The sequence below is a fragment of the Numenius arquata genome, chromosome 19 (assembly GCF_964106895.1).
Source record: "Numenius arquata chromosome 19, bNumArq3.hap1.1, whole genome shotgun sequence".
NCBI classification, from domain to species: Eukaryota; Metazoa; Chordata; class Aves; order Charadriiformes; family Scolopacidae; genus Numenius; species Numenius arquata.
Genome location: NC_133594.1, coordinates 11,426,496 through 11,496,990, shown reverse-complemented (window position 1 = coordinate 11,496,990; position 70,495 = coordinate 11,426,496). Strand labels below are relative to the sequence as shown.

The 70,495-nt window shown below is 45.0% G+C and overlaps 4 protein-coding genes across 4 annotated transcripts in view; 2 read left to right on the top strand and 2 right to left on the bottom strand.

Moving 5' to 3' along the window:
- ARPC5L (actin related protein 2/3 complex subunit 5 like) overlaps positions 1-3,063 on the top strand; it is a 3,244-nt gene extending 181 nt beyond the window's left edge. Inside the window, exons 2-4 of the mRNA XM_074161095.1 lie at positions 117-189; positions 432-608; positions 2,499-3,063. Coding sequence (XP_074017196.1) covers positions 117-189; positions 432-608; positions 2,499-2,561 — 313 coding nt within the window. The 3' untranslated portion in view covers positions 2,562-3,063. The remainder of the gene's footprint in view (positions 1-116; positions 190-431; positions 609-2,498) is intronic.
- Positions 3,064-3,746: 683 nt separating this feature from the next.
- On the bottom strand, positions 3,747-21,871 carry GOLGA1 (golgin A1). Its single transcript, XM_074161366.1, has 23 exons — positions 21,797-21,871; positions 21,072-21,382; positions 19,413-19,503; positions 18,070-18,144; positions 17,490-17,587; positions 16,942-16,974; positions 16,073-16,201; positions 15,593-15,762; positions 15,068-15,179; positions 14,850-14,945; positions 14,526-14,651; positions 13,505-13,600; positions 12,983-13,078; positions 12,562-12,714; positions 12,231-12,326; positions 11,405-11,494; positions 10,102-10,204; positions 9,719-9,876; positions 9,125-9,286; positions 8,560-8,619; positions 7,840-8,010; positions 6,770-6,856; positions 3,747-6,276 (listed from the first exon to the last, which is right to left on the bottom strand). Exons 2-23 carry the CDS (start codon positions 21,204-21,206, stop codon positions 6,196-6,198), a joined length of 2,418 nt encoding a protein of 805 aa, XP_074017467.1. The 5' UTR covers positions 21,207-21,382; positions 21,797-21,871; the 3' UTR covers positions 3,747-6,195.
- A 3,918-nt stretch (positions 21,872-25,789) lies between these two features.
- Positions 25,790-67,686, bottom strand: SCAI (suppressor of cancer cell invasion). The gene is made up of 18 exons (XM_074161182.1): positions 67,525-67,686; positions 67,343-67,387; positions 54,150-54,281; positions 46,614-46,709; positions 45,900-45,986; positions 45,231-45,329; positions 43,808-43,904; positions 42,667-42,765; positions 41,433-41,585; positions 40,500-40,601; positions 39,631-39,732; positions 38,343-38,421; positions 36,169-36,268; positions 35,620-35,701; positions 30,687-30,759; positions 29,274-29,447; positions 28,961-29,061; positions 25,790-27,867 (listed from the first exon to the last, which is right to left on the bottom strand). The coding sequence occupies exons 1-18, from the start codon at positions 67,575-67,577 to the stop codon at positions 27,718-27,720; spliced, it is 1,824 nt and encodes a 607-aa protein (XP_074017283.1). The 5' UTR covers positions 67,578-67,686; the 3' UTR covers positions 25,790-27,717.
- A 669-nt stretch (positions 67,687-68,355) lies between these two features.
- RPL35 (ribosomal protein L35) lies at positions 68,356-70,216 on the top strand. The gene is made up of 4 exons (XM_074161238.1): positions 68,356-68,379; positions 68,645-68,781; positions 69,219-69,300; positions 69,998-70,216. Exons 1-4 carry the CDS (start codon positions 68,377-68,379, stop codon positions 70,145-70,147), a joined length of 372 nt encoding a protein of 123 aa, XP_074017339.1. The 5' UTR covers positions 68,356-68,376; the 3' UTR covers positions 70,148-70,216.
- The last annotated feature ends 279 nt before the right edge of the window (positions 70,217-70,495 follow it).

Genomic DNA, 70,495 nt, shown 5'->3' with positions numbered 1-70,495 from the left:
GGCCGGTAGCCAGACCCGCAGCGGGGGGGCGGCGGCGTCGGTACGGTCACAACCGGCTCCTCCGCCGGCGCTCGGCGGTGCCGGGGCCGTTTGAGTCCTTGACTCCCGCGCCGCACAGGGGAGGCGCTGCGGGCGTTCCACACCGCCATCCGGAGCTCCCCGGGGAACGCCAAGAGCCCGGCCATGAAGGTAACGGGGCGGGGGGGGGGGGCGGCTGGGCCGGGACCCCCGGGGCCGCCGAGGCGCGGGGCGGGATGCGCTGCACGGGCGCCCCCCGGGTGTTCCCCCCGCCCCCCCTCCCGCTCCGGAATCCCGCAGCGACCAGCGCTCGCCCGCTGGTGACGGAAACCGGGCAGCCTCCAGCGCGGCCCCCGGAGCCCGACAGGAGTCCCGGGACCGTTCTCACCTTGTTCCGTCCCTTCTCTTGGCAGGAGCAGGCCCAGGGAACCATGCTTAAAGTCCTCACCTCTTTTAAAAGCAGTGAAATAGAACAGGCGGTGAACTCCTTGGACAGAAACGGCGTCGACTTGTTAATGAAATACATTTATAAAGGATTTGAAAAGCCGACAGAGAACAGCAGTGCAATATTACTTCAGTGGCATGAAAAGGTGGGTGTTTGGTGTTCTCGTGGCTCAGCCACGCTCCACGGAGCCCCCAGGGAGCAGCAGACGATGGCGGGGGCTCGTCCCGGTATTCCCTTCTATCTCCGGTCTCTTTGACCTTGGACTCGTTAAGCCTCTGCCTGTGTGTCAGACCTTGCCCTCAGCGGGGGGAGAGGTGGGACGTGGGGCTGGGCAGCGTCTGCTGGAGGAGGCGCTGAACCTTCTGCGTCTGATGAGTGCAGTGGCCCCGCTGCGGAGGAGGGGCTGGGAGCGGAGCGGCGGGGGGTTGAACCGCGCAGCTGCTGCGCTCCTTCGTGGCCGAGCGTTGGGCCGGGGGGGAGGCTCAGGCTGGCTCAGGCCTCGGAATCGCAGAACGAGAGGGGCTGGAAGGAGCCCTTGGAGATGACCCAGGCCGGCCGTTTTCAGCAGCCGGGCGCTGTTAGCAGCGTACGTGTCACAGCTTAGCGACAGCGTTGAGCAACCTCTTTGCTTTGCGCAGGAGAGGCTTTTGAGATCTCCACCAAGATTCCGCTGGCATCCAGAGTGGCCTCTCACGTTTCCGACATCCCGTCGTGATACAGAGAGGGCGGGGGATGTTCGTCAGCCGGTGGCTGAAGGTTCCCTCTCTGCGGGATGGGACACGCGGAGCAGCTGCTGGTGTCACCGCTGCGGGCAGGAATCCGAGTGAAATCCTCCCCGGCTGCAGGGTTTTAGCTGTGGCACTGGCTGTCACTGCTCCTCCTGGGAAAACCGATCCCCAGGAATGCCGCAGCTCCCGGCACCGCCGGCGCCGAGGCAGCACAGCCGGCTGCCGGGGTCATTCTCACAAAGTACAGGTTTTTCCTGTGACACGCAGACAGAACCGGTGCAGGGTGGCTCCTGCCGTTACCGCTGTCACCGGCTTTGCAGAACCTGGACAAGGGAGGAGGAAGGGATTCCTCAGGACAGCAAAGAACATGTTTCTGCTTGATTTTTTTTCTTCCTTTTTTTTTTTTTCTGTTGTTGTTTCCGCTGGAGACTGTTCTCAGGTAACCATGGGTGGGTGCTCCCAGTGCGTAACGTTGCACAACAGCACCCTGACTGGAAGGGTGACGGCGCTCAGGGCGTGCAGGCACATGTAAAGCATCTCCTCTGTGTTCTGACAGGCGCGAGGCCGGGCTGCCGTGGGCCGGGCAGGGTTTAAACCCCGCTTGTGATCTGCTTGTGGCAGTACCGGTGAGACCTGTGGTGGCTCAGTGGTGGTACCGGTCTGGCCTCTGGAAAAGGGCTGTCAGCCCCGGGTGTGTCAGGTCTGGTAACTCGGGAACGTTTACACGCTGCCCTTCCTCCTTTCCCATTCAGGGGTATCAGGGCAAGACATTCTGCACCGTCAGCGACACGCGACAGTGGTGTCCTCATCTGGATCCAAAAGATGGTTGGGCTGTGGAGAATGTAACTTTCCCTTCAGCTGTAGCGGTGACTGAGTTACTCGATGACTGTATTGGGTTTTGTCTGCCCTTCAGTCCCTTGGTTCTCATGTCATGGTGTACATTTACAGAACATACTCTGTATGTACTGTGATAGCTTAAGGCAACGCCATCTTCTCATCATGGAGACCTGACTCTGTGTGATAGAGCCTAGCACCAAAGTGAAAAAACTTGAAACATCTTCAGTGTCTGCACGTGCTAGAGAAAACAAACATAATTTTCACTGATTACCCGATTTAAAGATTTGAGAGCTAAAAAGGGTTAGAATGAGGTGGAACAGCCCAAGCTGCCAATATGTGAAAAGTAAGTTTTTGGGGAAGAGCCACATGCTCCTCCGTTATTCAACACTTAGTTGCTTGTTTGTTGAAGCTGCCTTTTGCGTGGAACGCAGTGACCCTGTGTGACACCTCTCTCTCTCCCACCCCCACAGGCGTTGGCAGTCGGGGGACTCGGCTCCATAGTCAGAGTTCTGACAGCGAGAAAGACTGTTTAAAAGACTATTTACTTGAACCAAGACAACGATCAGGTTTGGACTCAGAAGAGAGAATTAGCTGAAACGACACTGGTCCATCTCCATTAGAGATCACAATCTACTGACATACTATGGAAACTCCTCTTGGAATGCTTTTAACATTAAAGGTGGGGGAAGAATAAAGGTATTCCTGCATATTCCGACTATCACATTGGGAGCCAAGACATTCTCCTGCTCCCTCTTTGACAGGCAGAGAGAAGGCAACTCCTGCCACCTATTACTGTAAGAGAACAGGTATTTTCAGATGCTGCTTTACTGACGCGTGGTGATGAGAGAGCCCGTGTGTGCTGCTGATTGAAGAGGGTGCTGTGTCCCGGGCAGATGCAAGATCCTGATGGCTTCGGGCAGGAGAAGCGTTTATTAGAAAGAGGGTTTTGTATGAATGGCCGAAGGACTAATGGGACTGTGGGGTTGGTTTCATTGTGAAGTGCCTGCTGCATCAATAAAGTTCTTGGATCACGAGAGTTAAGTAATGTATTTTTTGCTAAATCATAAGCCTGGCAGTTCCTCAAAAGCAGGCCAGAAATACACCAGTTGTAAGCTCAGTGGCCACCTCTGCAGGAATGCTCTAAACTCCAACGATTTCCAGACTTTGTCCTCAAATCCAGCTGTGCTGGCTCTAGGGAGTGAGCCCAGGCACAGCTGTTCCAATCAAGGCTTCTGAGATGCAGAGAATATAACGCAGAATCACCCACGGTTTGATTTCTATATTCTTGTCCGTCCTAGAAAGTCAAGAAAGTACTTCAGAACTTACTAACTTATTTATGCGTAGCTCCAGCCTCCTGGGGCTGTGCCGGCAGCGTGGGCCCTTGGCTGGCAGGGTCATGCGCCAGGAAGGAGCCTGCCTCTGGCACAAACGAGCACCCTCCGAGCGAAGCTGCTGCTCAGGGAGCCCGGCTCCAGCCAGTCTTTGTCTCTATCTGCTGCCAGAAGCGCAGCCGCAGCAGCTCCCCCTGGGGAGCGAGGGGTTGGGGAGGCAGCACCTCCTCGTTCCCAGCCTCACTCCCTGGGGGAAACGGGAGCCTTAACGACGTGGCTGACACCCCCCTTCTTACCCTGGGCAGAAGTGGGCGTTGGTTCACGCTTTAAAAATATCTCTGTTTTAGATTGCTATAACCAGAACTATAAAAAGGAAGAAATCAAGATTGGGGTTTTGATCCAAAATGTATTGCACCACAAATATCATAGTGTTTCATAATACAATCCATATTTACAGCATAGAAGGAAAGAAATCCAATGGCCATAGAAAGGATTATGTATAACCACTGTTTTTATACAAGGGAAAGTGCATTAGCTTTTTAATATATGTATAACACACCATTCTTGCTCTGATATCTAAAGAAAATTCAACACTTCAGAACTAGTTTATGGTAAGTTGATCCTGTATGAGCTTTGGGATCTCAGATTATATATTCACTAACACAACTTCAGTTTAAGATTTTAAGTTGTCGCTCTATTCTAGGTTACCCGTGCTGCTTTCTGTCCTGCTCAGCAGTAACCGCTCAAGCCAGGATCAACATAAACCGATTAGTCACTGGGCAGGTGGCAGCGTGAGCAGCAGGAATCCTGTCCCCGGGCTCGGGTCCCACGGAAACAGACCAGGGCAGGGGGACATGCCCAAAAAAAAGACCTTAGAGAAGAAAATCTTGCCCCTGCTTTGTTTCAGTACCAGAGCAATTGATACAAACCCACTTTTTGATTGTCTATTTTTGCATTAGAGCAAAGTTTATTCTTCCCATAAACTTCCCTATGCTACCGTTAAGTGCCCTGGATCAGCTTCCTAAACATGGGGTTTGGACAAGCTTTAGTGTACTAAAAAAATCCTGTTGGTTTTCTTGACTTTAAATAACTATAACCAAGCTCTAAACTGAGGAGTGTCACTCGTGCCGCGGTAACAGCGACGGGGAGTACCTGTGTGTGATTAACGGGAGCTGGGGAGGCGGCTGGCTCTGGATCTGCAGCTCACTGACCGCTCTGAGGACTGACCTCCTGGGGAAGGGCTCTTCCATCTTCACCCCGGCAGGAGGGCGCTGGGAAGCGGGAGCAGCTCCCATGCTGCACCTCTAACACTACACCTCGGCTGCCACCAAGGTCTCTCACACCCCTGTCAGCAAAGCAAAGTTAAAAACCTCAGCAGTGACTGCATCTCTACCAGGGGACAGGTTGAATTTTTTTGAATATATTTAATTTAAGTATTGTTAGTAACACAGACCTCACTAAGAGAGTTACCAGAATTGCAGCCTGCTCTCGAATTCCAGACATACGCAGATTTTGGAAAATATGTCCCATTGCTAAGAATTCAGACTTGGTGCTCCTTCCCATTTCCACCTCGATTTTGCAGGGGTGTTAATGACTACGGGCACCATTGTGCTTCTGCTCTGCGAGGCAAGTGCCACCTTGGTCCCCTTTTCTTAAGAGGGAAGGAAAGGGAGCTGCTGGAAATCAGCATTTATTTCATTAAGAGTTGAATTTTGCCCTCAAAACCAAAAACCTTACGAGCAGCGTCTCTTCTACCATGTAGCCAGGACACAGTCACAGCCCACTACATGTTCGTAACAGTTTTTAAGCATCAGTATTTGAAGGACAGAAAACCACAGCCCAAGAGGCAGATACTGGTTATGAAGATTCGTTGCCAGCAGACTTGGAAGAAAAAAAAAATAAAATCAAAGTGTTTAGTACCAATATTCTTTATCCTTTGTCACTAGATTATTATTATATTTTTTTAAATAAAAGGTATTCTCCGTCTGCATTTACAATACCTGGAATTCAGCTTTAAAAATTTAAAATGGTTCACTACCCCTTCTCCCCAACGCTAACAACGTATGGTACAGGCTCATAGATTAGTTTTAAAGGCGACTGAGTATTAGGTACTATAATTAAGACCATTTTAAATATTATTTTTCTTTAAGAAAAGTAAAATCAGACAACTCTAAAGTTGTGCCCTCAAATTAAATAATCATCATCAACGTGCAGCCTTCGGGACTGCAGGCCAGGATATACGCACCTTAAATTACACAGTGATATGAAAAAATGCAAAGTGTTAGTTCTGTCAGCATAACAAGGCAAGGCAGATTTCTTTTTTGGTTAAAGCTCCTGCTCTTTGAAAGGCTTTTCCAACTGTCAGAAACTCAGTACAGAACTGCCAACGTTTGTTTTTGTTTTTTTTTTTTTTCCATTGCTTGCTTTCCACGGCGAGAGGAGGGAACTTCGCTGTGCCAGAACTGCTTGCTGGGCTCCAGCCTCCAGAGCAGAACCTGGAGTCACCACCACGGCCGCGCGTTGGAAGCCGAACTGCCAGCACCGCTGTGAGTGAGGTTAACGGTACCCTTTGGTGCCAAGGAAACGAGAGCGATGAGCACAAGGAGCCGACTTCCATTGAGACCACAGAGACACTGGCCCCAAATCCAACCCAAAGAGGTGTTTCAGTTTGTAGTGAAAATTTCTCCTTGCACAGTATTAGTTTTGTAAACAGCATCAAAAGTTCTTGTACAAAATACTGCAATGACAGTGATTAAGACACACCTGAATGAGTGTGTTCAGCGTTCTTTTCACAGAAAAAAGTGGCTGGATGCTGACTGCCCGTTTTCAGGTTCCCTTAAGGCCACAGTGTCCTTGGGCTTGAGATAGACGGCCGGATACTGCCTTTAGGAGATGGCTTTGACCCAAACCATGACATCTAGGACAGAAAGCACAACACATGCTACGTTACCTTCATGCTTTTAAGAGACTGAAGATTTGCAAAAGAAAGAATATGGTAGGTAGGCATCTCCCCATCATTTGATGGAAAGAACCATTTATAAAACAGAACGCTGCAGACTTCAGACTGAAGTGAAAATAGTTTCACACGACACACCAAGAATTCCCTTCCTGCTTTTGAACACTGGACTATTCTGCAGCAGGAGCTTCCAGCTTCTCTCCACGGACCTAGTCCGCTGCACAAAACTCTGCTGTTACTGCTTCCCTGAAGCACTGGAAAGTTGCCGTTTCCCTCACTGAAATGGACAATTTCCGACATGTATGTCATTAGCTAACATTTTAATAATAAATTATGTTTGTTATTGTAGTTAACATTTGGAAAAAGATACTTCTCATGATCTCCCAGCATCTCAGACTTCTCATTTCACCTGCTGGGAGTCCCGCTAGAAATTACAAAGGAACACAACCCTTACCTTGTACTCCAAAGTTTCTTTAAGCATGTTTTCTTCCTCTTGTGAGAAATTCAGTAACACGGATACAGCTTTGATTAGATGGAATGCCTGAAAGAAACCACAGCATGGTGTTGCTTATGATGCTCTCAGGCTCTACGTTCTGGACTATGCTGCAGAGGTGTTTCTGTAGGTTTGGTCACAGAGTTTTTAGTCACAACCGCGAGGAGCAGACCAGGAGCCTTCTGTTATCCCCAGCCCTAACAGACTAGGATGGCCTGTATCTTATTCCTTCTGTTTGTCTTTCCTGGCTTTCTGTTCCTTAACATTGGTTTGAATATTTTGGGGAAAAGACAAACGGGGAGCCTACTTAGTCAGACCAGAGAGGCAGCTCAGCTCCTGTGCCATCCTAGGGTGTTTTAAGCTTTGAAAAGTTGATCAGACCAGCACGTAGGCAGGGAAGAATCACACCATTTAAATATGCACTTCAGTATATTAATTCTATAGTACTAATAGTCTACACCGGGCACACAATGCAGAATTAGTGAAGGAACCAAGCACTCGGGATGCCAGGGAGTCACACAATTATTTCTCAATCTTATCCGCTCATTGCAACTAAGCAAAGTATATTGTTGGCATGACTTTTTTAACCTTTTAACTTTTTTGACCCAATGTGGAGAACGTGAAGGAGCTCCAAATGCACAAGGAATGGCCTCTTAAGAGATCAACAGCAAGTGGTTTATGTCTTTTTCTTGTTTTTTTTTTTTTCTTTTCTTTCTTAAATATACAACCCCTCGACTAACTACGTACTTCATATGCTTTTCAGAGTACTGCAGAGGGAATGTCTCGTAGCTTCAGATCTGTAACTTCTAGACATAATTACCTCTTAAAAGTTCACATTTCCCTTTCATTTAGTTCATAATAACCTGTACTTCCAAACATACCACTGTTAGCTATTTTGCTTCATTGTGCTCAGTCAACAAGTTTTTAAGTGCAAAAGTACGGAATTGGCACAGAAGTGTCCTTAGCAGGTAAAAGGGGCAGTTTCTAGAGACAGACAGACTTCGAAAGAGAAGGTGAGTGTATATCTTTACCTCGGATTCCCGGCAGGACATGAATTTTAGTACAACATGTTTAAGATATTCAAAGTTTATCTCCCTTGAGTCATTTAAATCAGAGTTGTTTGTGACAGTCACAGAAGCATTAGGCACTTCAGAATTTGCTTTTTCACGTACTTCAGGTACCTCACTGTCAGGCCTTATTTTCTAAAAAAAAAAAAAAAAAAAAAAAAAAAAAAAAAAAAGTGTGAGAGAGAAAAGTACATTGTAGACTGTCAGCTCGACACTGGGAGAGGGTCTGAGATATGGAACACAGGCGGCTTGTATCTACAGGGCAGGTACAGCCTGGGCATCAACAAGACCAGCATCTTGTTCTCATGGATCCCAGCAGAGAAGTGTCTCCGCCTCTCCCCAGACTCTGGGGCAGATGCCAGTTGCCGTGAGCGTTCTGTGTACGTTACCCAAACCAGCAGGGAACCACCTCCACGGCACAAACTATCACCCGATCATTTTCTTTTATCACTAACCTGCTCTGTGCCTTTCAAATGCAGGCTTTCTCTAAAACAATTTTTAAGCTCAGAACAAACTTCTGTTTTGGGTTTTTTTTTTAATAGAAGAATTTTTTCTTGGAGAGGAAAACTACTTCTAGAAGAATCAAAGGGAAGCTTTCCCTGGGGCAGATATCACTCCCATGGCAGAATGTAGCTGACTGGCAGCTAAGCAGCAATCAAGAGACTGAAAAAGCATAACCCTTACCAGCTCCTTCTGGAGGGTTTTCTTGAGCTCTGCCATTCTTTGCTGCAGCTGCTTTATCATCTGTAAGCAGAGTAAAGGGCAGCGTTAATACAGCATTCATTGCCAGGACACAATTTGACCCATAGATCTCTGGAAAAATCCATGACAAACAAGGGCAACGAACAAAACAGTCATTAAACAACGTTGACAGTTCCGAAGAAGCAACCTGCGTGTCTTGCCTTTCCAGCTGCACAGGTTAACAGGCATGTGACAGGACACTAGGGCTTTCTTGTGACAGCATATGGAAGTGAACTGAATTCACACAAAAGGGCTCTGCGGGCAAGCTGTAACAGTAATATTTGGTGGATCTTTTCTCCAAAACAGGTAAGTGTTCTACAATCCTGGCTGCAGTTTTTATCCACTGTTGTTAGATCCTTGTACAATCCAGAGGAAAAAAGAAAATTACGCACAGAATACTGGATTCAAATTAGATCTGCCACTTTGGTAAGCATGGGCAGCACCAATTATTACACTTCCTAATTAAAAGGGAAAAAGACTAACAGCTCTTTCTGCTGTTTCAGTTCACCTTGTTTTTCTCAGCAATCTGCTGTTCCAGCTCTCTGTTATCCCTCTGAAGTTTAATGACATCTGCAGCTGCCACCTCTCCGTTCTGTTCCACCACACTGTTTTCTGGAGAATGGCAACGCTTGTCATTCAAGACACTTGTTGATTCCTCTAGTTCTGAAACCTATAAAAATGAAAAGAGTGGATTTCAGCAATATCACGGCATTTGCAGCCAACGAACACTCCTCCAGGGAGAAGTCTGGACTTCTTTTTGGTTGTTTTTGTGGGGTGGTGACTTTTTTAAACCTGAAAGCATTAGTAACAATCTAGTTGGCTCCACCTCTGTGTCATCGGTTTCATAATGCTTCTCCGGAGACATTTTATGAGTCAAACGAAATAACAGGGTGTCTTTCATAAACCAGTCACAGCTCAGACAGGAAACAGCTTTCTTGAGGAAGACAGAGAACAACAAATAGTGGTGGTCAACACTGCTGGTGTTTCAGGTCACTAGGAAGCTGTTGGAGCACGTATCACCAGGCACAACAGAACGGGGGTATCTTGCACCTCCTTATTCTCCTGAGAAGCCTGAACAGATCAGATCTGCAACTGTACTCACATTTTTCTCCTGTTCTCTGGCCAACAGATACTCCTGGATCTGCAATTTCAGTTCATCGATCTCCTTTCTTGCTATTTCTTCTCTCTCCACCGCTCGGCGATTACTCGTATCCATGTCAGATTGCAGCTGATGCATTTGCAACAAGACAGCTTCGTGGTCTGAGAAAGATGTATAAACATTAGACTTTGATTAAAAAAGTGGGCTTTGAGGATGCAGTATAAAGACTGTCCAATTATTACTGAAGGATACAAGATTTTGAAAATTCTAATAGATTAAATATGGAAGAGAAATCTAGAATGATTACAATCTATCACGCAAGCCCAGAACTAGAGCGAGTACTTAGATTACACTGCCTGGGATACAGTCGATTCATTTGGTCTAACCTTGTCTGAGTTGGTTTAGTTCTTCCTTCTGTTTCTGAAGCATATCGCATTTTTCATCAATCAGCTGATCTTTTTCCTTTATTAAGGATGTCAGATGGGAAACCTTCAAAGCAGGCAAGCAAACAAAGAAAAGTCATTAAAGATATAAAACTAGAAGAGGGCACTGAAAGATTTCAACATACCTCAGAGGTTCAGAATCTCTTTTTTTTTTTTTGTGGGAAGGACTGGAGAAGAATTCTCGTATCAGTGACTGGTATCTACAACCGGCAGGGGCTGCCTGAGCTCTGTGCTAGGCAATACAACACCGTGAAAAAGTGGTTTATATTATCTGTAACACCAATGCTGCACAACGTGGATGTCTGTCATCTGTCCAGAGACTCACAGAAGGCATCACCTCTACAGTACTGACCTCTGAAGCATTGAAGTAGATGTGCCGTAAGAGTAGAACACCCATCGCTTCTGCCAAACTCAGTGGCACAATTTTTTCCCTGTAACCAGCAGGTGGCGGCTGTAAAACAGCCGCTGAGCAGAACCGGAGATCACCTTCTACCCCCTTTACATAAACAGCTGGACTAAGCAAGCACAGATCTACTGCAGTCCCAGAGTAATCAAGAGACCAAAAGATCGGACTAAATTCAGTCAGACTTGCTCAGCTGGCAGCTCCCAGCTTCAGCAAACACAAACTCACTTTATCACTTATAAAAGAAGAACAAAACAAGACCACCCAGAATTTATACTGGGTTACTGGATACAAGCTCCTCCCTATGAGGGAATTTATGATTTTAGAATTGCTGTGCTTCAGAGGAACAAAGATGTGACAGAAGGGCTGAAAGGAACAGTGACAGAACAAATGGGTTTCTTTAAAACAAGCTGCCCACTAGTCAGTGCCTCGGGACGGCTGCCCCACTGGGACCACATGCAGCTTACAGATAAATACCCATCACCTTCACTTGGGGCAAACGTATTCACTTGCTACTTCCCCTCAGTTGCTCATATTCAACCACCACAACTTGCTGTAACTCTTGAGTCTACAAACTTACTGATGTCCTTAACTCTGCACTCAGCAGCACTTTACATTATTGCACTGGGATAACTCGGGTAAGTTGCTGACATTCTTGTGCAGGCATTTACACAGACACCCTTAAGTTTCAGGTTTGCTGAGGCGGCCGCTGCTGTCTCGCGTGCTGTGGATATGAGTCTGATTAATGTTCCTGACTGTAATGATAATTAAGTCCAAATCTAGCCTTGGCTGGGCAAGGTGGGGAGCACCCAGATCTATTTTAGACTGTCAGTATTAACCAACCTGCTCCTGTAATTCCTCTCTTTGTTTCCGTGTTTCTTCCAACGCTTTGGCAATTTCAATGCTGACAGTCTCTCTGCTGCTCAACTCACTCTGCAAACCAGGAGTAATTCAGAAGTTAAATTAATTCAAGAAACTAAAATCAAGTCAGTCTCTCATCTTTAAGCCCAAATCCATTAGCAACTAGAACTTATGGGTGTTCTAACACACCATGATTTACACGTCCAAGTGACAGCTACTGACTTGTTTTGCTGCACTGCTGCTACCCACACACGTAAGAGCAACAGAACTGATGGAAGAGGCCAAACGCATCCAGTGTTTAAAACACCCTTTAGCTTGAAGTCTCTATTACAAAGTAGCTCCTTCCTACAACTGATCATTCCAATTGTGCATCCAAGAGTAGCTACAGAAAAAACTTTCAACAATCTAAAATTACAGCTTATACTCAGTCTTTTGACTATAAATACCCGACCAACTTCAGTACTTAACTTTTGTTTTGAATGCCACGAATGGAATTTGAAGCTGAACTGTTCTGTATTCATTACGGCTCACAGGATTTAAAAGCTCTTCATGCCTGACAATACAGGAACGTGTTATTTCTGCCTGATTTAGGCAGACCCAAGCATTCTGTTTCAGAAAAGGATCAGCCATTTGCAACGGTCCTCAAATGCATTTCTACTGAGTATCAAAGCTGGTTTACAGCTCTAAGTACCTGCAACCTGAATGTAATGCAACTTCACGTACCGAGAATGTGAAACACTTTGCCGTTAACCGTCCCTCAAACCCAGCTCTGGGTTTAACCCATGTCAGTAACCAGTTAAGCCCTTACCTTTAGCCTGTTCAATTCAGACTCTTGTTTTTTTAAAGAACTCTCATACTCTTCTCTGCTTCCATTAAGATTTTCATTTTCCTTTTCCAACTGGCTCTGTAAAATAAAAGATTGCTTAAATACTAAGCACAGTTATTCTAATGCTTTGTTTAAACAATTAAAACACATCAAATGCTTTGTTCATATTTAGTTTCTCAAAGTATGAGATCTCTATTATAACATCAGAAGCGCTGAATAAGCGCATTCAGACAACATGCAAGGACTACAAGGTGTGTTAAAATCGCTTTGTGAAGAAGGCTCCCACGGCCCACTGAACAGTTTCCATACTCACGATCCTGTGCTGAGTGGCTGTTTTATCAAATTCCCGAGCTGTTTCAAGAGCAGCAATTTGAGACTCCAGTCCAGTAATTTTCTGATCGTACTGATGCTTCTCTCTTAAAATCTCTTGCTGTAGTTTATGTCTTTCATCCTCCAGCTCAGTTTGCTTAAGAGAAATAAAAACCACTACATTAATAAAATGGTATTTTGAAGCTCTGACAAGAATGGGACACCATTCCATGAGACGTATACTCAAACTGAAACAAAGCTACTCTTTCGCAGTAGCATCATTTACTCATATACAGACCCTAGATCAGGAGACAGACAGCAAGAAAACACCTGAGTAATGAAACAAACCCAGAGAAACGAGCGTCTCTGGTGATGCCGAGGACTGACCTGCCACTGGTCAGTGAAACACCCTGCAGCACACTCACCAGCTTCTGCATCTTCAGCTCCTGCTCAGCTGCTGCTTCTTCACTCTTTTTCAATGCTTCTGTTGCAATCTGTAGTTTTTGTTCCAGTTCTTTTTTCTAAAATATAACCATAAATTAAATTCCTTATCCATTGGCATTGACATTATTAGAAAAAAAGGTACAGAAGGGGGGATGACCCAGTAGGGGAAGGTAAACATTAAAACCATGAAACCACATAGTTCAGAACAAACTGCTGACTTGAAGAGTTTTCTAAAGCAGCGTGCCACCATATCACCACCCCCCAGCACTTCCCCTATTTGCTTCTTAGGACAGACATGCATGAAATCTCAAACTTCATACCCCCGAGGCCCACTGAAGGTGGAGCAATGACGGAGGCATCAATCAATTAGACTTTCCAGATTAGATGTGACATACAGCCTCACCTTTGGCTGAGAGCACAAGTGCAGTGAGGAGAGGAGGTACATGGCACAGAGATGCTGGGAACAGCAGGAATGTGTAGGGGAAAAAAATAAAAATAATTACCTGTGTTTCCGAGCGGTTCACAATCTCAGTGTGATGCGTTCTGTCCGTTAGTAGCTGCTGCCTGGTTTCATCCAGTTTCTGCTCAAGAGCAGCTTTCTGAACATTGAGATGAAAAGCAGGAGAAAGGATGGACAAACAGATAAGTTTTTTTTAATTAAGATTTTTCTTACTTCGTTAATAAGGTCAAACTAAAATGGAGCAGTTATTTTGATGTGCAATACAGCTTTGCTCCTGGGAACCAGCAGGTTTGATGGTACTGCATAGGGCCTCCACAGATCATACTGCCCTGGGGATGACATCATTAATTAAGAATGGGAAATTCACTGGCAGCCTGTCATGATCCAGATGTAAGCTCTAATCAGCAGCCAGGTCATAGTTTTCCAGCCCAGGCCAAGTCCAAGAGATTAAAAAAAATTTCTGTTTGAAAGCTTCACCTCTGCATCACAGCAAATACAAAAAAAAAAAAAAGGTAATGCTTTTTCTGGTTTTGGTATTTACTTTCCAGAATGTTTTACTACCCCTACATGGACTTCAAAGTAGCTCAAAATAAATTACTAAGCCAAGTTCTTTTATCACAGCACACGGAGCTGATGTACCCGGTAGGCAGGTGTGACCGGGGAAGAGCACACCATCCCCTGCCTCCGCAGGACCCAGCCGGGGAAGCGCCGCTCCAGGCTGATCCTAACAGGGGGCACCAGTGCCCAAGAAAGGGATGAAGAAGCAATGAGAGAAAGGGCATCAACCAAAGCCAAGTGCTTTGTTTTCCACTGGTTCTTAACATTTCTGTGGCTCAAGCTTTCAATATACAACATTCTGTTTGTACACGCATGTGCCAAACCAGTTCCTCCCTGGCTCAGGGTAGTCACCCCACGATTCTGCCCAGCACAGAGAGGGTGCCAATATATAGCGAGGGGACAAACGTGCCTGCATGGCATCGTCATGTGTTCTTTCCATAAGTAATGTATGACTAAAAAAATCTCACTAAGTTTGCACTTTAAGCAGTCTACAAATGTATAATTACCTCCTTGAGTAATTCTTGCACATATTCATCCCCTGAAAGATTTCTTTCCAGCTTTTTTTCCAAGGAAGACACTTTTTCCTGGAGCTGCTCAGTAAGTTTATTTCTCTCAGCAAATTCAAAAGTCGTCTGTGAGAACAAGAAATCATAGAATCTTTTTTGTAGCAAAGATTTAATCTAATCCATTGTAGTTTGACTTTAAAAAGTACCATTAGAAAGAGAAAAGTCCTATTTGAAAGACAATGTGATCCTACAGCACTTTCAGCCCCACAGCGCAAGTGTGCACCCTACACCAGCCAAGGGCAGATACGTCTGAAAATACTTCACCTTTTGCTTGTGTTGTCCGTATTCCACCTTCAGAGATTCATGCTCCACCCGTAACATTTCCAGTCTCTTCTCACAACCAGAACCAGCAACTTGAGCCTAAAAATTTTGAGAAATTACTTGGTTTGAAACTTAGATTTCCAAAACCAATAACGGATATCTAACCTAACTTCTGCAGACAAAGACCTCTTTGAATCAAATCTCACATAACTCACACTTACATTTTGCAAGTCTACAGAGAGCTGCTGAATGACAGTTTGTAGCTCCTGTTCTCTTAACTCCAGAGCAGTGATCTTATTTTCTGCATTTGTCTCTGCTGTCATTAGTTCATCTCTTCATAAAAGAGAATAAAAAATAAATGACATACTGTTGCAGAAAAATAATCTTTAGCAGATAATTCTGCTTCTCATGAAAATGGACTAGGCAACATCAACAGGTTTCTTGCCCTAAAACCAGCCACTGCTTGATTACACATTTTCAAAAAAAAAAAAAAAAAAAAAGAGACAGTTAAGCATTAAAATGATGAAAAACAGAAATCATAAACTTACAAAATCCCAAACAAGTACTACTTTAATTGGCTTGAAAAGAAATATAAATTTGGCATTTACATCCACATTGGCACACCAGAAGCAATCATTCAGTCAGCTCACTACGCGTAGAAACTCTTCCAAAAAGACAGAACTGGGCGCAAAGCAAAAGCTTAGGGGACAGGAACAGACTGCTCCTCCTGAGCCACCACATCGTACCTCTGCACCTCCAGCTCCGAGAACCGCTGCTGCAGCTCCTGAAGGTCTCTCCTGAGGCCCGATGACTCGTTTCTCACGTCCTGAAGCACCTCCTTAGCGTTGGTTAGCTCTTGAGTGCACGCCTCTAGCTCCTGCTCTGTTTTGCTCAGAGATTCTTCCTTTTTCAAAAGCTGAATATTTAGAAGGTTATCTTTAACAATACATACGACCTGGCAAGACTGATAAAGTCTTCTCATTGAAGCTTGTCTCTTTTTATTAAGTTATAAGCTGAATTAAATGAACTAATAAATAGCTTCCTGGAAAGTCACTGTTGAAATAAACTATGCAATATTGTATGCATGTACCTACTGTTAGGATTTTGACACTGAGCAAGGCTGTATACAAGCATAAAGGCTAAAAAAATTAATGCAGAGCTACCACTAACTCAGTATTCTAACAGAAATTCTAGGGGAAAAAAAAAAAAGTTTCAGATAATCTTACCATGTGTTTAACTTTGGCAATTTCCTGCTGTTGAAAGCCCTCCAGTTCATCAATTTCATCTCTTTTTTGAAAAAGATTCAAACTCTGCTCCCTCATTTCTTGTAACTGTGTCTCAAGCATCTTTTTTTCCTGATAAACCAACAAAAACAAAAGGAATCCAAGAATATCGGTGTGCTCACGTCAAGTCAATAGATTACGTTTAAACTCTCTGGCAAAGGACTCTTGTCTCGCAGCCATCAGGTGCTCTGATGGTGCTACACATAGAACTAGAAACTCTCCCAGCTTCACCGCACAGTAGATGATGTGGAGCAAGTTATCAAACTTCTACAATCACCAAAAAAATCCGTGTTCATTACAATGCAGCCAATGATCACCCAATTGAACTCTTGAAAACAGACAGCAAATAGTAGCATGTTTAATGTCTTCCTAATCAGAGATAGTTCAAAATAGACTAAGTTAAATGGATGGAAAGAGTACAAGACTGAAATCCTGTATTAAAAACATCCCTACCAAATAGTTTCATTCATTTATTTCATAAAACAGACGACCTACTGCAAGACCTCAGACAAAGTCACTCCCTCCTTCTGCATCCCAGCTGCCTGCTCTGTAAAAAAGGGAACTATTGTTCCACCTTACAGAAGCACACCTTCCTCACTGCAACCCATCATTCTTTGCTTCCCCTCTGAAAAATAATTCCCAATATACCTCCTGAAGCCTTGGGGCTGGTAACGAAAGCAAATGTCTGGCCTCTCCCACTGAACAAAGATCAAATAATAAAAAGTGCTGAGCAGAGTTGAGTGGTAGGAAGCGGACAGGCTGATGCTTACAAATACACACACACAAGAAAACCCACCCCAAAGCTTAATTACCTTTTCAATTTGACCCAGTTTTTCCATCCACTCCTGAACAAGAAAGAAGAAAAAAAAATTAAAATCCATTTGTAGACTTTCAAGGGCAGCAATTACAGTTTAAAAAAAAAAATCATTGTACTGTTAACAGAGATACTAAGTTGTGGTAATCATTAAAGAGGTAATCAGCAACAGAAAACTAACAGCTAGTGTTTTAACATAAAAGCTGAGAGACCGTTTATGCTACCTGTATAAGCTTTATGCAAGTAAAATAAAATGAAAGTGACAACAGGTCTACTGCAATTGAATCTTACCCAACACAAGTTCAAGCTTAACCTGACATTATAAATTGTTGTGAGTTCTTTTTAAAAACAGTCAGAACCATGACAAGTCCTATACCATTTCTGGCACTTGAACTGAACACTCTCATCTTTCCTCAGCGTTGGCACACTAAGCAAATACAATGCACAACAACTATTTTAATTAATGGTGACACCTGCTTAAAACATCAAGGTCACACACTCAGGTCTCCACAGATGCTCCAAAGTTGAGTTTTCAAGCTCCCTTACCTGGTCCTTTTTTTCTAAAGCCAAAGCCATTCCTTCAGCCATCTTAGCCCGACTGGCCTGGTGGGCTTCATTCTGCTCCTGGAACTTCCTCATGGAGGCTATCAACAAACAATCACCAGTTATATTAAAAATTCATTTTTTAAAATTGCTTTTCAATTTTCTATAAGTTATTTATAAATTTAAAGAGCTTCTCCTGCAAGTAATTAGCCCTGTCGTGACTCTCTAGCACTAACCCCGTGTCCCTCGCACTGCCTGCGGACAAACGCCACAAACACCAGGAGCCAGCAGCCCTCTCCCTACACGAGTTTCTAACAAAGCTGTCGGCTTCAACAAAGTCTCTCCTGCACATTAGCCCCAAATTTGGCAAAAGGAGTATAATAGCAACTTTGTTCAACAGCCAACACGCTACTGCTGCTTTTTACACTGTAAATAAGGCAAGATCTTGTGTTCTGACTCTTTGCAACCTGGAGGCACACAGCTTGAAAGGAAATGATTAAAACATCTGCACATCAAACCTGTTTCCTTCCAACCATAACAACTTTCAACTTAAAAAAACAAAAGGAAAAAGAAAAGTACGTACAATCCTGATGCTTTTCTAATGCATTTTCAAGCTTCTCTTTTATCTTCTGCAAGTTTCGGATCTGATCAGCATAATCTTGTGGGAGGAGGGAGAAGCACAGACCAGGAATGAACAGACATTGGGGAAGGAAATTTAAAAAAAAGAAAAAAAAAAAGAAAAAAAGGATGAGTGGAAAACGACAATGATTTTCTCAATCAGAAAATCATTCCTGCTGAGGAAAACTTGGGTGACCATAACAATGAGCACAAGCAAATAGTTCTTAACTGTCCATATGGTAAATGGTTGGTACAAACAGGAGGACCTGCCCTGGGTGTGCTAGTTACACAAAAAAGGGAATGAAGGACTATTCCATGTTTACTTCATTCAAGAGCAGTGACCTATTTAACTGAGTTTGGGAAAGGTCTCTCTCACTGGAGGAAGCGAGGATGGGGCAATTCACAGGTGCTTGTACCCTTATTCCATGGTGCTATCTCTCAGCTGACGATCCGGCTGTCAGCACTGCTGTACCATAAGGCGGGCAGATATAAAAAACCAGAACAAAACACACACACCTAGGAGAAGCTTATGTACAATGGAAAGGAGGATATACTTACTGATTGGACTGATTACACGAGCCTCCCTCTCTCCCACTAAAGGCCCAATCAGCACTTTAATTTCATCTTTTGTAAACAGGTGAGCGCTTTGCCCTTTCAAATTGCAACATGAAATCGTTTTTGAATCCTACATTTTCTTGAACTGAATAGGAGCCTGATAAGTCTCCAGAATAAATTAAAATAATCCTGAGCTGGCTACAACCTTTCCTTATTTTCCAAGGCCTTCTGTGAGCTTTGGGAAGCAGCAGCACAACACAGTTTAGCCTGGTCTCTGCTCCACTCCATACACCAGGGATGGAAAGCAGTGTCAAAAAGGGCCCTTACTACAGCTTTACTGAACAAGGTATTATCTTAGAAACAAAAAAAGCCTCAAGACTGTTTGAATCTTTTGATTTTTCTTAATTTCAAAGTTCACTTTGAGGATGGTTACTGTGTTACATCAGAAAGCTAAGACCTTAAGAGAAACAAACCGTTACATACATGGAAAAAGTAAAATAAAAGTGGGGAAAGACACTATTTCCAGCACAGGGACAGAAAGCTGTCCCAGCTGGTCAGAATTATCACATAAAGAGTTAGTCATCTTTACAAAATATCATTTATACTGCACGCTACCCAGAAGACAATAACGGGGTTGTTACAAATGGTACAAAAAAATCCCTAAATCCATGCATTTTTAATAAATTAAACACTTAAGTTCAAAGGAAAATACTTCCTAAAGTAACAGGGTTTTTTATGTATCGAGACACATACCAGACAGCTTGACCTCCAGTTTTCTTATTTGTTCATTTCTTCTGAACAACTGGGATGAAAGATCCTCTCTAGAGCTGCTTCCGTCAGAAGCCTTGGCAGAAAAACAACACTCATGTAACTTAAAAAAATTTAGAAAAAGCGATGCTGCCATCTACTAACTCTGTAATAATAAACACTACCCCACCTAGGAATAACGCTTCGGTTTCTCACATAAAGGGGAAACTTGTCCCAGCACAGCAGAATGTGTAAAAAATGCTGAAGAAGTAAAACGGTAACAGCTTAAATAGTCAGCTCTGCAGCGCTGGCCTCTTCCATGAGACACGGCGCTGTTAAAAGAAGCTGCAGCTGAAAACTGCTCGTTCAAACTGGGCACTGAGGAAATAGCAGAACAAAAAGACTAAGGCGGGGGGGAAATCAGGCTCTACAGTACAGCCTTCAGGATGGGTCAAAGCAAGAAAGTGTTTTGAAAAACTGTAAAAGTAGAAAAGAAACGGTTAACGCTCTTCATGTGGGACAAGCTCGCTTAAGCACTAATGCGGTTCCTGCCACGCAACGGGCTCTCCGTGCAAAACCCACGGCAAAATCCTGGGTAACTGACTCAGGATTCTCTATGGGGTCTTTTTGCTCCATAAAAATCAGTATTAAGAGCAGATAGATGAATATTGCTAAACCAACTAATTCTTAGAGATCTTCTGAAAATCGCTCAAGACTTCAGCTACCGTCATTAGTTGTTTTCTCATCTGTAAACTCCAAAGACAGTAAATGAAATTTCCGTGTGAGAACTTGTTAACTGCAAAAAAAATTCAGAAACACACAAGACTAGTATATTTCCATTATAAAATGTATTCAAACATTAGGAGCTCCAACATTCTGCTTAACAAAACTGGAATTTCAGCTGAGCTTCAGAAGAAAAACGAGTTAAAACTCAACTGTGTAAATAACTTCTCCATTTTGCAGACAGCAAAACCTGCTGCAACCCAGCGGGCACCGTTGGCTCCAGCAGTGCTGCCACACTGTGTCTTAACCCCAGTTTTCAAAAACAGGATACCCATCAAAGGGCAGAGGTGCCACAGCATCGCAGGGTTCCATTTAACCCACATGCTCCTAGAATTATCCAGCTTCCTTAAACAATGCTTTATAATGAAAGAAAGCTTAAACCAGACATGGGAAGAACTGCAATAGTCCTGAGCGCAGCAGAACCGAACACACGTTGCACAAACAACAAGCTCAAGCAGGAAGAGCATGGGGAAGCCAACAGGTAAACACGGGAGCACAGCGAGACCATCGCTAACCAGTACCCAGCTGGCTTGCCTACTGCTTCAGTAACTAATCTTACAAATAGGCCTCTTACGCGTTACTACAGCTTTATTCAATATTTATGTCTGTTTAATCATGTTCTGTGCTGAGATCACAGAGTCAGCTTTATAATTCATGTTTATATGGGAATATAAGCCTCCTGGTGGCTACTATAGTAAACATACAAACATTTTCTTTTCAGTATTTAAGTTTACTCAAGCTAATGATTCATTTCTGCATTAAGATGTCCAAAGACAGCCCCACACCTATTCAACTCATACACTAGACTGAAAATGGCTGTCTCTAAAGCCACAGAAGGCACGCGGTACGAGAAATCAAATTTCAAAGCAAGGTGTAACTCACGAAGTCGTCTCCGGAGTCTGCTCCCACGGAGGTGACCGACTCCTTGCTGCCAGACCTGGGGATCCTGGCAACTCCTCCTGGCCTGGGAGCAATCGCTGCCTCTTCTGCTATCTTCTTCTTCAATTTTGCAAACATTTTACTGCTGTATAGCGCCGAAATAGCCAGGTACTTGAACAGCCACTACCTCCAATATGGTTAATGTAGTGACGCCCTGTTTAAAGCTTCCAGATGCCAAGATTTAATTTTGTGCCTCATCCACTCAGTTTTATTGCATTTCTAGTTCCCTTAAAGCCTTCATAGCCTAACCGTACCTGCAAATTAAACAGATACGGTTTCCACACTAGAAATTTCTACCCGTATTAAACATTTACCGATAACTAAATGCCTTTTAGTGCCACACCTGTTATAAAACGCTCGGAAAAAAGTCCCCCCGAGCAGACCCCTTCAAAAAACCAAACCCAACCCGTGACGGCGCTGGGCGGCACGGCTGGCCCCGCCGGCCCGGATGCGCTGCGGGAGCGGCTCTCCGCAGCCCGGTCCCCGCCCGAAGCTGAGGGAAGCTGGGCTGGGCCGGCCCGTCCCCGGCCGGTGCCCGCCAGGTCGGCCCGCGGCGGCTGTTGCCCCACTCTGCGGCAGCCGCGGCCCCGCCGCCCCCCGACTTCCCCTCCGATCGAGCGCTGCGGCCCGTTCCGGCCCGGCCCCGCCGCCCCCCGGCTCCCCCTCACCGCCCATGGCCTGGCCTGGCCTCGCCGCCGCCGCCGGGGCCCCGGGGCCGCCGCTTCCCCTGGCGCCGCTGACCCGGAAGCGCCGCGCGGGCCGGAAGCGGCGCCAGGCGGTGCGCAGGCGCGGTGGGGCGAGCGCAGGCCCCGGCCCCCCTCCCCGCCCTCCCGCAGCCCCGCGCCCTCCGCACCGGCAGTTGCCGGTTTATTAACAATAAACTCCTCCGGCGGGGCCGGGCAGCTCTGACAGCAGCCGGGGAACACGGGGTGGGGGGGGCAGGGCCCGCCCGCCGCCCCGGGCCCGCGACGCGATGGGGTGGGTGGGGGGTGATGTTGCGGCGCACGGAAACCTGCCCGAAATTCACTGAAAAAGGCTCAAAACGTGGTGAGGGCAGCAGTGAGCAGGCCTTGCGAGTCCGTTTTATTACCGATACAAACCGAGGCGTTCGCTTCGGCGAGGCAGTAACAGCAGCAGTGGCGTTCCCCGCGCCCCCGGCAGGAGTTACAGAGACAGAGCTTCCCCCCGGCCCCCCCAGCTCCCCCGTTACAGCGCTTTGGCCACTTCCACAGCTCTTGCAAAGAAAGTCCTTGCTCCAAAAAAAAAAAAAAAGTTTATTCATATATCTCTATATAATAATTTCAAGTAAAATATCTTGTTTTTACCAAAATACGATATACAGGCACATGGCTGTAAGGTAACTTTAAACCAATTCACTATAAAATTACTTTTGGTAATAAATACTCTGCTTCTCAAGAGAGGCGAGAGGCTCCTTGTCCCTCGGCAGAGGGGCTGTGGGGGCTGTGCTCCCCCCTCTCCCTCTCCCTCCTCCTCCTCGCTGCGCCTTGGCCAGGGCAGAAGCAACTTGTGCTTTTCAGCCTGCGCGAGGCAAACCCTGCCCCGGACAACTCACTCGGGACTGAGAAGCGAGAACAAACACATGCCGAAAGAAATCCGCAAAGTCAAGGGGGCAGATACTCACAACGGGCTTTTATTCGTGACGGAGGAGCCGCTGCCGCTCGCTCTGGTACCTCCGGCACCGCTCGGGCTGCGCTGGGGTCTGCGCCGCACCAACAAAACCCCCACCTTTAACAGCAAAACATCTACTTGTGCGTGGGGGCAGCTGGCACCTCAGTAAGTCAACAGGAATGCAGAGACACTCCTTCATCCTCCAAAAGATCTGTCAGATTCAGAAATCCTGAACTAAATCTTCTCTCTCTTGGCAGAGTTGACGGTTTGGAGGGAAAAAGAAAAGCATAGCTTACTTTTTTAAAGCAGATACGTGTCTGATGTTCTCCTCCCCTGTTCTACTTGCAGATATTCAGATCTTCAAAGCACTTGAAATACATTTGGTCACAGAAACAGTATTTCTCTAAAAGTCAAAGATATTAAAAATGTAAGAGAGCCACCTCCGGAATGTATCGTCTCTCTGCTGCGGAGATTTGTGCCCTGTCCTCTGCGCCAGTGTCCCTCACACGGGGGCCGGCCAAAGCTGGTCCAGTGTCACCCAGTGGCACAGAGCAGCTTTCAGCTCCAGGAACTGGATTTTCTCCCTTGTTTGTAAGATTTCCCTTGCTGTTACTGCCTGTGGAGCTCCCTCGGTCCCGGGAGCAACACCCACCACGGATCCGCTGCCGACACCGAGCAGCCGCTTCGCACGGAACGGGCAGGACTAACGGAGGGCTCTGCCACTGCTACCTTTGGTGACCTGGAGTCAGAACAGCTACTGAAGAATCTAACAGAGATAAAGCTTTTACAAAAGAAGCCTCAAGACAAAAGAAAAGTTGTTCAGACGGATTCCAAGCTTCTTAGCTTTCAGGAAAAAGCAGACGTAAGCACAGATGGAGTTACAGCACAAGGACGGTGGGGGCAGGGGAGGTGCTTCACAAGAGCATGCCAGGGATGGACCTCGGAGCAGCACTTTCATCCTGTCCCTAGAGGAAAAGCCTGACCAGAGCTACTGAAGTTGTAGCTTTTGAAGATCCTAATTTGAAGCCTAATTTCCTGTCCCCTCTATCTATTTCCTATCATTAAAAGACGTCTCTGCACATCTCCCTGGGGAATAGTCTCGAGGGGCTCAGTAAGTCTCGACTGGACGGATGTTTTGATGAACTACCCAAACAAACCATCCTGAAACTTCTCAGGAAAGCCCTCCCAGGAGCAAGTCCAGTTTGCACGGCTCACACAAGTTAGTGCTCCATTTAGCTTGCGCATGAAGCAAAACGACACATGACATCCCGAGAGTAATTAAAAACGCAGAGCGTTAAAGGCCCATAACCCTATCTCCCCTCTCGCTGTTACTTTGAGAAGTCAAAGAGGCAAAACCAAAAGGCAACGGCAATAACTCTGGCCAGATGTTCCAAAGCCAGTCTGAAGAGGAGCACAAACACAGGTGCCTCTCCTGGGAGCAGGACTCATTTGAACACACCGCATGCGTAGGCAGGGAGCCAGGGCAGAAGTAGTCCAGGAAGGACACATTCAGTCCAGGTCACATTCTCCTCTCAATATATAACACACAGCATTTACCCCTTTAATTGGGTATTGTTGGGTGGTGGCAAGTCTTCACCGCTAGAATAAGCAACAAGGATATATGGAGAAAGGGAGAGCGAGACAAGGGGGAAGGCATTAGGCCTGAGAAGAAAAAGGTTTGTTCTCACGTAAAAACGGTTCAGTCTTTGCTTCGCTTCCACAGTGAGGACTGCTAGATACATAAACCAAAGTTTTCTTCAGTACATACAAGCATACATCGAGAAGGTACCTACGACCATAGCACACGGCACACAGTAGCACAAGTTTAGAATGACTTAGTAAGTTCAAACAAGACAAGCTTTTACTTGGAGGGGAAAATATCAATATTTTCATCTTGAATGCAATTGTTTTGGGTGGGAAGGGATGGTGCTGGCTCAAAATCCAAGACCAGATACTCATCCTCTGGCTCATAGCCAGAGCAGACAGAGGGTATCAGCCTCTCGCTTACAAAGTACAATTCCGTACTCCTACCCACACAACAGGAGTGAGATCTTTATCGTTGTCCATCCTGGCCAGCAGCACACCTTCTGAACCTAAGATAAGCAGGCAAGAAGAGAACGAGGGACCTCAAGAATGAGTTTTTGACTTAGGCAGTCATAGCTCATAAGTTCAACTTCTGAACTAATTTCCAAGGCCTTATGTTCTCCTCCTACATTCTACCTTCTTCAGGTTTTTTGTTTTCTAAAAAGTGCATTCTCCTCTGATTAGATCCACCTTGGGAACAAGCAAACAGAACCTCTTCTGAGGGCTGCAAGGTGGATTAGAAGCCTCTCAGATCACAAGCAAGGACTCCTCACTTCAGCCCAGCTAAAGTGAAGACTGGGTCTGCCGAGGCTTTCCCAGCTAACGAGCAACGTCCCACACAGGTTCACCAGCCCACACTGATGGAATCATCATCACTCCTATGCTTAGAAACAGCATATTCTTTTCCAGATACATGGAACCAAAATAAGAATAGCTTCATCAAAGCAAAAGCTAAAGCAAAACAAAAGCATTTGGTTGGAAGGCAGTGAGCTGGGGAAAACAGAATTCCCCCTTTCCATGCAGGTTGGCCACTGCTGGAACAGCAGGCAGGGTAACGGGTAACCCCTCTCTCGCTTGCTGCTGCATTAAAGGCTTTCTGTATCTTTAGCTTCTACATAGAATTCTATGTTTTAATAACTGAGGACCTCCTGCCAGAAAGAAAGGCAGATCATCAGCTTCACAGTTAAGAATACAGGAAGTATCACTGTAGCACACACAGAAGTACTCGTTCCCGGGCCTGACTAAGGACTCCTGTACCCGAAATCAGTTATGAATTACTTCAGGGTCCAGGTGGAAGTCCTTGGAAACAACGAATTACAATGGCAGAAAAGACATAACCTTTCCTACAACTACAAATGATCTGCAACACCTTGTGGAACACACCCACCACGGCGTATGTGTGTATATATAAATTTTGTATATAGACATTGTACTGTTTCATTTTTTTTAATACATATACAAGTACCTGTACATATATACATATTTACAATTTACACCAGCCAGTAGATGTATGTGTATTGTACATATACACACAAACGCCTAGAATACACATGCACACACACAAACACACACTCTTTAAAATAAACTCCACATCCCAGGTAACAAAGTCCTGCCACAGTCCAAAGAAGAGCAGCACCAAGTGGTGGGGGCTCGATATACCAGCTTCAAAACTGCTCAGAACAAACACTAGTGATCATGAAATTTTTTACACTTGGGAAATTAAGGAATAGGTGGCGTAAGCTTCGGCCCAGCTACAAAGAACCTTCATGCAAACTTCCCAGCTACACTCCAGCAATTCTCACTGTTCCCACCGTGCCCTCCTCAGCTGAACGGGGTCCATCAGTGCTGATCTGCTGTGATTCCAGCTGTGCGATGGCACTGCAAACAGACAGACCATAATACTACAGTAGTCACCATGTTCTGTATTTTTTTTCACCTAAAAACAGAGACATGGCTGGGGTTCAACACAAAAGCACTGATCAGACCTGTGCTTTCGCTCCTCTGCTAGCAGCCCATGGAACAGTCAAAATGGACTTTTTCATTTAATAGTATAAAATATTTTTGGTTCCTTCTCCTTGCTCAGACCTTCACTCTCAGGGGTTGCAGGTCCTCTAGCTCTGCCAGGAAGGCAGTGCCGTCCAAATGAGTCCACAAGCACTTTTCCCCCTGTCAGAACAGCCTTCACAGCAAGGGCCTTCACAAAGGCCTCCGCACTCCCTAACGTACGCAGGATGAGTGTCACAGGCTGAGGAAGCCAAACAAAATCGCAGCCCTTAGTTTTACTGGGTCAAAGCTAGGACTGAGATGCAATGACGGGCATGCAAAGCGTTAACAGGGCTTTACGGCAGCACCCACTTTGTTTAACCTGCAAGAGGAGCACCAGCATCTCTCCTGGGGCACAGGGATCCAGCACAGATGGCTCACACAAATGACTGATAGGAAGGGCTCATTTTCGGCACCCTATGGGACGTTCTTCCAGCTCCCATCAGGGACTGGTAACGCTGAGAGCTCCACACATTCCATCCCCATGTGGGAAGGAGGGATAACACCTGCTGGAAATGTAAGAATTTCTGTCTAGTACCTCAAAATGAAGAATGCCCTCTCCTCCTGGAAAATTGTGGCAGCAATACAAATGGCAAGATGTCCCATATTACAGTGAGAGATGGGGGTTGGCTTGCTTAGTTTTGTAATTTGTTAATCTGCTTAACCATCTACCCAACCAGGCAGAGTGGAAATTGTGCCCTTGGCCAGCAGTACAAAGTTCAAATACAAAATTGCTGTGTCAAATTTATAGGGAGCATTAAGTATCTTTACAACTTCACTTCAAACTCACTGCTCCAAATTCAATTAATTGTCCACAGTTTTGTCTACTTACTTGCCTAAGACTGAAAAAATATATTTGTTATGAAGGACTCTTTTATTGCTATTGTTGGTTTGCACTGTGTGGTTCCATCTTTACCATTTCAAATCCAGACTCTTTGGGGATAAAATATTGTTTTTCTATTGATTTTTTTTCCAATTTCTTAAAATTGTATAAAAATAAAGGATTTCCACAAACGTGGGCTAAAGGTAACCAATAATACTTCTATGCTTAGGATCAGCTGTTGGAAATGTGGTCAGTAGCCACAAGACCAGAAATAAACCTCTAGTGATCTTTTAGTTTAACATTTAAAAGACATGAAAACTTCTGCTTATAAAATTGACCCCATACAGAATGGAACAGCTAAACTAACAGCTGTTTATTATTACTTCTTAAAATAATGGTCCTAAATTTAAAAATAAAATCAAGTACTTCCTTTTATGATTTTCACATTATAAAACTGCACCATTCAAAATCTGTGGCCAGGGAAACCCCTTTGCAATAAGACAGTTTCTTTTAATAGTCATCGAGGGTGTTTTCCAGGAAAACATTCCTAACATCCAGTATGGAAGCCAGCTCCAAAATGTGCTTTTGGAGGTGAGGGTTCTCCACCGTTTCATCTCTTGGCAGCTGAGGATAAGATTCTGGATAATTTCGAGTCTCCTGCTAGATGACAGTAAAACAAAGAGAATCAGACATTCATTTACGGTTACTCCCTTTACGCAGAAGATGGCAAAAGGCCAATTTCACCTGAGAGGTAGCCTGATCTGTTTACATGCCACATAAAGAGAAAATATTCTAACATTTTCAGTTTTCTCTTTCCATTGACTCAGAGATAGTCATAGTGACAATGGAAATGCCCATTCATCTAAGATGGTTAATAAGTTCACAGAAGCCTTGCAAAAAATAGAAAAAAAAAAACCCCAAACCAAAAAAAGACAAAAAGACTTAACACACACTTACCTACTAGGCTGGGGTTCATTTCTTGAAATTATAGAGATGTAACCATCTCCCCTGGGAGATTCATCTCACCCTAAAACAAATATCTAAGACACTGGGGCAAATCCATCCCCACTAACAGAAGATCTGCTTCCTTCCCTGGGTATCCAACAGCCTGGGCAGCTTGCTCAGGCCAGGAGACCTACTCTGGCTGCAGCCAGACGACACGGACACTGCACCTTTCCGTGCTCTCACTTCCACGCTTTTCTGTAATGTTTAAAATGGAGCAGGCAGTTTATAAGCCAACGCTCACATATATAAAATGGTGTAGATTCAGAAGCAGACTTCACTGTTGGCACAGCATTAACCAACAGGGAGGGAAAATACCATCCTTCTGCTTCGCTTATTCATTTACACTTCAAAGACCTTTCCAAATCCATTCACACTAGAACACATTTCAGCAATAAAGTTCCACTCCTCCCCATCTCCTTTTATATTCTTGTTCTACACCTTTTTAGTTGTGTAGAAATAATAATCTTGAATTACTAAAAGGGATTTTTCTAGCAAACCAGGCTGTTCAGAGTGACATCAATGAGTTAGAGCGTGCCTGCTGTTTATGCAGAGGAATAAGGCTTCATGCCTTCGGAGAGACACAAAGGCACAGAATCCGTACCAGCTGGAGGCATTAGCATGTGAGCACTGGTTATCTTTCTGAACTCACTGTGATATGCTCAGCCCTAAGACCCTTCCGTCCTGAGGCAGTGCAGCTCTATATGCACTGGACTGTCGTTCTCACAAAGGGACAGATAGCCCTGCATACCCGGAAAATTTTGTGCATCCTCATAGTAGCCGAACAGAAGATAAATCTTGTTAGAAGCAAGCGAAGAAATTCATCCCCAAAAAATTGAAGAAAGGACTGATCTGTAAAGAAGGCAAAGAAAACTCAGTTTAGAAAGGCTTAAAGGAAAAAAAAAAAAAGGGAAAAAGAAGAAAACAAAAAAAATGGGGAAACTACTATGAATACTTGTCCATTCCCCTTATTCACTATTGTGATCCTTGGAAGGCTGAGCAAGACAAATCAGTGAGCGCTGAGTAGCTCGCTGCGGTTCAGCTGTGCATCTTGGGGCACATACCTATGGATCGGGAGTGGGTCAGCAGCTGGGCAATGTCTCGGTTGATTTTTCTAAGGTAATCTTGGCACTTCTCCCACAGTCCTCTGCGCATGCTTGATAATCCAGAGACAAATAGGAATGCCATTAAAGGATTGTTCAGAAAGAGTGTGAAGAGGCTACCCCGCTGAGACTGATCTAAAAAAAAAATAAAAAAAAAAAAATCAATAGACAGATACATTTGGCACATGAAACAGAAAAGCTCTCCCTGCCACAGAACGAAGTCGCTCACCCACTAAATTCTGTAACAGAGGAACTAGTCCTCTGTTAGTTCCATCTTCCCTCCTCTGGAGGCAGATCTGCTCTCGAGGGGGTGCAGTGACTAGCAATAAAGGCTTACTGGGGATGGGCATTAGCACCAAGAGAAAGGAGATTTTTCTCATGAACTGTGGGAGGCCTATACCTTCACTCTGAGCACGTAACTTCAACACAGAAGTCATAACTGAAACAACTGATAGGATTTATAATCAGTATCTCCTAAACAGAAACACTAAACATGGACATTCTTATTCCATTCAAAAATCCAGGCCATTGAAGCCATATACCCTCCCCAAAGTCCACCCAGTTGCCCTTTTGTTGGGCATCACAATGTCCTACAGCCCATTTACTCCACACAGTTCCACATGATACACAGCGGTCCAAGCGTCACCTCAATCAACAGGGAAGTCCAAAAGGAAGGCAACGCACGTAAGATCGTGTGCCCAGACAGTAAGGCCACTTCCTCATCTTGCACATTCTCTCCTGAAACTTGCCTAACATCACTCTCTGGGGCTTAAGCCAGATCTTTGTACTTATCTTTGTGATAGATAATGACCTTAACACAGCAAATTCCAGTGAGAAAGTCTGGACTGATTGATATGTGATCGTAGTCACAAGGACTGAAGAATGTAAAGTTTCGTTGCCTGCTCCTTCTATGAATGCACCTGCTCAGGGCACACAAAACCAAGGCTATTCCTTAACTTGCCCTCCAAAATCTGAACAAGATCTGCGAAGATTTTGCTCTACACCTGGCATTTGAATCTGATCCCGTAACTGACTCTGTCCCCTTTCTGGGACTAATAAAAGCTGCCCAAAGTGCCAATTATCATCATCATTATCCCAGCACTGGGCTGGCAATTTTCTGAGTCTCTGTGTAGGAGAGACTTTGCCTCCTGGCACTTGTTGAAGCTATCTGTAGACATATCACCATTGTTAGAATAAATTATTTGCCATAAACAGTAACTAAACTTTATCATACTACTTCAGGGGGCGTTAATCTGATTTAGGGATTACATAGTGACAAAGAGCTATCTGTTCCTGAACAATCTCAGTCATATTTGCTTGGGACAGACACATGATGTAACTGCAACTTGTCAGGAAATGTGATACCACACATACCTTGTAGTGCTTTTGGGTATGCTGTTGGAGACAGCAAGCACACCAATGGTTGTCCAAATAAGTTTGTGAAATTCTGTAACAGATAAGAATTTTGAAGTATTGATGGTCATTTTGCTTGCCTGTGGATATTCAGCAGGTTAAGGGTACAAAGACTATTAAAGACAGAACACTAATGCCCATCACACAGTTCAGTCCTGGCAGTAAATGTGACAACTTGACTTACTCATAGATCACAGCGCAGAAGGACTATAACCATTACATTTTAAAGCAATTATAATTCTTCATTTCACTGCTACTGAGAGCAGACACTAATTTCATGGAAATATGGCTTTCAATAGTAACATATTACTTGAAAAAAAAATCACATTCTGCAATAAAAAGGAAAGCCATTGGCTTTCAGGTCAAAATAGATCTAGCATCTTTCCTCAATACCAACTGAACTATCCAAAATTATTTATTTCCCCTTTTCTTTATAGCAGGAGGAACTATTTCTGATGAAACAGAAGAGCCGAATGGAGCAAAGTTTTAAATTAAGTTTCCTTTAAAGTAAGTACGTCATAACCTTAACACATGCTATACTGAACCCTCATTTTACAATACCCATTTCGTGCACCTTCTACCAGCACCTTAAGTATCACCTAAGTGTCCTGTTGCAGAAGAATTGCTCCAGAAACCTCAAATGATGCCTTTGTCCAGTTTCACCAACATTTATCTTGTAGTAGTCCTACTATGTATCTATCTGGTAGGTATGCTGATGGGTAACGATTATCACCAAGAAAAAAAGTTGTTTCATTTACACCACCTCATCAGCTGTCCTATGTCTCCCCAACCCAGCTTTCTGAAAACTGAGGGCTTGCAAAGCCCTAGAAAATCTAAGTGATCACGTCTGCATCCTGCCAGAGCACACACTGGAACCACACACCCAGAGCACGTCAGCGCAACACACATTGCTGCAGATTAGTCTCTTAAAATTGGCAGGTTGCGAATGTAAGGTGTACATCATCAGAAGTATTGGCTTGTGTAGAATCATCAAAAAGCTCATTTTTTTAATTCCTTCTGGGTTCTGCTTTAATTCAAATGGAACTTTTCCTTCTGGACAGTATATTTCAATTAAATCAATTTCCCTGAATGAATTTAATCTAAGTCTGCTAACTACTACAGACAGCAATTAAGTCTAATCAAAATAAAACATTTCCCATATGTGACAGAGTGCTGACTAGTCCTAAACCCCTTCTATTTCATTAGGAGCCCAAGGGAGATTTATAGTGCTAGATACTAAGGTTTGGTCTCTAAAGAAGGAACAATGACTATTGCCATGAAGACAGTAACTGCAGGCCAACCCAGGAATTAGTAAAACTGTATTATAGAGCAACATTTAAAACTCCAGGAGAAGTCATCCCAGACACTGCCAGTTTGAACTGGATACACACCAGCAGGTTACACGCTCTCCAGTAACACATATGCTTAGTGTTCACAAGCAGATTCCCAGGCTGAATTCCATCTTGTACCACCAGTTAGAGACCCAAGCAGACTTCCCACACGCTCCCTCGGTGAAAACGACAATGCAATTGAACACTGCCTCAGCCACACCGCAAAACCAAGGGTCACTGCTGTATCTCAGGAAAGGCGTTACTCACTGACAGTCTCTGAGCTCACTCTGGACTCTGTCCCAGCAGAGGGTAAGTCACCGCAGCCAGCGAGTCCTGCGCAGGGGAGACACTACTCCGTCTAATGCAGGATGCACTCTTTGGAAAGCGCTGCTCGTGCCAGTCGCTGTATCTGGACTATAGATCCAGGAGGGTAAAGCTCAAGCTTCCAGGCACCTGTCTCAGCTCTGCCCAGACACCGCTGCCTGCCATAGCCCGGACAAGCCCCAGGATCCACTCCCTACCACCTCCGCTCCCCAGTTCCACGGCAAAGCGCTGTAGGCAGACGTGTGACAAAGGAACAGGGGCACGATATGGCCGTGACCTGGAGCAGAGGAGCACAGGGTGCAGCAGAACACTCTGCACTCTAGGTGTTGGTGGCAACTCTGGATAAGGAATGCCCTACCTTTCAGTGCATGGACAACTCCAAAAAGGGTGAAATACATTTTTGTTTCAAAATTGATTCTGGTTTTTCACTTCAGTATTCAAGTTTTCCAACAGAAGCATGGCTGCTTTTTAAAATGTGTCATATACAACTCCCTCCAAAAGAGAACTACCCCTCATCTCCAAAGGAAATCATTTCATGTGTAAGCTTTACTGAGCTGAGCATTTATACCGCATCACTGACAAAGGCCTTGCATTCTTACTGGCCAGACTTTTTGGTTTGGTTTTTTTAAGACTTTGCATTTGACCATGATCTTAGACAACCACAGCTACAAGAAGGTATGGTTTTAAAAACATTATTTTATTCACATCTGCAGTGTTACCTTCAAAACCACAGCCATCTATATTTAAATGGAAGTGTTAAAAAAATAATTCATAGCTTTAAGTAGATATGCTCGACTTGCAGTTATCTTCAACTCTCAGCTAAATATACAGGGGAGGAAACTGCTCAAGTGCCACTGATTTGACAAACTGGCAAGTCACTTCCAGGCAGGACTTTCAGCCATCCCCATTTCAGCCCTCCAGAGAGAGGAAGGGGACGGGAACGCCTGCGGGAGAGCAGACACGGGCTGCAGAAGATGTGTGAGCCATTGCTGTTAGTGCCAGGACTGCCAGCAGTGACATTTAAATGTCAGGACCGCTCCTCTCCTATCAGGAAAGATGAGAGCAGCCATGTGGAAAAAAAGTCCATACCCTGACTTCAACTTCTCACCCAACCACACAGAACCTCTTTGTTTGTGCTGGTGTTGAATCTACAAAGCACCTCCCAACACCCAGCGCAGAGGCACAGCACAGCGCTGTCAGGATATGCTGGTGACAAGGGACCAAGCACGTAAGCAGCACAGAAGGACAGACAGGAACTTACAGGGGCTAGAAAACACTGAGATGGAGAATGGAGAGCTCCTCCATCTGCCTTCAGCTGAAAGCAAACCAAAACACCCAAACCCCTCCCCACACATCTCCCTGCCGAGGTTCAATGGCACTAGTTTGCAGAGGTGAATGCAAGTTCTCAAATGCTGAATATATATTTTTAAATAGGGGTCCACGCTCTCCCCCCCCCCTTCATTCTCTTGTGAGATTCCTCACAATTGTGTCTGCACACGTCTGACCTGGGTCAGAGCTCCTGGCTGCCACTTCCATAATCCTGTCCTGAAATACTTCCAAGACTCCCATTTCTATAGTCCTTACGTACCAGCAGAGCCATTCTCCACACCAGCTGCTCTGTGCTCAACAGAGCGAGCACTGGTGGATTTTACACTACTGACGGTCAGCTCACTGCAGAATCGGGACAAGAAACTAACCGAGCTTACAGGTTTTGCTTACTGTGTGCCCACAAAAGCCAAAGAATATTCAATGATAAAATTGAAATGTAATACAATAAGCAAATTCTACTGTTAAGTGCTTGACAGTTATTCTCACAAGAGCTACAAATCTGCATGTGGGAATCCATCACCTCAAAAAGATGCTTTGCTCTAAGCTGTGCACAGAACCCTGCCATGGCCAGAGCCGTATTTGAATGAAGGATCACCAGGAATCCCTTCCTCTCTCTTACAGAGCTAACCCACTTGACATCTTTCAGGAAGGGGGTAAAAAAAATCCCGAAACAAAACAAAAACCCAAGCCACACTTTTTACCCTGAAACCAAACCAAACCCCCCCTGTTTTTATACTGGAATTAATGTCAGGAAAGAGCAGAGGAAAATAAATCCCTACCAAATCCTCATTTTCTCAGAAAGACAAGTAAACCATTCTATTTCCCTCCCTTTAAATGGGGAAGGGAATTTAATAAAAACCAGATTTGCACTGAAATCTAGTGTGGTGAAGTTAAACACTGTAGTATTTAACAAGCCCTTTGAAAGGCATTACAATACACCAAACCAAAAATCCTACAGGAGAGGCCAGACCATTACTGAGACTGTCAGATAAAGTTCCCTGGCTCGATACAGAACTATTCCAGTCCTGATGACCGACTAGAACCTCTCGCTGGCTAACAAATGCCTTTCTAACAAACACCAGACTGTGGATAGCGAGGACGGAACAAGTCCATCTGGCCACTAGACGTCCCTGTTCCTCCTCGGAAATGCAGCTGCGAACATTCACTTTTCTCACTGCACATAATGGAGCTATAAAAAGGAAGACAGAAGGAAGTGGCACTTTCCCCAGATACAGCCCATTCTTAATATTCCATTCATGAACTAAATAACTGTCGGAATGCTCTCCAGATGCAAGTGGCAACTGAGACTGGAAACGCCTGCTTCTGTATTACCCGAATGCAGACCCCCCCGGGGTGATTTGCACGGAGCAATTCTACCCTTAGTGCCCGCCCCCCCGGGGAGGGGGCTCTCTGGCCCCGCAGACACCCCTCTGCAGTAACACTGCAGGCTAATTTGGGTCTCCTTATTTCCTTGGTTCAGATACTTTTCAGAAACAGACACCCCGTGTTTTATAAGATTGGGCTCAATGCTTTGACTCCTTTCTGTTGCTTAAAAGCAACTGAGTGTTGGATGACTGGAAAAAAACCAAGCAGATTAGTTATCTCCCTCCCCCACGCACACACACCATGTCTTTGGTATATAACAAAAATAAACCTCCCACCAGAGACCTTGGAAATCTTGAACCTTTTTTCCCTCCAGGAGGATTTATTACTTCCCAATGAGCGGCTGTTCATGTGCTTCTCCTTCTTGTTCCTATTCATAGGATCAGATCCTGACTAGCATGCACAACCTCAAAAGAAAAGAAAGACTGAATACAAACTGTTTAAAAAAAATAGCCCGTTAAAAGTGTAAGCTAACTAGGGGTTGACACTGTGTCCTACCATACCAGGAGCACCTTCAGGAGCCTTACCTTATAGGCGACACTGTTTGACGAGTCCACAATGATGAACAGGGGCTTTCTGGTGAAAGGGTACAGATCTCCGGGGTGAAGACTGAAAAGAGAAAAAGGGATGAGGCTTCACAGAGCGCTCGTGCTGCCGCAGGGCTGTGACAGCGCACACGTGTCCCCACACACCGCTGCCCATTCATTGTGCCCCTGTCCTCAGATTCATCCCCAGAGAATAGCTGCCAGACTAACTTGGCATTCTCTATAATCTGGGCTATGGGACTTCTTACTAGCTCTTTCCCAACAAGAGATGTTTATCTTCTTGAGAACTCATCCACCATTAATTTGAAGTTTTCCAGTAATAAAGAACTTAAAAAGTATTACTGTGACTTAATGTGAGTGTTTAAATCATCAGAGTTGCATATTCATTTCTAATTGTTCAACTTCGAGCCAGTCTGCATTATGGTGTCCTGCACTGAGGAGTCTGAATTCAAGTGGCTTTGATACTTTGGGTTTTTTTCTATTAAAGGCAAATTCTTCTGAATTTGCAGTTGTCACACGCATGAGACTCACCAGTGCATCTCCTTGTAAGACTGGTTTCGCTTGTGGAGAGCATCCCCGTTTATAATGTCCCGGTTGCTATTTGTCAGGACACCACCAAAATCATACGGACCTACGCATGGCAAAAAGAAAGCTGAAATCAGCAGAGGCAACTCACCTCTGTTATGGATTTAATGACTACATGAAAGGGAGGAAGCAACCACAAATCCCAAAAAACTAAGTGAAACTGAGCTAGTGCCATTGTAGGAGGGGATGAAGGAATGTGGAGACTTTACTAACTAACTATCCAATTTTATGCATTTTTAGTAGTTTCAGGATCTATTAAATAGAAGCAATCAATCCAACTTCATAACTTCTAATTTATTTATTTGCTATTTATCCACAAACTTAATACGAATTGGCTCGTTACATAGCAAAAAGATTAAAACCCATTCCACATTTCATGCAGGAAAATCAATACCTTTGTAAAATTACTATATGAGGTAGCATATTCTAGATTCAGAATTTGTCAAAAAATAAGGCTAAATCAATCAAAACCCCCGTAGCCTCTCAGAACAGATATAATACTGTCATCTGCAGTTACAACACTGCGAAGGGGAGAAGAGAGCTCAGAGAACGAACATGCTCGCAAATACTCCTAGAAAGGACAAAACAGTTATAAGCAGATTTCAGATCTGCAGCAAAGGTTTATTTCTTTAAGATTTCAACTACAGAACTCACAATTTTGAAATGCACACAGCCTGGGAATGCGTTCCTAAGGCAAGCTAAAGAAACACTCTGCTAAGTTTGCACAATTGAGCTACCCGCCTGACTGTCTGATGGAGAGCAAACACTAAAGTAATGGCTATAAAAAGTAGCAAATGCCCCACAAAATAAAAAAAAAAAATGTATTAATGATACCAGGAAATATTTCTGCCATTGATATGGGGATGAAATGTCACTAACATTAGTAAAATAAAGTATGAGGATTTCCTCATTCTGTTATACATTTGCAGGGTTGGTTGACCCTATTTGGCCACCAAACACAGTTTTTTCAGGTTTGGATCCATCAGACACCTTTCCGTTTTAAGGGAAGCTTGGGGAACACAAAGTTAGGAACAGGACACACATTAATTTCGCACTGTAACAAATGTCTCGCGTGATCAGACACAAATGGTTTACAGGCAATAAACAGTGCAACTTGCAGCTGCTCTCCCTTTTAATAAGGCAGAACTTTTTGGTCTGTGCGGACTACGCCACCTTATTGAAAGGCTGCAGTGGATGGGAGTCAGTGAGAAGTGAAGTCTGACTATGCGGCTCTGGAATAAGCTGAAACAATCCATGCAGTGAAGTGGACAGAACACAGGCTTTAAAGAACACGGGCGGGTTAGAACCTATCACCAAGTTGCAGCAAAAAGTAAAATGTTAAAAGCATTTTAAAAAAATCACTGCCGCAACCCAGAGCTGACAGGGATTTTTTTTCCTTTAACATTTTGAGCGCTCTATAAATCATGCATCGAGGTGGACACAGCATGCATCTTATAAAGGAATGCAAGTCTCAAACAGATGAGGCGTGTACAATATTTAGGATGTTAAAAACTTTTTTTCTTTTTTTCCTTAAATTGTATAAACAGATCTTTTGACTGCGTTTGCTTCAGCCAACCAGTTCTCAGCTTTTAGATTGCAGCTGCATCCAAATATTCTGCTAAGTTGCAAAGAACAGGAGGATGAGGTGAGGGGAATTGTCAAGAATCATGAGAAGGGCTTGAATTGTCAGGCTAACCAGCGTGCAAATCCACCGTCCCTGCAGACGCTTCAGCCCTTTCACCACCCATCTCCTGAGCAGTGGGTCTCGTAGTACCAGAGATTGGAAAGAATCACAAAGTGCCATTGAGCCATTTTATTAACTTTGCACTGATGCATCAACGGAGCCATGTGGTCTGCAAGAGTGGTGAAACTTTTAATACTTCAGATGCATCAACAACTAGATATGTCCTTTGAAAAGGTCTCAGGTTAATGCACACTAATTAAAACACGGGGAATTTTCTATTGTTTGAGGGGAAAAAGGCTATCTTACTAAGTAAATAGGAGAATAAAATTGACTTGTCTTTTAAAAGGAGCTTTTTGACATCTTTCTTGGTCACTTGTCCTGGAACATAAAGAGAATTCAAGCCCTGTTCATGACAGGGAGCATTCCTTTATTGTACCTTCACTATCCGAACGACCTGATGGAAACACGCCCGTGGCAGACAAGTAAATCAGCAGCACGCTGTTTGCAGGCAGCTCCTGAAAGTCAGAGAGAAGTGTGGCAAGGGAAGAAATGTTTAAGTTGATTTAATATTCAATCATCACCTTCATAAATACTTTGTCATTTAAGATTGGGCTACTCCTGCTTCTGGAATCGCTTCACTCCGTTCTTCCTATAAGTATATACCGATCCCCACCACAGACACCACTTCAAATAGACACAGACAGAAATGGAAACCGATGGTACATTCTCCCCCCACCCCGCCCCGACCTCTAGGCTGATATTAGAGGTTCAAGCAGCATTTAAAAAGCATCTGCATCCACAGACTCTCTTACTGCCCAGCCAGGTCTGAGGCTTTCCAAGATACGGAAACCAGCAGCCGCCAAGGTCCATACAGACCCAAACTCCCAAGCAGTTCAGGAACCTAAAGGAAGTTCTTTATTTCCAAATACCCCGGAGTCTGCAACATCTGCCTCTTCCCTGTCCCTTAGTGGGACAACCAGCACAACACACCCAGGTTTCTGCACAGACCTGTGAAAGACATCTGTTTCCCACCTCCGTAATGAGCTGTCTGCAGGAGGAAACATGCTTTTGATTTCTGCAAGAGGCTGAGCGCGCAGGCACCCAAAATTCTTAGTAAGGATGCACTGCCTTCACCTCACCAGCTGTTCCTTTACAGTTGTTTCTTGAAACAAACTGAAACTTGTTTCTTTATAGGATTTATATTCTGGTTTTACTACTAAATCCTAAGTTGCCAACTTTTACAGTCATAATTAAGTATAATGAACCCAGCAACTTTATTAAATTAAAATAATCCCAGCAACTGTATTTAAAAGGCCTACAAATGTATAGACTACTTACATGGAAGAGAGCAGTAGGTAATGAAATAAGACAGGCAGATAAAAACATAGCACATACAGGAGAGAGCTACAATTCTAAGGGGATACAGAACTGGAGACCTAGCAGGTACATGCAGTGCTTAAGAGCAACAGCGGGCTGGGGTTCTGTCTTAAAATGAATTTCTTTTCTTTCCCTTAACAGCAGTCAACAGATCTGCCTTTATTACATAAACTACACATATGTATAATACTTCCATCCTCTCTGAAGATCATATTGAACATTTTAAGAAGGCCAAAAAGGCTTCATTATCTCGAAGTATAAAAGATTATCTTAACCACATTTTATTCAGTGTCACACACCATTCTGATTATTTTTCTATTACAAATAAATTCACCAATTTCACAAACCTTAAATGATGCTGCTAAAAATGTATATAGCTGGCTAAAAGTTGGTTTATAAAGTAGATATTTGTGGGGGTTTTCCCGCCTGGCTGGTTTCTCCGTTGACTCCTGTTAAAAAAAAAACAAACAGAACACAAAAAGCCAACAACAGCATGTTACCAAAGCAGTTTCATAACCCTCCATATTTCTATTTATTAGAAAGTTCATCTTCAACATGCTTCCCACACAAATGGGCTACCCATGCTGCATTGCCTACTGCTCAGAAAAGCAAGATACACAGTGTTTGAACCAGAACTTTATATTATCCCCCATTTAAATTTGTTACCTACATCTCTCTTACTTCTCTGAAGCATCACCCAAGAAAAGAGCAAAAAAAAAATTACTCTTCATCTCAATTAAATAAATGAGAATCTCCAGATAAATCTCCTCCAGATAAAATATTTTTTATGCTTTCTCTGAAGGGGGTAGTTAACTTCCAGATGACTTAGCGAGTGGATGGGCTATCTGGCTGCCTGACTGCTAGAGGGAACCAAAGGAAGTGGTGAGTGTATGTGGACAAGGACAGGCACGGCATCCCTTCAGAAGTACCTCCGCTTGAGCAATCTAACCCATTTGGGAAATCATGCCCAAATATCCATTTCTGCTATTTTTTTCTACTATTGAAGGTTTGCTACGGAGAAAAAAAAAGCCATTACTTGGATCAAACTCCAGAGGTTTGAGCTACTCTTCATTAATGTCCAGTAAGAGTTACACCAGCTTCATAACCCTGCTCTGCACAGTGACAGCGCTGAAAGAGTACACCCTTTAAAACAAACCAACCAAACAAAAATACCCAGTTCGGATGTTGCCAGGTTTGTCACTGCAATAGAACTTACTTGCATTCCAGGTTTGTTCATTTGTGACGCTAAATTCATTGGTTCCCTTTCAAGTGCTTGCAGCATTCGGAACATATCGATGGTTAATTCACTGAACTTCACCTGCAAAAGAGTCAAACAGTTTATTCTGCCGGATACAGATTAAACTGGATACAGATTAAACAGTATTTCTTTGGAATTATCCAGATAAGAGATTCAACTGTGTACCAGGCAGGCCGCTGTGTCACTCAGGGATCTGTCAGTATCACCTTTGAATCTCTAAAGATCTGTGATGGGCTTTTAGAAGAGTTCACAGAGGACAAAGTCTATTACTGGTCTACCAGGCCAGCTGACCCTAGTGCGGAGCCCCGCTTCACAAACCACAGACTTCTCTGGGGTTAAGTGCTGAAACTGCTATATACTATGAATTTAGGCAAAATCTGAAAAAGATACAAAAACTGTAGTTTAGATACAACTCCCCTGCTTACCTGAAAAGACAGAAGTCATGAAGTCTGCACAACTTCACTATCATCATCATCTAAAAAACAAGATCTTGAATGTCTTTTGAAAACCCCTTCCTGTTGCAACTGAAATTGCAACAAGCTGGGGTATTGCATGTGAAAGCCTAAGTCAGGCTTTTTCTAGACGTATCCCAGAGGCCTCTCATGCTTGAATGTTAGGAACAATCCAGTATATGAAAACCAATTGTATCTACTTGATTGACATGATGAATACAAGCAATAAGAGGTCAGTACCACAGGTCTAATATCTAACATTTCATTTTTAGCTTTTATTTCTGAGAACCTCTTCTTGCTGCCACTGCAAATGTCACAATCAAAATATTTTCATGTTCACCTCTGTTGGAATCTCTATTGTGTGATCAGAAGGGATGTCACGGGGGAAGGACTCTGAACTCCAAAGATACAAAACCCAAGTCCCTGGAATTTCCTTTACCTGGTTGTTGCAGTTCCCAATAATGAGTGCGTCTGCAAGAGCAAGCTGTCCCACTATCATCCCCTGCTCCAGCAACGGAGCTCCTGTTTCAGAAAGCCTGTTAGAGGTGATTACAATGGTGTTGTCATCATTTAAAACCATGACAGGGTCTGCCTAAAAAAAGCAACCAGAATAAATCAGGAACTCAAGAAAACGTACAGATTTGCAGTCAGAGAGAAGTCCAAAGGTCTTGTCACTTCCAGTAAACGTCTCATAACTGAACCATATTTTTTAAATTAATTTGCCATACATATATTTGTATATTTGTATGCAGGCTGCAGAGTAATGTCTTACCACCTGGAAAAGCAACAGCTCTTAGGGACTGCAACCAAATACATGGTACAAGAACATGAAGGGACAGGAAATAAAAAAACCCATAGTTCCTCAAATGACATTTACTCTGCTTCAGCTTTTCTCTACCTGAGAAACCAAATGTCATCAACAACCTTACAAATTCATGCAGAATAAACTAAGCTTTCCTACAATACAGAAGAAGACTGCACTATTTCAGCTCACCTTCCCTTCCTAGAAATAAACAGTAAAAGGGATGAGCGAATGCTAATGCTGCCGTGCATTCTGGAAGTATTTAAATAAATACTCGTGTTACATAGTGACATCTTGTACAAAAGGGGGAAAGTAGAAAACTGTCTCACTTGACAGAATAAAAGAAGTAATCTATTTTCCTTTTAACAAACTTTAGAAGTTGGTCACATTACAACTATGCTAGAGCCTATCAGTTAACTGCCATGCTTACACCGCACTTTCCATTACACATGGCTTGTGCACTGCCAGGGTAATAGACCGAAGTGCACTCTGAAACACAACCAGAACATCAACAAATTGGACTGGCTTCCACAACAACAGAACTGGAGTTGCCAGTCTCTCCGAAATATTGACCGGGGTAACTGCTGTGCTTTCAATTCCACCACTTGCTGAACACCAAGAGCAAACACAATAAGGTGCCCAAGCGTATCTCAGCTTCATGCTTCTGCCTTCAACACGTTACGTGACCAGGTCTGACTCAGACACTTTAATGGCTCTCACCGTTACGTACAGTGAAGACAGGTCAATGGTTCAATTGGACAGAATAGTGCCCCTGCTTCCCCCAGAGAGGTGGTGATACAGGAACACTGCAGGGAACAAGTCAGAAAATTTTACCCTTAAACTGACAGCTAAAAGGGAGTTGTATTCTCACCTCAATAAACGCTGCCACTTCCTGAAGAACCAGGTTCCACTCCACCTGATCTTCAGTATTGAAACGATGAGTATAGTCTTCGATTTCATCCGACAGCTCCTGATGTAAAAAGTTCAGAGACAGACACAGTCACTTCTTAAATTAAGAGCTTAACAGGCAGGCAGTAACTTTACAATTTGGCTAGCTGTGCTGGCCTTTAAGAATAATAATAAAAAAATAAATGACTTGAGAACATATGCAGCATGCTTATGACTAACATGCCAGCCAAAATGCGCTCTTTCAGGAGACAGAACGCCAACGTTACACTGAGTTTTGGCAATGCAAAGTGTCTTCTAAGTAGGTTCAAACGCAAAGAATATCTGGAGTTAAGTATAACTATCCCACTCACATACTGCTATGTCACTGGTTGTTACCATAAGCTATGGATACTAAGGACTCAAATTTCAGCTTCCAAGTAACTGTAAATACATTGAGAAAGTGAATGGCACGGCTTTTTTAGCTGCTGCTAAGCCAAGCCAGCAGTTCAAGTGAGCTCAGACACGATGACAGCCTACACAGAACTGTCAGTCCCAAGGCTGCCGGCAGCACGACTGGTTAAAGGGGACCTCCCTCTCCAGGCTGCAGCGACTGGAATATTTTTACTTGGCATTCCAACAATGCTATCAAATCATTTCAGCTTAAAGCATCATTACTGAACGTCTGATTCACAGAAGATATTCACTATGTTGGATGTCAGATATAGTAGAAAAGCAATGATGAACATTGGCCTGTGCTCTCTTTGTTGTACCTAAAGACATGTTGTACCTAATGTTTATGGGCATTCAGTGCTTTACTCCCACGGCAGAGGCAGATCCAGCCTCCCCACGTGCATAATAACAGCTACATCATTTAGCAAGGTTTAATGTGGATGGGTCTCTGGAAGGTGCAAGATGTGTTCTAGACATGGGACAGAGCAATAGCAATTTGGAAGGGAAGAGGAAAAAAAAAAGCTATGCCGCAGCAGCAGCAGCTAACATCATAGATCTAATTAGTGGCACCTCAACTGAAATAGACTGTATTATGGATTCCTTAATTGGCAGAGAAGCCCTGAATAACCTATAACCTCCCACCCCTTCGCACCTTTATCCTCATCGTAACATACCTTTACAAGGTCCTTTACAACATCCATTTTGTTGAGCAAGAGACAAACCACTATAAACCTTGCATAGTAACGCAGCTTCTTCACCACTAATTCAGGCCTAAACACAACAACAAAAACACCACGGCCAAATTTGAGATTAAAATAGAACACAGGCAGGCAAGAGGGGTAAGGGAGAGGAGGAGTTGAAGACCAGAGCAAGGCTGAACTCTCCACACATTAAGAGTTCTAACTGAATTCACATGGAGATCAATAGCTACCTGGCTGCTTAGAGGTTAATTTAAAATTGAGTACAGGGACATAATATACATCAAGAAAGGCACAGCCTCCCCCTTCCCCACAGCTCTTCACACGAGGACAGGCCTGGGAGCTAGATATAAATGCTGGCTCCTCAAGCCCTCTGAGAGTTCCCAGGCACTCTGACCCCAGTGCATCGCACGGGGATCACTGCTGGCTCTGAGCTCACCCACCTGGGACAACTCAGAGATCTGCAAGTCAGCACAGCCCATAATTACTCATCCGTTCCTAAACTCTTCTGACAGCATCTAGAAATATGCTTGGTCAATCCTACCTTGTGTGAAACAGATCAACCACTCAGACTGAAACCGAGAGATTTTTAAGAGAGAAGATAATAGGATCAACAGATATCAGAAGAGAGCAAGGAAACTTTCATTTTTTGTGGCACACAGGTGCATTTAGACATCAGCAAGACCAGAGATGCGCAATTAGTTTCAGTCCAGATGTCCTTGAATGCTTGGCAGGAAACTCCCTAACTAACCATCTGCATTTATCTTGGTGATGACTCCATATCATCTCTTCTTTAACTTTACTGTAATGGGAGAACGCAGGTTTACTGGCTGGAAAGTAAGATCAGGATCCAGAACCGAGTTCTCTACCTGTTTTTATTTATATCTATGCTCTTGGCAGACAGCACATTTTCTGCACTGCCACTACACAGCTCTGCTTTGAGTGTCCCTTTCTCAGTATAGTGTCTCAAAAGGAAGACGCTACACCTCCTGAAGCTCTTGGACCTCGTCCCAGGCAGTCAGAGGGCTGTTGTACTGCAGTACTAACCGATGTCCCCCTGAAAAGCCTGACTAGAATCAATCAGGTTCCTCTGCTTCAGCCCAACTGCCCTACCTTCCAGCCACAACATACTAGGTCCCAGCACTGACACTGCTCGGGACTCAAAATGACAAAAAACTTTGGGGCTAATAGCTTTCTAGCCAGGACCAGACAATAGAATATTCCTCCAGTCCTACAGCAAACCTCTCCCTGAGGTTTTCAATCATGGCAGTAGGATTAAAAGAAACTTCCTTCAACAATGCTACTGTTACCCCAGTTATGCTCCTACCATTTGTAGTTATTTGCTGCTTTCATACATCGTTCTAATCTAGAAAAAACAGGGGTGTTCATTCAGACATACCTGTCTTCTTTGTTGACTTGGGAGTAGTAAGACCTCTGCCTAATTGCTGAATAGAAGGAGAAAGCTTCATTGAGATAGCTGGTTTCTGAAGTGCGCAAGCTGCAGAGGAAGACTCAGATTAGCTCAGTGCTTCAGGTGAAATCCATGCCAAACCCTCCCCTCCTGCCCCCTCAGCCATCTTGTGCATCGATGGCAAAACTCCCTCCTCAAGTAACAGCGTGCAAAAGCCAGACTCTCTTTGTGCCTGCTGGGACGACAGATTTCAGAGCTTGGACTCCATTTCAGACAACAATCCAATCTGCCCATCTTGTACCCATATGTACAGGTGACAGGTTAATTCACAAGTTTAAAGGAACATTAAGCTCCCAAACGTGTAAATCACACTTTTGCACAAGACTCAAATGCAGCACAGGTGGAAGACTCAGAGAGACCTCTGAGGCAGGAGGTAAGTCCTCGGGCAGTATCAGCGTGATGGGTGATGTGGGATAGGGTTCACGGGTGCCTTTCTCTGCAGCACCCCCCTGCAGTCCCAGGGGCCTTCTCACTCAGAGACAGGCATCATGACTCAACTGATACATTGATTTCTCCTGACTGAGCATCCAGATGTTTGCCACAGAACTGCCACTACCACTGTGTTCCCCTACTGAATCCTCTTCTGTGCTTACTTACTAATAATGGTAATAGAGCTGCCCAATCTTGGAAGCAATTTCCCCAATTTGCCACCGCTTCAACCCATACCGATTGTCCAATACTTGTCTATTTCACAAGAGAGAAAAGAAAGATTAAAAGGCATTCCAGAAGTTCTCAGAACATCACACCAGACAAGACAAAGAGCCGTTGTAGGGCCAAATTCAGCTTTCATCCCTGGTGTGGCATTCCCAGGAGCAGCCCCTCGCAGAGCCAACAGCACTGCACACGCACACCACAACAAGGACCGTTTATCTTGCAGGAACTTGCAAGAGCCAGACATAAGTATGTTGCACAAAATACACACAACAAAAGGTCACAACTTCCCAGGAGAACACTCAGGCTACGCAGCCAACGCGAGGTGTGAAAGCAGAGAGCCCACACTGCAGCAAGATGCTTCACACCATTCCAGATGGGCTCTGCGCTGCAGAAGCCACCGTCCCAGCTTCTCCTTGGGAATGTGTCACAGCAATGTGCGCTCAAGTAGAGCAAAAGGTTTTGTTAAAAAAAGTCACACTGAAAATTCTGCAACATTTTAATTCATTAGACTGCGAGCACTATAGGAAGTGACTATTCCCTCCCTCCAAGCTTGAATAACACAGTGAAATCTCAATCTCAACTGGGGCCCCCAGGCACACCAGAGATTAAAGCTGCACTTAAATCCACACAACACATCTGCCTACAGCATCCCCTTACCGATGTTGCTGTTGAAACTTCCAGAGCTTGGTGTAAACGTCAAACGTTCGCCCAAAATAGGATTGCCACTGCTTTTGCCCATACTGAGGTAAATCCCTGCAACAGAGAAGCGACAAACGCAGAGTTACAGCGTGGATTCCAGTCCACCCAGTGTGACAGCAGTGTATTCGTGTCAGTGTCAGAACAGCTTTGTTCAGAACTGACTTGAAATGCTTTATAACTCTGCCCGCACCCAGAACTACAAGAACCATGATTCCTGTGGTTTCTCAAAACCTGCTGTTGCTGGAATCTGCGAGGGAGTCCTGGCTGGCTCCTGGGAAATACGTATATGGAGAGCTGACTGTAATATCCCCAAAACCATGGCACAAGCCAGACAGCATATTCATTTAACACATATACAAGAAAAGACAGCGTATGCATACGCCTGTATCAGGGGGGGAGGGGGAAATTATTCAGTGCTTTCTTCCAATTATTGCTTCCTATCCCTACTTTCAGATGAATTCTCTAGTCACTTTTCAAATGCAAAAGGATTAAAGTTATCAGTCGTAACAAAGGTCCCATGCATTTTGCAAATCTTCTGTTTGGGGACACAGAGAGCCAACATCTCAAACTGCCTGAGCTCTGCAGGTTCCACACACAACAAGATGATGCTGTGATATCAAACTGAAGGTGTGAGGCTTAACAGTAATTTTTTGAAGTAAAACTTTTCCTACTGAGACAGTAACTAGGCCTTCAAATGCAAGAACTGTAATTCAACAACTTATTCAAAGAACAGCAGAATTATTCTGGTTATTCTAGTGTTTGTTGCCAGTCAATATTGACCAGCCCTTATGTCCTACCTGAGAGCACTCGTCCAGCCGCAGACTGACAGTCCCCCTGCACAGACCCCTTATGAAAAGCTGACTCTCTCTCCCCAAAAGATTCAACAAGATGGGTCCTGTCCAACAGCCTCCACCAGTTACACAGGTAGGCATTCACTTTTAAGTAAGTTATGAAACATATGGTATATTTACAGTGTATTTCTATGCTATTTGTTATGAACATATGACACACTGTGCACATAAGCCTCTTCTCTCCAGATGTGCCTGGGATTCTGGGGTGGTTCCTCCAAAGGCAGAACAGCAGCAGATGGAAGCAGTGCCCTCCATGAGCGAGTTCACACCAGTCAAGTGATTAGAGATGTGCAAAACCACTGGTATTTATGGACAAATACAGTCTACAGGGCAAAAAGGAATCCATGCTCTCCAGCCCCTGTAAACATGCCTTTATCGAGGTTCCTCAACATTAACAGGTTCTCAGCACCATCAGAAGAACATCGAATAATGCCTCCGAACAGGAAATGACCATGTTTCTACATGCATTTTTCAACAGGTGACTGAAAACATCTTACTATCTTGCTAAAAGTAAGATAATTTTATGGTTATATGCACAGAAAGCTTAAAAAACCCTACCCAAGAGCAAGCAGAATAATCCCATGGAAATCAGTTCATTTAGATGATAATATTTCTCCCTACTCATTAAGGAAATAATCTTTTTTAAATGGATGAGGCTGTTCACGGTTTCAAGGACAGACCCTATACACCATACATAAATCAGCTGTGCAAATGTCACCAGGTCAAGCCAGCAGGGTGAACAGGGATGTTCACCAATGACATCGACTGGGGATGGCTCCATCACCACCACCACAGTTGTCACCCTCTAATTCATAGTTAGTGATATGTCACAACCTCAGACCTGGTTTTTTCTTATCAGTCTCCAGTGCTATGAGATTGATCTGCTGCAGATCTGCTTTCACACCTCCACTCAATTTCCACACCGCGATATATTTCCCTCCACCTCCACCCCAAAACCATGGTGCAGTCCTGAGGATTTTAGCTTTAAAGGGTTGAGCTCTCCATCCTAACAGAAGACCATCACTTGGGAATTACTTGAATCTTGGAACAAATGCGACAGAGAAGACCAAAACCCCTCGGTCTCACTGAGCACATGTTGCTTACAAGTCTGTACTGCAGCTGATTCAAGGGAGGCACACAGCTCTGCAAGTGGAACTGGAGCAGCTTTTTCAAGACAGCATAATCTTTCCTTTGATTCAAGAATGATTTCTTCAGGGAATGCTCTCTCCAATCACCACCCAACACCCACTCTTCCGCAGACGGGCACAGAAAAGTAGCATTTTCCACTTCCAAGGCTGGGAGGTCAAGCCTGAGGGAAATCCCACCTTTTGGAAGCCACGCCACGTCCTCTGGAGGAGTGCGACAGGCAAAGCAGCAGGCTGTGATTTCCAGAGCCACGTACCGGTGCTCTTCTACTCACTGGAATTGCTTTAACAGCACCCTCGGTAGAAGATGAAATTAATATTCCTTTGCTCATCAGCCAACTGTACTTCCCACACAGCTTGAAGGGACCTAGCGTAGCTGGTACATGTAAAATGAATCCGTTATCAGCTATAACTCGTACCAGCCTGCAAAACCATTCCAGCACTTACTGCTGCTGTTCTATGGAGATGCTGAGGAATCTGAGCAGGATTTTCCACAAAAATAAAATATCCTCTCAAATTTGCAATTTGCTGCTCAACACCTTGGAACATACTTTGGTGCAGCGGGGGGTACACAGGAGTATGAACATGTGCTTCAGGGCACCAACATCTTCATCCAAACATAGCTTGTTACAAACACATGCAAATTTAAAGCATTTACTGCAACGAATGATTCGCCATTTTCTATTGTTGTAATAGATGTAAAAATTTTAGCTAAACAAAAGAAGTTAACAAACTGTCCAAATACATGTCTAATATATTGCAAGTTTTGATATAGCAAGAGGTAGTGTTAAATTTAATTAGCATATCCACAAGTTTCAATATTAAAAAAAAAAGTGAATACAAATACAAAATACCACCAAAATTGATCATTAAAAAGAAATAATAAAAATCCAAGTTCCCTGGCACTAACTTAAAGACTGACTGAATTAGCAAATTGACTCAAATAACCCGACCAGTAGTAAATTGGGTTTTCTAGGCCAAGCTGCTTAAGACATCTGAGCAAAGGTCTAACATAAGGAAACAAGAAAACATAGCCGCCTTCTCTCAAACACAGAGAAGTAGGTCTGTGCACAAATTAAGAAATAAGCAGGTAACTACTTGCTGACCATGTTTATGCATATATCCCTCCTCGGAGCTAATACACCCTTTATACCTCATCTGCATCCTCCCTTGCACACCTCTGGCACCCCCTCTGTTCTGCACCAGCCTAAGCGCTCCTCTCAAGCCCAGGCCGACTCGCTGCGCTGCATTAGATTTGATTATATGAAAATTAGTGGCATTTTCCAAAGCCTGCGTGCACGTGCCCAGCTGTCCTTGCCCACCGCCACTGCTGGGTGTCCACACAGATATTCCTCACGCCCTGTGCTCGCCTAATTGCAGCTGGCATCACTGCACAACGCCGTGCGAGTCCTCCGCTCCCTGGGGAACAGGGAAGATCTCCATGGAAACAGACAGCAGCACTTGTTCTTTTGATAGTATTCTGACATGGCTGTAATAAAACTTCATTTATGACAATACATTACCGTGGTTTCACCACAGATTTTTGCAGACAAGAGCTGCCATCACTGCCATCCATTTACTCTTTTGTCTTCTGAACATCATGCATGTTGCTCCCACGTATTAAGAAATTTTGCTGTGAGAAAATGGATGCATAAGCAAAAGAGGACATTTATTGCGGTTTTTTAAATCAGAGCAGAGGATCTGCATTATTTGATGAGAAATAGCCCAAAAGAATACTAAGGACTAGGCTGATTGCAGAGTGGATTATTAATGCAGCTCCTCCCTCTGAAGGAGACAGGGAATATATGACCCAGAAGCAATTAACACACCCAACTTGAGAGCCAAAGACCTACGTTATAGCAAGAGATTTTGCTACTTCCAGATGTACAGAAGGACACCAGAGCAATACGGAGAGAAAAGAGCAAGAGCCTCCTCTTCCTCAGGGGGTGCCTGGCTGGAGACGTGGGGCACAGAGGAGGCAGTGGCAGGGGTACTCACACGGGCTGGCACCGATCACCGCCAGTGTGACCGCAGGGAGGGAGAGGCAGCAAGAAAGAATCCAGGGCTGGGGAGGGACTAGAGGTGCTTTGATGTAGGACAGTTTTATCCAGACGAGGAAGACAGTTACACACCTCTACCATAGCCTCCAACAAGGGGAATCCGTTACCAATTTCTTGGCTTTTAAAACATTCTAAACTAGTCACAAACTCAGACACAAACTCAATGTTCTAAAAGGATGGGTTCCTCACACTGGGCACAGAAGACTGGTTCCCTTGCCACACAAGTGGCTGGTGGGTAACGCTCCATAGACAGTCCAGAATTTTATGCAGTTCTTGCTGTATAGTCTCAGCAAAGACCAGCACTACTTGTGTGCTCATAATCCATTTTCTGCCAGCAGTTCATCCCAGCCATGCTGTTGGCAGGAGCCAGCTGATACTGGCTGCAAACCAATTAAAGGTGCTGAGGTTTGTTGGCCGGCACCACATGGAAGTTGTCACACAGGGACAACTTCCAGAGACATAAAGGTGTTGAGAAAGTCCTAGGGACTCAGCAGTACACTTCAAAAAGGAAGGTTACAATAACTGGAAGCTTAACATTCAGAGCTTTAAATACATTCACAGTTTTGACAGGTGATAAAAAAGACAATTTCCTTTTATGTTCATAGGCTTGTAGTAATTAACAGACTCCTATTCCCAGAGCCCAAGCAGCGGTGGGATAATGGCCTTGTGGCGTAGCTTCCCATCGCCTCTAATAACCTGCAGAGACAGCGAGCACACCACTACCCTCACGGTAACTTGCCTCGAGAAGCCAGTCCCTTCCCAGTACCAGACAGGGCACAGCCTGCAGCATCACCTGACACTAATGGGGTCCTGTTGTTTCTAAATCAGCAGCAGCACTGAACAAAACTAAGAGGTTCAACTTGCATTTTACTAGAAGTCTAGAAAATAAATGATTAAACACCATCACCTCTTCCACGAAAGGACAGCAGTCATGATCCTTGCAGCCCACACAATGAGCAACAAGACCTTATCATCATGTGGGAAAGTATGATATATGTGGAAAGTCTTTTCATTTCTTAAAGTTTCAAGCTTCTCTGTGATACTGAACACATTTAACCACTTTTTAACATTAAAAAGAAAATAGTAACTGGTGACAATACACCAGGAAAAACTGCTTCCTAACACACTCCCTGTTCCCAGCCTTTTTCCAAGAAAAAAGAAAGCAGGAGTGGAGAAAGGACAGAAGAGAGCAATTGGAACATAGTTCATTAAGCTGTTTCTAACTTACAGCTGGGGATGCTCAAAAAGGGACTACAGACACGAGAAAGACAAACTCCCCCTAGGTTATTCTAGAAGGCACGGACGCAAAAGGATGGTATCGCTGGCAGTGCGAGCATGAAGTACACTTTGGAGCAGCAACCTTGGCAGATCATCGCATGTTTTCCTCAAATGCTGTATTTGGCATCTGTATTGGGAAGAGAGGAAGGAAATGCTACTGAAACAAAGACGTGGCAGGCTGAGCCCTTGCATTTTTGGCAGCAGCAACAGCTAAGCAGCTGCCAACACAGCTATAGGCTCAGCTCCCTGGAGCTCAAGTGCCCAGAGGAGGTTTCAGGAAGGAAATCATTGCTCTCCTCTCCCTCCCCCATCACTTCTTTTCCATGAAACATGGTAGGCACAAGAGAATGGCATAAAACACAGCAGCAAAGGCCATCATCATCTTCAAAACAGAAGGCGGCACGCATGCATCAAATGCATTTATTGTATTAGAGGGAAAAGTAAGCAACTGGACTAAGAATTAGGATATTTGCCAGGGTGAACTACCCAGAAGAGAACAAGCACTAACAGAGGAGGTGCCTGAACATAATAATGCCACTTGATCCAGTCATTATACCCCTAGGAATCACAGGCCTTAAGGGCGAAATGGTGGTCAGGTCAAGAAGCAACTACATTCATTGTGTCCAGTTACAGTGAGGACAGATGCAGGCTCCCGTCCCGGTGTGTTGTGATTTTCGCACAGCAGAGCTGGATGCTGAAGCCCATCTCTCTATTTCTATTGCCCAAATTTCTTCCAAAGGTATGTTCCATTTTGTTTTCATCTAGCTGGATAAGAAGATTTCTTTTTGGCAAAGCACCACGGATGGACAGGGAAACTACATCTCTGATCTGGAAATCTGATACAAGCCCTCACTGCCTCCATGTCCAGAGGAAAACAGATGGGCTGTGGGTACCCTGCCACCTCTGTGATCTCAACTTGAGCATCACCCATCCAGACAGGAACTGTATTCATTTGTACTCTATAGTGACTTAGGCCAAAATTCCAAGCAAGCTGTATCAGAAAGCCAATGTCATGACCTATATGGTCCTGGAAATCCCGGCCTCGAGATCTCAGTCCTTTTGCTTTGGAGTCTGTTTCATGGGATGCTGAACGCAACCATCGGGAACTTCTTGTCTCTGCTGCCCGTTCACCATCCAGATTTTGGAGCACAAACTGTTTGTTTTGGATTTGGTAATCAACTTCTAAAGCACATGAAAGGATTATCAATAGTGGGGGGCAGGGGGGAAGGAATTAAAAACATCTTTGCTAACCATCTGTGTTTGAGTAACAGCAAGCTATATGGGCCCAAACATACAGTATTACTCAGAGACCAGTAAGAGGCTGAACTGCCAACAGGATAAAAGCTAAAACCCATGTTGCTTAAGAGACTCTACAGCAAAGCTTAGAAATAAAACAGCTCCTGAATACATGATCTTTAACTCAGCATATATTGACATAAACAGGATGCCTATGTCACTGTCCAAACCCAAACATGAACTATTTTCCTTGAACTGCCCTTACTCTTATTCCCCTTCTTATTGGTGCTGACAGAACAGCTAGACTTTCTAGATGTTATTGCAGATGTTTTGTAGATAAATGTAGATTTGGCCTTTCTCCACAGTTCAGATTAAGCATTTGTTTCACCAGACACGTAAGGGCTATGCCTTGGATGTTTCTGTTTATCACTTCCTAAATTTCTTCCCAAAAAATATTCCCTTTCCCCGTTTCCTCCCACCTGGGCCCAATCCTTCTCATTACTTTTTTTTTTTTTTTTTGGAACAGAGACCTTGGGGGTTTGGACTTGCATCCTGCTGACTGAATACAGCCACACCTACTCATTACGTGTGTCCTTCACACACAACATTTCTGTATGAATTCTATCCATTTCACAGGATTTCCAACTTCTAGCTTACTGTTAACTGACACGACAGACGTTCCGCTCACTTTCCTCACATTTCCTTCCCTACTCTCTCAGAAGAAATGCGTGACCCTCTACTCCTACAGACATTCTTACATACATGGTCCAACACTACCCACATGTAGGTGCACATCGTTCTCTCCTCAACAAACTTACATATTTGAGTTCAAAATGTTCATTGTCCAACTGACTTCGGCATTGCCCACACTAAAGTGTATGTTCTGATGCTTTTCTGAAGTAATACTGTCAAAAATGCACTAACCTTAAGCCATTGAATAGCTGTTTAGATTTATCCAGTAAGTAGCAAAAGTCTGTCACTGTTTTCCTCTCTGCTTGAGGAATATCATCTTCAGCTCCTCCTGATGACATGATTTCTTTTAGGGCAAACTCAGTCCTATGAAGAAGAAATAGCCGTATTACTCAAAAATTGAGGGCTATTATGAACTCATCCAGATTAGATGCATGTACAGTTCCATGGGGATGGTAACAGAGTGTCATGCAAGTCTCCCACAGGTTACTCTTCTCAAGACTCATTAAAAATAACAGCTGAGAATCAAAGCACGGGACTAATTATTGCACAATGCAATAGTTAACAGAGCAAAATTAAAAATAAAAGCGGTACAAGAGTCATAAAATAAAATAACTGAGGACTGTGTTCACAAACACAAAACTGCCAACAAAAGGACTGTAAAACAAACAGTACGTGGGTTTCACACTTGGACAAAGAAATCCTCTCTAAATTTGCCTTTCTGCAGAGGTGTTTATCCTGCAGCCGTATTTAGAGAGACCAGCCTCAGTTCTGGTTACATTTCATTTTCTTCTATAACTGTTGAAAGCTGAAGCCACTGGTTGCTATTGCTAAAACATAGCAATTTTAGACAGAATGCTAAAAAATCCCCTGCTTCTTCTCTACTTCCTCGTGACTTTTTAATTCCATGGCTTGCACTGCCCACAATTATACCTGCAGATCTATTTTTACTGTTCAGATGAGCAAAATGTCATATTGTAATCACCTGAACAAAAAACCAAGATATAACATAGATAATCCTAGTATTGAGTCAGTAAGGGAATAGAAAAGCCTATAAAGGCAGAGGGGCTTTTAAAATCTTACTTGAAACACACAGATATAAAATGATCCTTTTGATCATCCCAAGGTGAGCTACAGATTTCTCAGCAGCAGCAAGAAAACATGCTCGTCTGGAAATGGCTGCCAGGTTTTTTGGCTTTCTGTGCTCTCCAAGAATGTTAGTGCAAGATAAACACACCTCCAACTGGGCAAATGCAGAGCTTTTACTTCCAGAAACTTCTCTACTGGTTCTGGTAAGCACTTATGTTAAGCAACAAGTTTCCATTTGTGCAGAGCTCTGTTTGGATGCTATTTGCATAAATAATTACCTACAAGTCCCAGTTCAAGCCAGAAAATGGCAAAGCTGACTCCTTATGGTCATTAGAAAGTACCCTGAAGTATCTGCCATCAATTGTCACAAAAAACCTTCACAATAACCCGACTTCAAAAATACTTGCCTGAACAAACACTTCATGCCTACTAAATGCAGAAGAAATTGGGAGTTTCCCCCAGCTTTGGGGATAAGTTAGTGGGCATACCCTGCCAGCCAAGCAGTTCCATCATTTCCCAGTTTAGAGAAGATGCAGCACACGTTCCCGTGTCTTTTACACACCCACAAGCCAGTGCACTAGAGCACTAGTGCAAGGACACAGGGCACACTGCACAAACTGCTTGTTGGAGAGTTCCAGAAAAAGGTAGGAAGTATCTATTTATGGGCAGGTAACCACACGTGGGTGCCAGACAGCATAAGAGAGTTCAGAACACACCAACCAGAGGAGGAAAGCTGTTGGCACGAGCCCAGCAAGCAGGACACTAGCACCAGCCTGTGTCTGAAATCTCTCAAGGTACATCCGCACAGCACAAAACATACGACACTGACTACTTAAAGCATCACGTATGAAATCAAGGTGAACGGTGAGAGCTATAAAACAGACATCAGAAGCAGGCGGGAGGTGGTTCAGGGTGCTGGGCAGAGGGACAGTACCCCAGGTCCTGTGTGCTCCGCAGCAGGGGTCACCCAAATCCCACGGCGCGGCCCCGGGGCTCTGCTGTGCTCCGCTGCGGGGACCAGGCGCTCTAGGGCAGCATCAGATGCATTTGCAAAAATTGAGGAGCTTGCTTAAATGGCAAAGTATGTTTCATACAGTCTGTATAGCATTCCTTTAATTTAAAGTCAATTTTTTTTTTAATGCTACCCTTAAGTTACACTACCCAGCCCCCCCAGCCACTGCTAAGGTTGCCCAACCGAATGTGTGTTAGCCACGGCGCGGGCAAGTGAAACCCACGGCAGCTGTCACGGAGGGAGTCTGCTAGATCCACCGCAAAGAGATCATTTATGCAATCAATAAAAGACATGCTAGAAAATTCACGGCCTGCCCATCTGAAAGGTATCAGAAGGCAGGAAAAACACCTGTTGCAGAGAAAGGAGAAAAAAACCTTTTTTCAGGTTATAGACAATTAAGGTGGATTTTGAAAGCCTACCCCAAGGCCAGCCAGTTCCCCAGGACTCAGCACAATACCGGTTTGTGGAAAGATTGTGTTGGAAAATGCGACAGTTGCACTGCTTATCATTACCCCTACATTTGACATGATTTAAGTAGATGATGACACACGGGATGTCAGTGTCGCAGGAAGGTTATCATTGTAAAGGACTATCACCAAACATGACCAGACATCATTAAGGTGCCGCAGCACAAGCTCTTTGTGTGTGTGTGTATGGCGGCAAAATTTCTGCAGACCTTCTGTTAAAAGTTCTAAGTTTGCTCATGATTTTAATTTCCATTAAAACCAATGCTCAGGAATGGGATGTTGATACAAAAAGCGTGAAATACAGCTAATAGCAGTAAACTAAAAAGACTCGTTGCGATGGTTGCTGCCATGAAACCATCCCTACCATTCAGCATTCCAAATATGCCTTTTGCCTGCTTCCAATCTGGATTGCCATATGTATTTCATATGATATAAAAGAAAGACTTGCATATTAGACCCAGAATAAACCACTCAATGCATACTTTCATCAGCATGCTTTGAATTATACCTTTATTCTAAAAAGGGCTTTGAACAGAACTCCCTATGACAAACTCAAAAAACTCTGCCCTGCATCACCATCTGTAGAACCTGTACCTGCCAGCTTTTCAGACAGGCTTAGCCTAACGCCATTGTTTGTCAAACATTTTGGTGGTATTCCTCTGCTAAACCTAAGCGCCTAAACAGTAAGACAGATGCAGAAATTAATCTCATTATCTACTGGCGCTTGAAGAGGGAGGGAGGTGACCAGAAAACACTCGATCTAAGACATCAGAATGAATGGAGAAGACTCTGGGTGCTTATGAAAAGCTATTTCATTAGTACACAAACAGCTAAATCACAGTTAAAAGTAGAATGAAATGAAACCTTAGCTATCCACACAATTAAAAAAGCTATCTCTGTTCTTAACGACCTGAAGATGCACACACTGCTGCCGGTGAGACAGAACAGACACAGCAGACGAAACACCTCTGGGATGACAGAACGAGTAGCTCCCAATAATCAGCTTCGGACAGTGACAATGGATGAGCTCAAGTTTCACTCTCTTGCGGGATAATTAAAGGCACTTTCTGGCTCTGCCACATATTGCACTCAGAAAACAGGAGTATTTCTGAACTATCCGGTGTATTTACACATGTACACGGTATAATGGAAAGTCCTATTGAAAATCCTTTAAGGTTATACTTTAAAAGTGAGTATGAGTCCTGCCCAGAATGGACTGGTTTCTTACTCACTACATGTCAATTTATCTTCATGATAATTATAAAACAACACCATAAAGAAAATACATTCTAAAAATATTCAGACTGAATTCCATTATGGGCAAAAAGCTTTCCTTCTAGGAAAAAAAAAAATCAGGAAAAGAAATAAGGGGTTCAACCAAGAAAGAACTAAAAGCAGTGAAGAATTAAGCTGAGCAGCAATAAGCATGACAATTTCCCCCTGTGAGGTATCTTTAGAAAAGCTGCCAGAAGGTAATTCTTCTACAGATCCTCAAATTCAAAGAAGCATTTTGGTTACAGACACAAGCAGGCGCTGCTGCAATTTAAACCCTGGTTTCACTCAGCCACAGCACAGGCCTGAATGTGAAGGAAAGATGGGAAGGGAAGATGGAAAGAAAAAGGCCAAGAGGAGCCGTTAAATGAGAGGTGAAGCTGGCTCTTCCAGCTGACAGAGAAGGAAAATAAAATTAGTTATCTCATGCACTGGTTTTGGCTTATCATGCTCCAGAGGGGGTGGTATTTGGTGCTGTACAAAGAAAGAACTACTACCACGAGCAGCTCGGGAAGGGAGGAGGTCTCCCCTGCACTAAAGGCTGTGCTGTAATGCAGCAGCCTTACAGACAGGAGAAGGAATTATTATTAGAAACAGCAAGTGGGCACAGCAAAGGGAGGAATATAGCTACTGACATCGCCCCTTCCTCAGCGACTGCTCAGCTCCACAGGAAAAATATAAATAAATTGCAACTAGTAGTACATCTGTGATGTGGAGACCTTTCTCTTTGATACTAGAAGGAGCCCACAGATCTGTGCTCCTCTTCTGCAACCACAGAGTTCTCCCAGCTTTGACAGCCCGGCTGTACCAGAGATATAACTTACTTAATTTTCTGTTCTTGGGCTTTTTGCTTTCTTTCATGCAAAAGAAACTATTGGGCTGTTTTGCACGACTATTTTTTTTGCTTCTTTTTTCTTAAGGAGCACATGTTAAAAAAATGATCTCCAGAGTCTGCAAAAGGAGACACTGAAACGTTATTTTAAGTCTTTTAAACCAAGTCAGAAAATGGTGACTTCCAGCAGACCTTATTATTCTCTCAAAGATTTTGCCAACTCCTCAGGCCATACAAGGCAGAAAAATTGTGCTAGCCAAGCACTGCACTTGGCGTGCCAGGTTCTTTCCAACACACCCTCAGAACACGCAATTCCAGGTTTGCTTAGCACAAGACATGCATAGATTTTACAAATTCATCCCATCGCAGCACCCGGGGCAGAGGAGCATCCCAGAGATGGCAAGACTATGCAGAGCAGATGGGGCTGAAGGGCAGCAGGAGGAGGGGTACGGGAAGGGGTGGAAGTTTCATGATGCTAGCCAGTATTTTTAAAGTTATGTGTCACTTACATCACACACGTTTCCACTTCCCTGTGGTTTGCCGTCTTTTGGCTAAGGTTTTCCAGGCTCAGCTGGAAGGGAAAAAGAGCGCTGAAGTCAACAGCATGCACTCCCCACTGGCCCTGCGCTCAGCAGGACTCGGGCCTGTAGAGCAAGGCACGCTTAGTGAGCGGTGGAGGGATACTCTGGTTCGAGGGAATCAAGCTGACAGTGAAAGTCAAGCATAGGTATGTGAAATAACTGTATTACCTGCACGCCTCCACAGCCAGATTCATTACTTAGCCAGGATGACTATAACCTGCCATGCAGTTGCCTGGTAGGAGGAGGTGGTCATAACTTCCCACCTGACACTTAGAAGGAAGTAAAACCTCACTGCACGGAAAATTTAGTGATGCTGTAACTGTCTGGCGTACTGTACACAGGCGGGAGTCAGGAGTGTGGGAACTGTGGAGTAAGGACAGGTGGAATCAGGGGCAGTTTCCCAGATCAGGGCTGGCTAGACGCGGCACCGTGACCTCCTGACAGAGCATTTGTAGGTACAACTCTGCTGTCTCTAAGCCATTGCTTCTGCTCAGTTGTGGAATCCACAGCGTCTCCTGCCTTCCAGTCAACCTGGACAGCCTCATCACACGAATATTTAGAGGATAAAAGCTGGGAAAAAAAGCAGTGCTTTATCTACCTCACCTAAATGGTCAATTGAAAGAACAACTCTCTTCTCAGTAGAGCATGAGCATTAGACTTAAAACTCTCATCTTGTAGGACCAGAGGCAAACAATCTCATTACAAAGACTTTAGTGGCACGTTTGTTCTGCCTGGTATTTTGAGGAAATCAGAGCCCGTAGTACTGAGCACAGGAGTACGGAGTACAGATACTCCACACACATGATATACAAACTGTCTTTCTTACTTCAAAACCAGAAGAATTGAGTCTTAAATCTTTAGACGTGTATACTTTAAACTAACACTTTCAGAAAAGATCGTATGATTTTGTAAGTTTAAGCACGAGCACATCTTCCAGAAGCAACTCTTCAGAAAAATCAGAACATGTCACTCATTGTGGCATTTAACAGGTGACTTATATGCAATCTCCATGGCATTCCAAAAAGAAATTCTGGATGTTAAACATTCACACTATGCCCAAGAACAAATTTATTACAATGCAGAGAACTGATCAATGTGACCCAGTGAAGCTTCTTGGCTAAAAATAGAATGAGAATGTGTATTTTGTTTCAGGCTCCCGCCGTTTTCATTACTGAGCCTTCAGCTCCATCCCTTAAATAACCCATAGCCACCTCCCAAACAGGACAGCAGAGGCACGTCTAACAGGACAATCCAGGGTGGTAAATGTTGGGAATAGGGTTAGGAGGGAGAGGAAAAACTTTCTCTTTTTTGAAGGAATGCTCTTGTTTTTTTCACCTACCCACCTGCAGACAGCAAACTGCAAACCAAGCAGTGATCTAGGGTGGGTTGACCGTATCGATGAACCTTTAGCCTGGGAATCAGAACTCTCTGTTGTAATGTAATGATGTAATACAGAACAATAAACTACTCCATCAACTCCAAGTCCTAAACGCTTGCTGATTTGGAGTTTTATTGCTTCCATCAAATACAATTGGCTCGGAATTTACAGTTGAGGCTCTGATTAATGTTAAAATTCTGGAGTTAAGAGGGAAGCATGTGCTTAGACACGTGAACTGATGGTAGGGGTAAGTGCTGGCTGCATCCTGATCCACAGCTTCATGGATGGTTTTACAATTTTAATCAGGATATCACAGCACAGAAATATAAACCCTGCTTTTCAGATGCTTCCCACTCCTTACTTAGAGAAGCAAGTGGTAACCAAAAAAGCAAAAGCAAACATACTTTCTACATCTATCTTGATACAGGAATTTCCCCCAACTAAGACATTATTAGAACTGCTCTCCACAGAAACCAGTGATGGAAAACACGTTCCAATCTATCAAGATTTTAAAAATCTCAAAACCCGAGTCAAAAAGATCAGGTCTCTTTTCAGTTTTCATCCTGACGCATCTCCTACAGCATCATTGCCAAAAGGGGACGTGACATAAAGCCAGATGCCCAGTTGGTATCTATTTCTTATCCACAAATTAATAGCACAGATAAAGCTAAATCTTGATCATTCATACCCAAAGCCAAGTACCATCATGTCTCAAGTCTCTACTGAGAAACATCTGATACTGCCCTCGTCAAGCAAGACGTCTACCTTTTTTCCTACAGACTGCCATACTTGTCTCTGGGGTTTTCTTTCAAAGCTCTATGCACCTTTGGGCAAAATCATCTGTGTGTTTCCATGTAACCTGCTCAGAGTGTGGGTTCGCACAGAGCCTTGGACAATGCAAAATTAATTAGAACTCACATCCATTCCTCTCGCCAGAATACTTAATTCTCTATTGAAAGACACTGTCCTGAAGTTCCCGAGACACCACTCGGGTCTATTCACAAAACATTGAAACATATAAATAACAACCCCATACACGTGGGCTTGTAGGCACCAAAAGCTTCACAGGCTGCTTCCCTACAAGAGGGAAGAGCAAGGAGCAGTTGTATGTCAGACCATTTCTTTATGAAATATATGGGCGAAAAAAAGGATTTCTTTATTATTCCAAGGTTTTTAGTAAAAGTTGGAACCAAACACAGACATTTCTCATCCCCAACCACTGTTCACCTCGGGGCACGTCTGCACTGCAGCGGCTGCAGCTCTTCCCAACGTACCAAGCTCCTTTCACAGCAGGACGCTGCAGGAGGCATCTGGGCACAGGCTGCGAGGCCACTGCTGGGCCACTGGTGGGGTCCGCAGCCCCGGGGGACAACAGGACCTAGGTCTGGATCAAAGAATGACCAGATCGTGTCTGTACCAGCTCTGCTCCCTGCTGTATAAACACGCACACGGAATACACAGTGAAAAGGACTCAGGCACAGCCCAGGCTTAAGAGACATTTTTTGTTTGAATGCCACAATAAAAAGCAACTTACAGTATAACTTAAGAAAGAGAAACAAACAGCTGTTTTGTTTAGCTGATAATGCTGGTCAAATGGTGTTCTCTCTGCCTGGATGTTTGCTTATTTCAAAAGGGCACTAAGGAGAAATGCAGCATGAACCAGGAGGGCGAAAAACTTCTATTTTGTAAACATTACCACGTGGCTGACTGAAAATCACCTGCAAATGCAACTAGTTCTACTCCAATTGGGAATTTGCCAAGAAAGTGTTTTTCTTACTAAAATATACCAATTTTACAGCTAACTTGCAGAAGTAGAAGATTTTAAGCAAGAGTCAAAAGAGTTTGAATACCCAGGATGTAGCATCAGTCCAATTATTTTAGTTTCAAATAAGTGTTTAGTCTATAGAATCAGTCTTTTCATTTGGTTTACAAGTCTTTAAAAATCCTTTTATCGCTTAAAGCACACCTGTCTGTATCCAGAACTGCAGCTTCAGCATCTTTTCTCCCAAAACAACGCAGAGCTGCTCATTGACATCATACCACAGAGATGGTGTTGTCCCTTCCTGCCTTCTACACGGAGACCACATCTTACCAGCAGACTCTTCTAAATTCACTACGGGCGACCCATTTTAAATACGAGAGATGTGATATCACCATGGGATGTATGTGGCCTTTTTCAATTACCTTCATAACACAAAACTTTTGCTTCTCTTCTTTATGTTTCTGCCATTGGCAATTTGTTCCACCTTTGTCCATTCCGCGCCCTCTGTGATCCCTCTTTCACTGCAGTTCATGACCTTTTGTGTATAGGATGAACGAAGGGCAAAGGCTAAAAATGTCATCACAGTTGGGCCTCCGCTCTTCTACTGACTGAACTACTTTGCTGCTAAAAATGAGCTCAAGCTCAAAGTCAGACCGAGGCAGAGTTTCTGGGTCATCGGAGTCCAGGAATCCCAGAAGATGGTTCAGAAGCAATGTGGAAGAGGATGCAAGTGTTTCCTTTCATCCCAATTCAAATCATGAATCTGTCATGGTGCCTGCAATACCACCTACGTGGTACTTAGTTGTCATTTGCATTGTATGAAAGAGCAATAGAAAAAAGAACATCAGGCTCGCTCACTCTTGGCAGGGGTGGGAGGGGAAGAAGGGAGACAGAAAAACACCGTCAGCTGCCGCGGGCTGAGCTGCGTGTATTTACATTTCACAGGCTAAACTATTTAGTGGTTTATTTACACACAATGTTCTTAGAGCAGTTAAAATGCCAGTTGTGTTTTATCTTGATTTTGTGGCAATGCACATAAGCCACAAAATCATAGGAAGAGTCTGCAAATGAGATACGAACCTTGTACATCTGGAAAAGCACATAAGCCACTGGGAGAGGGGAGACACATTTCGGAAGCACAGGCACAGCCAGGGTTGAAATGCATTAGTTATGACAAGACACCAAAATACAACCCAGGGACTCGAAAGCAACGATCAAGTCACAATACAACAGTTTATGCTGCAGGGATCGCACAACCCAGTATAACTCTCATCCCCAGGTCAACCTCCAGCGCGGCGTCCGGGGGCCGCGGGTCTCCCCGGCTGCCCTTCCATGTTACCGCGAGGAGGGAATCGCAGTCAGCTCCATTTTATGCACATTTTATGGCAAGACGCCAACACAACTGTTGACTGAGCCAAATCTGGGCCCCCTTGAACTAAGCCATCACCTAAAGCAGGGCGGAAAAGCGCATGCCTCTCGCATCCAGAGCAGCCAAGTTCCTGAAAAGCATCGGAGTTACAAGATAGGTTTTTTTTTTCTTTCTTTCTTTCTTTCTTTCCTCAGAAAACAACCGATGTTTTAACTCTTTGATGTACACTCACAAATTCAAAATTGAATGGTTGCTATACAATGTAGCTTGATGTTGATGTGATGGGGAGACCTCTTTCTAGCAAGTCAAATCATTTACTAGATGGCCCAAGTGGCAGCTCAGGCCAGCTTCGATCTGGAGGGAAGTTATCATCAGGCTCTCATCTCGTTAGCATTCTCAGCGAAGGTGGCAATGGAATGGCTGCTCTCCAACTGGAACCTCACTCTGACAAAAGAGAAAGCAGTACAAGCTGGGGAAAGCTTTTTGATCAGTTCTGTTCGCTTCTTCCCTCCAAATGGGTGTTTGGCAGTGGGCTGGCAGCGAGCTTGGGAACTGCATGGAGCATCATCGCTCTGGGAATTCACCCTCCTGAGCAGGAGCTGCTCCTGGATTGTTCCTCTGCCACACAGTGGAGAAATCCCTCTGCTGACTTCTGCTTTAATTATATTTAAGAAATTCCGCTTCTAGCCTGTGTTCCATTATAATAATAGCAATAATTAAAAATACTTCAAACAACGAGTCCTCTAAACCTGCTGTTCCATCCAGGCTTTTTGGCATCGCACACTTCCTCTCCTGACTGACATCCTCAGGGAACGACTGATGGTTATTCTACGCTACTCCTGTTGCAGGGCTGTACTGCGCTCTCTCAGCACATGTAAACTGCTAGGTAATATTTGTCTTGGCAACTAACTTACATACTTTATAGAAACAGACCTCTATTTGACCCTCCATCCAGCTCCCACACACAATTGGGTCCATTCCTTTAAAAAGCTTCCTTGTGCTGCAACGTAGACCCCTCTCCATACCCCTGTTTCCAGCCTGTTTAAAAACTACGTCTCCAGAACAGAGCTTATGTGCTTAAAGAGAGCGACTCAGCTACAAAAAGGCAAGCCTGCAGAATGTCTTTATATGAAAATATCAAAGAAAATTACTATAAAACTTGCACGTACAGGTCCTGGTTTTCCTTCTATAAAGATTGCTCCAACCGAACATTTCTATAAAAAAACTATGAAAAGTTCTGTGAATAAAGACATCAACACACAGATTTCTGTGATAAGGCTCCAATAGTTGTATCATGCTTTGGCGGGCTGGTGGGGAGGTGTTGTGGTTTTTTGGTTTAAATTACAGTTAAATTTTAGCTATTTAGGCAGTAACGTCACCTCAGAATAGACTTTCACACCAGAACTCCTCCTTCCTTCCCCAAAGCTCGCCCTGCAGAATAAAAGATAAGCCAACAAAACAACGTGTCTTGGGCGACCAAATGAATTCTCATTATCCATTTATACTGCAGCAGTTTATCAACAACTCTGTTTCAAGCCAGCAGAGCTAACCCAGACTAAAAGCGATGCAGAAAGAGGTGAGATCTGCCTGGCAGAGGCCGTGGCGAGCGCAGCTGCAGTGGGAGCGGGGGACTGTGCAGTCACATCATGTGACAGGAGCGGCGCTGGCAGCAGCGGAGGGAGAGCTGCAGCCCCCGTCCTCCCACCCTCCCAAATCCCAGCCTCCAGCACAACATCACGGACAACACAATTTCATTCCGATGCAGAACGGACTCAGGGTATAAGCTTCTCGATGTTTTGAATTATTGTTCTCCGTTTTTATTACTTCCCTCCACCAAATAAAACAGCAACACAGAAACGAATAACAATACAAGCTATGCATTCCTCCCGCTGCTAAGCGCTTTCAGCGTTTTATCACTTGTAGATCTAGTTTCTCAAGTGAGCATGGTGAACACACAACACAGTGCTGCTCTTTGCATCATTCTTACACATAGAGCGCAGCCCAACCAGCCATCCTTGCGATAAAAATCTTCCAATGCTCGCAAGGGACATGGCTTACCAATTGAATTTTGATGCTGTATTGCACCCTATTTCAAGATAAAAGAACGATCACAATCTCCTTTGTGGCACAGCAAAATATTTCTTCTCTCCATATAGTTTCTGTGAATGGTTTTCATATTTTCTGTTGCAAAGTACCTGGCTATCACATTTGTGTATGCTACCTGTATTATTTTGGCATCCCAGAATCATTGGAGAATTATGGCCGTTGCATGAGCTAAGCGACTCATCGTTTCTTTCATTTAACATAAACTGTGATCCCATTTATCAAAACATCTTAAAAGAGACTCACTTATCCGATTTGAAAACAAAGCACCTCCTTTTCTAGGAACATGATCTACGGTCAGGTGTGATGCTTCATAATCGCTCCCTCAGCAGCCTGAGAGAGGAAGTTACGACCGTTACACAACAGGGTTCACACGAGGCGAGAAGATGCACCAGGCAGTCACCGCATCTGCCAACTTCCACAGCAAGATCCACACCGGGATGATCTTCTACGATTTCTGAAGGCTGCTACCGACACTGCGGTTCCGGTGTTCACAGCAATGGTGGGAGAGCATCCGCGTGCTGGGATTCTCATTTATGCTACCATTTTAGTCCAACGGTGCTGCTTGGCATCATCTTAGACAAGATGCTGAGAATTATGGATTGCATTTAGACAGCTCATGCAAAACCTAGTGATTTTTTATATGAAGGGATCCATTTTGCAGGTTGGAGGACTAGAATTGCTTAGCCGAGACATAGCTTAAGCAAGCAAGCTTGAAGACTGCGTATTAAATTACAGAAGTGCAACTTGAACTTTGACGAAAACAGGTCCTATTCTGTGGTGGAAGATTAGACCCAGACTCTCAAAACCTGCAGTCTTGATCCTGAACATTTTATCTGGGGCAGCCTTTGGTTACTGGCATTTTTATAGCCAGTAACGGGTAAGAAATCTGGGGTGATGACAACACGTAACAATCATCCAGCTTCTATCCCCAAGGGCATTTCACATCACCTATTGTCCTAAGCTTTTCACAGTACAAAACATGAATTTGGTGAAGGAGGAGTTGCTGAGATAAAAGTTTAAAATCAGAACAAATCCATGATGATTCCATCAAACTTACAATTCAGATATCGAGCCCTGCACGGACAGCTCTTGTAAAACCCAGCAATATTTCGTCCAAACAGGATTCATTTGCTGATGCAGAAATGCAGGTACCTGTCAAAGGCACGTTCAACACCTACAGCCGCCCAGCTGGGAGAGGCGGAGTGGCGAGAGGAATGGTAGCATATAGAATGGAGAAGTTAATAAAGAGGGGGCCGTTTCGGTAATTACTGCAGTTCTGCCGCGAATCCGGGCCTAGGCAGAAAACGTGCCACATCGCATTTCCCTTCTCCGTTAACGGCAAAGGCAGCCGTGGGCACAGCTCCGTGGGCCTCGGCAGCCGCCATCGCCACCCTGGCACAGGGCGCAGACGCCCGGCCAACCTGCGGCTCACCCCCGAAGGCGCCCGCCGCCGCCGCGGAGCCCGCCCCGCTGCCGCGAGAAGCCCACCGGGAGGGGATGCTCGGCGCAGCCCCGGCCGCCCCCGCCCGCACCTGCCGCGCCGCCCGCTCCCGCCGTACCTGGGCCTCCTCTTGCGGCAGGGCTTCTCCGCTGGGCCTGGAGCTCTGCGGGGGCGAGACAGCGGTGAGGGGCGCGCCGCCGCCGGGCCTGCCCCGAGCCGCCCGCCGCCGCTCCCGCCCGCCCGCGCCGCCGCCCCGCCCGCGCCCCGCGCCCGCCCGCGCCGCCGCTCCGCCCCCCGCACCTGGAGGCCGGACCGGTGCGGGGCAGGCGCTGCCGGGCGGCTCCTCTCACCATCCGAGCCGCCTCCGCCAGCTCCCGGGCAGAGCCGCCAGCGCCGCCGCCGAGGCTCCGGCTGTGCCGAGCGCGGCTGCCGCCTCACGCTAGTCTGGGCCGGCCTCGCCCCGCCCCCGCCCGCTCCGATTGGGGGAGCGCCAGGGCTCACGGCGAGGCGGAGCTCTGATTGGCGCGCAGGCCGTCAATCAAGAGTCCCCCCCCGCCCTCCCGCGCGGGTCCCTGAGGTACGGCGCGGCTGCCTGGATACGGCGGGTGGCGGCGCCACCGCGCGGGGAGGCCCGTCCCGTCCCGCCGCCCCGGACCCGACCTGGCCCTGCCAGCCGGGCCACCTGCGCACACAGCCCTGCCCCTGCCCCAGCCCCAACCCCGGCCCCGCTCCGCTGCTGCGTCCGCTCCCGCTCCGCCCGCCGTCACGTCCCCACCGCTGCCGGGTTAAGAGTGCCGCACCTCGGCCAGCGCCAGAACACCGGCTCCGCTCTCACAGGGCTCCAGCGGCTGAAGGAGCGGACGGCGGACAACGGCGGCACCGAGCCGCCGCGGCAGAGCGGCGTGCAGCAGCCGCCCCCGCCCTTCCGCGGGGCCGCAGCCCCCCTGCCCCGGGGCCGGCGGCGCTGCCCCGCCGCCTCCCTGTCAGCGCCCGCCGCCGCTACCACCGCGCTGCCCGCGGGGGGTGCGCAGCGCTCAGGCTCCTCCCCCCGCCCGGCCGCGGATTGGTAGGCTCCGGCCGGCAGCGCCCCCCGCCTCCTGTCCCCGCGCGGCTTCCGTCCTTTCCGCCCCGAGCCGCGCCGCTGCCGCCATCATGGTGAGCGCTTCCCCGCTTCTCCCGCTCTAATCCGCCGCCATCCGCGCCGGCACCGGGCCGCCGGCCGCTACACCGAGCCCGCCGCGCCGCTGTGGCAAGCTGCCGGCGCGGCCCGGCCCCGCCGTGATGGGGGAGGGGGCGGGGGATGAGGGCGGGCGGCGGTGTAGGGTCTGAGGGGCGGCGGGAGGCCGGGGGAAGGCCGCTGCCGGCCGAGGGGCGCGGCGGGGTGAGGGAGAGGGGCTGACGGCCTGTCCGCCGCCCGCAGGCCAAGATCAAGGCCCGAGACCTGCGGGGGAAGAAGAAGGAGGAGCTGCTGAAGCAGCTGGACGATCTGAAGGTGGAGCTGTCGCAGCTTCGCGTGGCCAAAGTGACCGGCGGGGCCGCCTCCAAGCTCTCCAAGATGTAAGTGGGACCCGGCCCGGCGCGGTTACCGGCTGTGGCGGCTCGGGGGGAGGCTGCGGGGGAGCTTGGCTGAGCCTGAGCAGGGGTGCGGGAACGGCGGCGGCAGCCGGTACCGTGGAGGTGGGGCTCGTTGTGTGGGCCGCGGTACGCTGAGAGGTGCTTTCACCGTCTGTGTGGCTGCTTTGTGCTGCAAAACGAGGAGGAGATGGTGGGAAAGAGAAGCGGATATTTGTAGGCCTGAAAATCGGATTGCACATCCTTTTGCTCACAGATGTTGAGCTGAGACGTGCTGGAAGCTGTTAGTGTTTTGCTACAGCGTGGGACAGTGTACATTATTGGTTGTAGTATGCACATGTTTTCGGTATACTGGGGTTTAAATCTGCAGTACTTGTCTTTCAGTATGTTCTGAGACCTGGGTTTTTTTTTTCCTCCTGCAGACGTGTGGTGCGCAAATCCATTGCCAGAGTCCTAACTGTAATCAATCAGACGCAGAAGGAGAACTTGAGGAAGTTTTACAAGGCAAGTCCCAACATCTTACAGAGTGATCTTTTTTCTCTTGCTGTTTTCAAATGCGTAGTTTGTAGGAGGAATTAATTTTGTAGATTGTTACTTAGAAGCTTAAAACTCGAGAAAAAACCCACTCATTTATATTAAGTTTCAAAGTTCTCTAGTGATGGTTCCTTTTTAAATATCATCGCAAGCCTACCTGGAATTCTGTTAAACTCGGGGTGAATCTGCTTTTGCCAGGAGAGTCTTCTGGGCAGCATCCCCTCGCAGGGATGTACTGTACTTGCCAGAAGATGCAGTTTCCAGAAAAGCAGTTATTCTCCTATATTTTAATCATATTGCAGGTGACCAAGGAATTCTTAATCTCAATAAATTCTGTAACTTTTAGAATATTACTTCTTGGGTTTTTAATTACACACAATAGGAAAAAAAGAACTTTTCAAGAGGTGTTGGAAAACTGGGACTTGTAATATTAAGCATTATTTAAATCTGAGTCCCAGCTAGTACAACTGGTACAAAAGTTGGAATCAACTCATGTTTCCCTGTGGGGAGAAGTTCCCTTAAACTTTTAGACTGTAATAATAATCCCAGAAAAAAGAAGTTTAAAGCACTGCTGCTGAGGTTCTTGCAGGCCTCTCCGTGAGCTCCTGCACCCGATTGCAACTTCGCGGTCTCTTAAACTCAACTTGTTATGTGTTTTTGAAAATAGGGCAAAAAGTATAAGCCTCTTGATCTGCGGCCGAAGAAGACTCGTGCCATGCGACGCAGATTAAATAAGCATGAAGAAAACCTAAAGACCAAAAAACAGCAGCGAAAAGAACGTTTGTACCCTGTCCGGAAATACGCCATCAAGGCGTAACACTGCAGCGTGCTTACAGTTCGTAATTGTATTGGCTGAGTATGTCTCATTAAATAGAATTTCGTTTGGAAGCTGTCACTGGTGGTTTTTTAGTAGTGGTGGGATAAAGAGATCATCAGCTTTGTGAAAAGAAATCAGAGGATTCATGGGAAGTTTACTTGAGCTTTTATTGCTAATGAAAATACTGACATAACTGGCAGCTAAAGATCATTTTTCTCTTCCAAGAGCAGGCAGATGAGTACAGATCTGTGAAGCTGGTTGAACTTGACACGTAAAAAGTATTTAACTTGAAATTGATTTAAAATGGGGACTTTACACAGATGTGTACAGTGAGTCGATGTTCATCAC

Bases quoted from the DNA above. Each gene is read 5' to 3' on its own strand.
- GOLGA1 (XM_074161366.1), bottom strand. From the start codon at position 21,206: ATGTTTGCAAAATTGAAGAAGAAGATAGCAGAAGAGGCAGCGATTGCT. The intron at 13,079-13,504 runs GTAATTATTTTT...GTTATATTTTAG, and splicing joins TGAACCGCTCGGAAACACAG to AAAAAAGAACTGGAACAAAA. The intron at 11,495-12,230 runs GTAAGGGCTTAA...CCTGGTTTGCAG, and splicing joins CTGAATTGAACAGGCTAAAG to AGTGAGTTGAGCAGCAGAGA.
- SCAI (XM_074161182.1), bottom strand. From the start codon at position 67,577: ATGGTGAGAGGAGCCGCCCGGCAGCGCCTGCCCCGCACCGGTCCGGCC. The intron at 43,905-45,230 runs GTATGTCTGAAT...TGTTGTGTTTAG, and splicing joins CAAGTCAACAAAGAAGACAG to GCCTGAATTAGTGGTGAAGA. The intron at 41,586-42,666 runs GTGAGAATACAA...TGCTTTTTTTAG, and splicing joins AAGTGGCAGCGTTTATTGAG to GCAGACCCTGTCATGGTTTT.
- RPL35 (XM_074161238.1), top strand. The intron at 68,782-69,218 runs GTAAGTGGGACC...TTCCTCCTGCAG, and splicing joins GCCTCCAAGCTCTCCAAGAT to ACGTGTGGTGCGCAAATCCA. The intron at 69,301-69,997 runs GCAAGTCCCAAC...TTTTGAAAATAG, and splicing joins ACTTGAGGAAGTTTTACAAG to GGCAAAAAGTATAAGCCTCT.